At 44.2% G+C, this 69,839-nt stretch overlaps 5 protein-coding genes across 9 annotated transcripts; 2 read left to right on the top strand and 3 right to left on the bottom strand.

Annotated features, from left to right (window-relative positions):
• Positions 1-7,169: 7,169 nt before the first annotated feature.
• LOC146712250 (uncharacterized) lies at positions 7,170-13,270 on the top strand. The gene is made up of 6 exons (XM_085451962.1): positions 7,170-7,289; positions 7,553-7,594; positions 10,628-10,882; positions 10,970-11,206; positions 11,290-11,502; positions 11,580-13,270. The coding sequence occupies exons 1-6, from the start codon at positions 7,202-7,204 to the stop codon at positions 11,654-11,656; spliced, it is 912 nt and encodes a 303-aa protein (XP_085308088.1). The 5' UTR covers positions 7,170-7,201; the 3' UTR covers positions 11,657-13,270.
• Positions 13,271-23,028: 9,758 nt separating this feature from the next.
• Positions 23,029-24,713, bottom strand: LOC146712249 (ladderlectin-like). The gene is made up of 6 exons (XM_085452622.1): positions 24,638-24,713; positions 24,490-24,540; positions 24,147-24,256; positions 23,908-24,042; positions 23,517-23,628; positions 23,029-23,225 (listed from the first exon to the last, which is right to left on the bottom strand). The coding sequence occupies exons 1-6, from the start codon at positions 24,711-24,713 to the stop codon at positions 23,155-23,157; spliced, it is 555 nt and encodes a 184-aa protein (XP_085308748.1). The 3' UTR covers positions 23,029-23,154.
• A 14,383-nt stretch (positions 24,714-39,096) lies between these two features.
• On the bottom strand, positions 39,097-55,163 carry LOC146712247 (CST complex subunit CTC1-like). Of its 5 annotated transcripts, XR_014916797.1 has the most exons (26): positions 54,793-55,159; positions 54,475-54,559; positions 53,991-54,090; positions 53,693-53,915; positions 52,473-52,702; positions 52,267-52,396; positions 51,901-52,197; positions 51,698-51,820; positions 51,382-51,611; positions 51,117-51,261; positions 50,841-51,043; positions 50,599-50,768; positions 50,406-50,520; positions 49,855-50,260; positions 49,676-49,765; positions 49,214-49,351; positions 48,144-48,190; positions 47,960-48,045; positions 47,653-47,788; positions 47,308-47,376; positions 47,072-47,234; positions 46,814-46,869; positions 46,551-46,707; positions 45,732-45,852; positions 45,387-45,661; positions 44,985-45,291 (listed from the first exon to the last, which is right to left on the bottom strand). XR_014916797.1 is itself a non-coding variant. In XM_085441936.1 (25 exons), exons 1-25 carry the CDS (start codon positions 54,976-54,978, stop codon positions 39,572-39,574), a joined length of 3,858 nt encoding a protein of 1,285 aa, XP_085298062.1. In that variant the 5' UTR covers positions 54,979-55,162; the 3' UTR covers positions 39,502-39,571. The 5 variants fall into 5 exon arrangements, 4 of the variants coding, with proteins under 4 accessions (XP_085298070.1, XP_085298062.1, XP_085298085.1 ...); XM_085441936.1 differs by lacking the exons at positions 44,985-45,291; positions 45,387-45,661 and adding an exon at positions 39,502-39,723 and having other exon boundaries at positions 54,793-55,162; XM_085441948.1 differs by having other exon boundaries at positions 44,947-45,661.
• Positions 40,361-44,119, top strand: LOC146712248 (E3 ubiquitin-protein ligase TRIM21-like). Its single transcript, XM_085441972.1, has one exon. It carries the CDS (start codon positions 40,369-40,371, stop codon positions 42,067-42,069), a length of 1,701 nt encoding a protein of 566 aa, XP_085298098.1. The 5' UTR covers positions 40,361-40,368; the 3' UTR covers positions 42,070-44,119.
• A 1,735-nt stretch (positions 55,164-56,898) lies between the features above and the next one.
• LOC146712246 (uncharacterized) lies at positions 56,899-64,870 on the bottom strand. Its single transcript, XM_085441924.1, has 10 exons — positions 64,681-64,870; positions 59,591-59,644; positions 59,179-59,475; positions 58,915-59,089; positions 58,765-58,821; positions 58,524-58,669; positions 58,314-58,397; positions 58,030-58,214; positions 57,655-57,873; positions 56,899-57,565 (listed from the first exon to the last, which is right to left on the bottom strand). Exons 3-10 carry the CDS (start codon positions 59,463-59,465, stop codon positions 57,228-57,230), a joined length of 1,491 nt encoding a protein of 496 aa, XP_085298050.1. The 5' UTR covers positions 59,466-59,475; positions 59,591-59,644; positions 64,681-64,870; the 3' UTR covers positions 56,899-57,227.
• Between the last annotated feature and the right edge of the window lie 4,969 nt (positions 64,871-69,839).

Here is a 69,839-nt window from a genome sequence, read left to right as displayed (position 1 = left end):
AGATAAAGCAGCAGAGTGAGTGCGAGAGGAAACAGCTGCTGTGTTAATAAAGTTTCATGTGTTTGAAGGACAGCACGGAGGCCACAGACCGATCTATGATTAGAATAGTTTGAGGGGTTATAATTAGATCATTCATTGCATGTTTAAAGGCTTTTATTCTCTCGGCTGCAGACTTGCTGCTGTAATAAATAGTAAATGAATTCAAACATAATCTGTGTACAGATCTGATCTGAGGTCAGCTGGTGCACTGCTGGTGTTTCAGGGTCAGATGTTTGCAGAGCAATAAAGTTTTTCCAAAATTCTTCACAGCCAACAGAAAAAATGAGTCCAGTGATCCTGTATGTTTGTTGCTGATGCTCATCATTGAAGCACAGAGACTTCAGATATTAAATCACTAACACTGCAATAATATCATAAATAACTAATACTGTAACAACAGTGTGACCTCCAACATGAATGCTTACAGCTTCAGGTCACAGAGGTGGGCCCTGATTGTCACTTTCTAAAATGATTTTCCATCTTTATCCTTTTTCAAAAACCAGATTTATTAAAAACTGCAGCCAAATCAGTTTTAGTTAATCATATTAGTGCTGATGGTGGACCAACATTAATATGTTACTAACACAATATTAATAAACATAACTCACTCTAATTTGGATATTATATTATAGATTATTGAATAATATATAATATATTATAATAATACTGAATATTTCCTGATCAAACAGGAAGTATGTTTCAGGAAAGGAGCCCCTGTTCACAGCCCTGACAAGCATACTGACATGTAACACGGAGACGATTACTTTGTTCCACAGTTACCATAAAAACACACACTACTGACAATATCAGTATTTCTGTGTTACCTGTAACACCTGACTGACTCTACAGGTGTGCTACCTGTGAGTGTCTGCAGGTAAATAGCACATACTCCTGTAATTACAAGGGATCAGCTGTGAGGCGTATTATAACGAGTTTCACAGTGAGGGTCTGATACTGGGACACACATGGAGACTTGCCTATGGGTCACCATGGCAACGGGTGAATAAAGGGCAGAGCCTCCATTGGATGGTACCAGTGCAGCAAGAATGAAGGTGTAAGTAATGACTAGGGATGGGTATCGTTTAGGTTTTATCCGATACCGGTGCCAAACCGGTACTTTTGAAACGGTGCCGGTGCTTAAACGGTGCTCAAACCGGTGCTTAAAGAATGGAGAACACAAACTTTGTCCTAAACCTCTCATGTTCAGCTGGTTTTTGTAAAAAGATAACAATGTTAGCCTTTTCTGCAGCTATGGGGCATATATGGTATCACTCTTGGCTGGAAGCAGTGCTTAAACAATGGAAAAAATACAAACTTTGTCCTAAACCTCTCATGTTTAACTGTTTCCCTCTTTTCCTTTGGTCATTTTAGCCTTTTTGGCCAGGGTGAAGGGAGTATCTGCCATCAAACAAGAAGACAGCCGCATGTAGCTATGATGGTGTTTGCTAGTTCACCTTACATGCATTAATGTAATAACGTGGTTAGCCTACTCAACGTAAATTACACACGAACAACATTAAGCTACTCAGGCAGAGAAGAACGGCTGCTGCTGCATCATCATCCTCATCATTTCTGCTACACTGGCAGGGCTAGGGGCCAGGACTCTCCTCTTCGGGTTTTTGGGGGATGTTGCTAACTCCGGGTCCGATAACAGGCACCACACCCGCAGTAGATGTGCTCGGTGTGAGGTCTCACAGCAAGCTATCAAATACGGCGCATTTCTGGGCTTTTAACAAAACGCTATACGTCGCCAGGTGTTTCATCAGATTTGAGGTGTTACCTCCTTTGACAGTATCACAGTATCAGCTTAAAGCACTTGTTGCTGCTGAGTTTGCATCTTTTGCGAAGTACAGCCAGACTTTGACCACTTCGCCTTGGGCATTTTTAATCTGTAGCTCTGCTCTAAAAGAACGTACATACCTGGACCCACCTACTACACTTGCAAAGGTAAAATGATTGGCTAGAATTCAAAGTGTATCACATCTCAGGAAAAAAGCGCATGGTATCCGGTGCCATGATGGCACCGGATACCGGTACCCATCCCTAGTAATGACCATATTAATGTCGAGAGGCCTGATAAACAAAGTGACCAAAGACAAATAATCCCTGATGTCTAATCCAGAATCACAGAGATTATTCTGCTGCGATGAACACGCCTGTTTATGATCAGTATGAATGTGAAAAATGTAAAACAGCTTGAACTTCAGGCCTTGGTCAGGTGCTTTAAGCAGAGAGGTGGTGAGAGGTGAGTCGCATCAATGCTATCAGGACATATTCAGGGAAAACCTCATTTAAACATCAGCTTCTTCATTCTGCAGACGTCAGCTGACTAAGTGAGGTCAGAGTAGACAGGGCTGACCTGCTTCAGTCTGTTTCAGATGCAGCAAAGCTGGAAACAGTTTGTTGAACTCTTTTAAAAATGACCAGAATCAGCTGATGTACAGAAATAACACCATGATGAGGCTGAAGGTATAACATCCACCCACCAACACACCCACCGTGGGTTTGTTGTTACAACAGGTGGGTGTTACAGCCAGCTGTGAGGACAGCCGGCTGTAACACCCACACACAGACACTAGGTGGCAGCAGAGTGTGAGCACAGACATCAGTGATGGAGGTGATTGTGCAGTGACAGGTGGAGCTGTGATGAACACATGATCAGATCTCAGGGACCTGAGTGAGATCGTGTCTGCGTCACAGAATCATAAAGAGACAGATGAACTTAATCAGAAAAGCACCATCACAGCCTCCTTGTTCCTGTGTGCTGGCTCAGTGTGTGACACGTTACCCAGTCAGCACCTGTTTAAACAGAACCATCATGGCTGATTAACATGTGGCAGGTACCTGACAGGTGGCTAGGTCATATTCTTATACTTGATCTCCTTAATTTGAAAGGTTATCAGAGACAGATACTTTATTGATAACACAGGGGAAATGTTTGTGTTACAGCAGCATAAAGTTCAGTCTACGATGAACACAGTTAAATAAAAGTGTCACCGACACAGAGAGAGACCTTACATCAAACAACACACCAAGTACTAGAAACACAGATAAACTCAAGAGACACTGGAAAGAACTAAAGTCAAGACTAAACCGAACAAAGCTAAAGCTAAAGTCATCTTATTAATGTAAAGGAAAAATAATGAGTCCACACAAATCACAGATGGAGAAAAGGCTTTTCCACCAACTGTTTCCTGTTTACAATCAGGCGTCCAATTAGTGTCCTCCTCCAACTTAAGTCCGACCATGACACTAACAGGTCCCATGATGTAGAGATAATCAGTGTTAGGTGTCAGTAGTCATAAACTTATGCCTGACTGGCTCATGGTGACTCACTGAAACAGACTCTGACGTCATTCTGCAGCAAAGCCTCAAATATATCAGCAGCATTAAAAAGGAGATTTTACCCAGACTTAGGTTTTTGGGAGATGTAATTGCCTTCTGTATGTATCCAAACAGGTTGATTCTGTTCATGTGGACACAGTGGGAGAAACGTTTCATCACTCATCCAAGTGACTTCTTCAGTCTTAGCTGGTCTTTAATCATTGGTCGAGACAGTTTGCATATTAATGATCATAAACTGGCCTCACAGCCCGTTGCTCCTTCAGTGGTGTTAGTTTCAGTCATTGTGCAAAGGTACTGTTTATAAGGTTTGGCTTTGTTTACAGAAGTGGCTCTTTCAGGTGGCGGTGGCTGAGGGACCTCTGGCCTGGATGCACGTCCTCGCGAGAGCCGATTTCAGCAGACCACAAAGCCTCAGCTGAAGCATCTCACTGTGTCAGTAAATGTTGACAGTCTGGCGATCTCACAGCTGTGGTCATATTTGTGCGTACAAACACAAAGTGTCTGTCTGTTTGTCTCTGCGCTCACCTCTCAGAGCTGCTGAGGCTGAAGCAGGATTAAAAACAACTTGTCGTGTGCAGTCAAACAGAAAACGTGAAAGCATTTTCCACCTTGGTAGGACTGAGCTGTACGTGGGAGTCGTGATAAGATCAGCTCAGCTCTGCTGTTTGTGTCCTTCTCAGGAACTCTTTGTCCTTCAGATCATCTGCTGTTTTGTCTTTAATGAAACGCCCACATTAAGCCATCGGCTCTCTGACTGTTACACTAATTCTGTTTGTGTAGCTTGGTAACTTCTGTGTCTTTGGACTTATGTTGTAGTTGTAATGTCATCACCGCCTGTTGCTGTGTTTGACTTTTAAACAGCTATTAAAGTTCACACAGCAGTTCTTTGGATGAATACACAAACTAACCTGAAACGTTTTCTAATCACAATTTGTGCTAAAATAATTTTAGAAAAAAAGTCAAAGAACAGTTCTGGGCCCTAGTGGAAGTCAGTGGAAGAATCCGCGAGTTTCTCTGTGAGTTTCCCATTACGTCGTAGCTACTCGGTGCTTGTTGGAAGTTTAGGGGTTTTTTCGCTGTAAAAAGAAGTTTTCTTCCCACGCACAGCGGACACTAATGTTTTTGTCACTTTTTATGGAATCAAACTCAAAGTAAGGTCAGTACTTCCACACTTTAAACGCTGCACGCTCATACTCTCTCTGCACTCGATATATGATCCACTGTTGATCTGCACACAGCTGTTGTCACTAACGGCGCACTCGCTTACGTCACTGTCGTGAGACATTCTCGCAAAAAATCACGGTTTTAGGAACGCAGTAACGCAGCGTTCCTACGGGAAAGTAACGGTAATCTAATTACCGTTTTTGCAATAGTAATCCCTTACTTTACTCGTTACTTGAAAAAAGTAATTGGATTACAGTAACGTGTTACTACCCATCTCTGCTTATTACCCACCAGTCTACCGTTGTTTACAGCGCTGTCTTTTTCTTTTTTCACTTAAATGACCTCGGACAAGAAAGCCTCATTTCTGCTGTTCAATACTGAAGAAATTTAAACTTCTTAAAATTGTGCAAAATTGCAGAATATTGCAGAATATTTTTAAGGTTATCTGCTATAAAAAGCCAGACCAGGAAAATCTCCTTCATGTTTTTCTGTTTTATTCTCAGTTACTTTCACACAAAGGCATCTGCTGTGATGTTCACAATGCTGATGAAGTCTCACATGTATCAGTGCTGATAAATGATCAGAATTATAATATTTCTGACTGTCTGAGGCTAAATTGAATCAAATCAGGACTTTGAGAACCAGAATCGAATGGATTATAGAAATCAGTGATGATACCCAGCCCTAGTGAGCAGCCTAGGCCTGAGAGAGTGGATGTAGCTGTGGGTAATAAGAAAAGATGTAAAGAATGATAACTTTTTCGTTAAGGCCTGATCCGTCTGAAATTCATAGCCAGCTCTGACACGGTGCCATCAGTCTTTGAATGCTGAAAAAGCACAGTGTATCCAGGAAACACATTATATGCTGCAATAAATGCACTGCTCAAGTGTCCCCTCTCCCCACTGCCTTTCAGCAGCAGACAGCAGCAAACAGGTCGTCAGAGGAGCCGAGATGATGATTAAGTTAAGACAAAAGGACCATCAGGCGGTCCTTTTGTCCCTCTTTCGGGGGGGGGAATACCCCCACTGGGTTTAAATCGGTGTGAAACATTTAATGACCACTAACCCACTGTGACTGTGACTTTCCACAGTAATGAGTAACACAGTCAAACATACCAGTAAGCTTCCTGCCTAAATGTGTTACAGGCTGTAAACAAAAGAGGCTCAGCACACAAACACATTTTACATACTTCATGTTCCCCCCATCACAAACAAAAGCAACACAATTCTGTGGGCTACATATTGAACACAGAAACAAAGCATTGATCGACTACAATTTATATCTGGATCAATCCACCCGCCTCTAAATCAGACCCGACCAACACAGACTGAAAGTTCATCACTTCCCATCATCAGTCACAGCTCGCCATCACGACACCTTTTAAGGAAAAAGATGAAGCAGGAAAAGAAACAGAAACAGTTTCAGGAGCATCATGTAGAGACGTGCAGGATAAAAATACAAACTGAGAGTCGCAGCACTGTGCAGGACCAAAGTCTGACGCTGCAGAGCAAATGGGCATATATTTAAATCCACAATGAATATCTGAACACCTTCAGCTAACCTGTCAGTCCAACAGTGACCCAGAGCAGACAGCCACTAAACAAAAGCAGGAAACAGTTTTAGATGATCCATCTGAAACCTGTGGGGTGACCTGATGAGGTAAATGGTAAATGGCCTGCATTTGTATAGCGCTTGTCTAGTCCATAGGACCCCGAAGCGCTTCACACTACATCCAGTCATCCACACATTCACACACACATTCACACACTGGCGATGGCAGCTACATTGTAGCCACAGCTGCCCTGGGGCGCACTGACAGAGGCGAGGGCGCTCATAGAGCTGCAATGTTACTGCAAACATGGGCAAAAATCTAAAGGTGCTTCTACAGAGTTTGAGAAACACCTTTAGGGGTCTTCACCTGAATGCAACCAGGTTATTGTAGGTTTTTATTTTATCCCCGTTAATATTCCAGCCCAGTTCAGGGCGATGGTGGCGTTAAAGGTGGAAATGTTCAGGATTAAGGTGAGTTTCCAGACATTTCTGCAGATTCAGTGATCCTGTCTCTGACTGTGACTATGATGAAGCACAGGTGAGGCCACATGCTGCTGTTTTGTAGGTTTCTCTTCAGATCTGTGACGCTGTCAGCATGATTTATGATGGACTAGTGACACTTTAAAGTGTGATCTCACCCCAACCGGTCGTGGCCGCCCCTCCCTGAGCCTGGTTCTGCTGGAGGTTTCTTCCTGTTAAAAGGGAGTTTTTTGTTCCCACTGTCACCAAAGTGCTGCTCATAGGGGGTCATATGATTGTTGGGTTTTCTCTGTATGTATTACTGTAGGAGCTACCTTACAATATAAAGCACCTTGAGGCGACTGTTGTTGTGATTTGGTCCTGTGTCAATAGAGTTGAATAATGTCTCTGTTTGGCAGAACAGGATCTGTACTCACACACCAGGAGGAGGTCACTTGTTATGATTAAGATGCAGGATTACATGGAAAAAAGATCATTTAATAATGAACTTGTGATGTTGGTGTAACAGAGGGATTCTTCACTTGATGCCTGATTTTGTGCAGGTGCGTTCTGACTGAGCTCAGTCAGACGAGTAGTGAAAGCGTGGAGCAGAGGGAAGTGTTGAGTGTGTAACAGGGAAGTGATGAAGCTGAAAGCATCTCTGCTGCTCAGGCTTCAGACTCTCAGTCGTCACTCAGACATGAAGACTGCGTCCGTCTGTCTGCTCCAGGGTGAGTGAACATCCTTACAGCTTCATCCAACACGCGCTCAGACAGCACGTCTGCATGAGTGCATCAGGGACACTTCCACTGATGTATCACCTGAGTATCTGCAGGCACATGAGCTCAGTACCTGTTCTGCTCAGAGTCGGGATGAGGTTCTTGGTTCTGGTTTTCCTTCAGTCGAGGAACATAAAAATCCTAAAACAGCATCATTTCTGAACTGAGCTTTCATTGACCTCTGACCCTCAGTGACCTCTGCCCTCCTGTTGCAGGTGTGTGTGTGCTGCTGCTGTCTGCACCGACTGTTTCTGCAGGTGAGTCTTTTCTAAGTTTATATTTATGATTTCAGGAGACAGTCTGCAGTCATTCCCAGTATTCAGATCTCTGTGACAGAACAGAGTGCGTTTCATATAAACTGAGCCAATACTAAATGTTTGTCTAACAGCAGTAATCACACTCAGTTACATGTAATATAGAGTAGTTACATGTTTCCAACATTACTCATTTTTACGGAGTTATTCATTCTTTTGGAAGTGCCGTAAAATTCTAATTCTTCATATAAGTTAGAAATCTTTTTAAATATGGCCTTTTTCATTGGTTGTGAATGGCCTTATGCACAATGTTCTCCACCAGCTGTACTTTTTCCATTAATACATTTTTACTGCTTAAAGTCTTTAAAATAAACTGTTCGCCGGTCTTAATCTTAAGGAAAGCCCTTTGAAGAGGTCCCTCATTGACCCTGTAGTCACAGACTTACAGTAAGTTGTAGATTTTGTGGATAATTTACCAGAGTAAATATCCGTCTGTCATCACCCTTGTTTCCACGTATCACGATCGTTCACAGATGCATTAAAGAACAACACATCCACCCTTATTCACAATATAATCTGATATTTTTGCTAATAAGGGTTAAGCATAAAACATCCTGGCTTTTACTTTTTGTATTATGACGTACGTATAATAAATGGTTTGTAGGAAAAAGTCCAAATTTATAAATATCAACAGTGTTAAGACAGAGATGATTAAAATAAGCAAACATTTTGTTAATAAGTTTACGCAGGCACGGTCAGTCATTCCATGTCACATAACACGGACCTTAAATAAGGATTTTTAACTTCATATATCAAATACTTTTCAAGATACTTAATAAAAATATCACATTGCAAAAGACACATAGTGACTGAATCGTACTGTACATTAAACATAAAATTCTCAGACACAAAAATAAAGAAACTTTCCTGCATGAATTAGTGCGACTGCAGTGATGCAGACACTGACAGATGCCGGTCCGTCATGGTGAAGAGAGAGCCGTTGATTTATCAGTCGATCTGCATCCCTACCCTCACCCATTCTCACAAACTCTGACTTTGACCGAAAGAATAAGATTGTGGATGCAAACGATGGAAATGAGTTTTCTCCAAGGTGTGGCTGTCAGAGAACAATTTCCTGCAGACTGATTCTTTGCTGATTTAGAATACATTTGCACAATAATTGCAAAAGACAGCCAAAGAAAAAATTAAGTTATTTTATTTACATTTAGCTTTGACTCAAACTCAGAATACGAATATCTGACGATGTGTCAGAGGCATGTGTGGTCCTTTAAAATCTGCCTGTGCCTCAAAACTACGTACTGATTGTACTGATTTTTAATGGTCTTTAAAAGTTCTTAAACAAAGCTCTTCCACTCTTATGCTGATGACACATACACATTTTTGACAGTTATAATTGATGATTTACAGATTTATAGTCTTTAATACTAACTGTCGAAACATTAATGGCCACAGAGGTTATTTTTATTGACACACTTTAGTTCCATCTCTGGTTAACTGAGCCATACTTTATGTGTGTTGGTACATTTCTCACTATATTTTGAACTAAATGAGGTAAAAACCGTGCTGCACCAGTTGCAGGCATGACAGAGTGGCTTGGCCAACCCCCATTAAAAGGGAGTTGGAGTATTCGAAGCGTGAGGTGACAAAGCATGGATCACAGTTTCCAAGTTCATGCCTGGACAGAAAGGGCTTTAGCTTCGATCTGACGTGATAGAATGAAGATTTCACCACCCCATTTATGTGGCCATCAAAACTAAGTGCAGTGTCGATTTTTACCCCAAGATTAGTAACAGAGCTCTTCAAGCGAGGGCTCAGAGCAGCAAAGTGAACATTTGGGATACCAGAAGAACGATTGGGACTGAATAAAATTGCTTCCACTTTTTGTTCATAAAAATGTAAAACATTTAAATCCATGATTTAACTTTGCTAAGACAATCAAGCAGGAGTCCAATCGATGAGCTATCAGAGTGATTGAAAGGTAGATCAAGCTGGCAATCATCAGCATATAGATGAAATGAAATTTCATGTTTTCAGAAAATCACACCAAGTGGCAGGAGATACAATGGAAACAGTAGTAAAGTGTTCCTGGGTGAGATGTGGACATGCCAGGAACACCCAGGAGATGCTCTGGAGGCATCCTGGTCAGATGCCCAAACCAATGAACACAATCTGTGACAAAGGGCAGCCCTGGCAGAGTCCAACACCCACTGGGAACGAGTTCCACTTATTGCCAGCTATGAGGACCAAGGTCTTGTAACGGTTTTATGAGGATCTAATGATCCATAGCAATGGGTCGACTAGTGGACGGACTCTCCTTTCCAGCACCCTGCCTTATACAGCACTAACTAATACACACACTAACTAATACACACTCTAACTAATACACACTCTAAGCAGAATGGTATTCTGACAGTTGGCATGGTGGTGGAGGTTTGGCATCATCACCAAACACCACGAAGGTCAAGAGTTTGAGTCTTGTTAGATTAACTGACAGAGGTGGTCCACCTCTCCCTGAAATTCAGGGTAAACGTTTTGTAGGTCTCCCAGGTTTCAAGGATGTTCCTTAGAGGGCAAGCCAAATTTCTGGATGAGAACTTAAGTGGCAGTCTTCTTCATGTGTCGTCCTCTTCGTCTTCTATTGGCTGCTGCTTTAGCTGGTTCCACAGGAGGTCATCTGCCTCCATCTCATCCTATCACAACATCCTCCTCGGTCACACCAACCCTCTGCACGTCCTCCTTCAAGACATCCATGAACCTACTCTTTGGGTTTCTTCTTTTTCCCCTGGCATCTCCATAGTTACCATCCCCCACCTATCAGTTGTAGTCAGTCATGCCAAGTAAAGAGTTAATTGGTCTGCATCCTGTCAAATTCAAATTACCATGGCAACCATGCCCATGTGAGCTGGCTGCACATTTGGATTCTGGTTTTGATGCAGGTCGGTGTGAAGTTTGATGATCATCGTGACACTGGTCCTCTCCTCTTTGGTGGTGATTATCTGTCTGTCTGTCCTCCAGTGTCTCTGTCTGTCAGTCCAAACCTTCAGCAGGTCTTCAGTGGATCTTCAGTGTCTCTGAGGTGTGTTGATGATGGACAGACAGCTGATGGATGGACAGTGAAGATGACCAGCGGAGGTCCCACTGAGGACTGTGGAGCAGCTGAGATGAGTGGAAGTTTGTGTGTTTTGGATCGTAACTCGTCCTACGGTGGAACCTTCTGGTGTGAAAGCTCATCTGGACAGCAGAGCGATGAAGTGTCCATCAGTGTTTCAGGTACAGTGAGATGTTCCAGCTGTGTCTCTGTCTCTGTGTGACTCCAATCTGATGGTGGAAGTCTGTCTCTGTTTACCTGCTATTCAGAAAAAGGTGTGATCCTGGAGATCCCTGCACTTCCTGTGAGACCAGGAAGTGATGTTACTCTGCAATGCAAGAAGAAGAGTGGTGAAACAGTTCCATCTTTTTTCTTCATGAATGGACGTCTCCTTGGGTCTAAAGCAGAACACGTTATCCCTAATGTCAGGCACTCTGATGAAGGTCTCTACTGGTGCGCTTCTAACACATTTGGATCATCTCCTCAGAGCTTTCTGAGGGTCCGAGGTCAGAACACTGACATAACTCCGTGTTTAAAGACCTGACCTGCTGAGCTGACTCATTAACCTGTTTCATCATGTCTCCTGCAGGGTCTCCTATAACTACTCTCAGAAAGTCCGTCCCTCCACCTCCAGTTTCTGAGGCCAGTTCTTCTCTGTCCACTCTTCCTCCTCTCACCAACTCTTCCTCCCCTTCTTCTCCCTCTGTGTCTTGGATCAGAGTCGTCTGCCACCTGTTGGCCTTTTGCGTGTATTGCATCTGCACCATCCTGCTCCTGTCCATCTGCTGCAGCAGGAGCTCAGGTACAAACTCAGGCAGATACTCACAGAAACACTTTGATCACGTCAGCACTGTCCTGATTTCTCCACTCTGCCCACAGGTAACAAACATGATGTCTCCATGGAGATGCCATTGGATGTTGACGAGCATGATGACACCACTGAGCATTATGTTTGAGCGGACGGATCCTCTGATAGAATTAAATGTTTCTAAAGCTGAAAACTCTGAAGTCCTCACTCTGAGTTTCTCAATCAGAACCTGATCTGTTCACTGATCGATCAATAACCCTCAAACTACTGATGAATTACTGAATTATTGGATGAAAGCTTTGTTTGACATTGTTAGCATCTTCAAACATTGAAATCTCTGTGCACCTCTCTCAAGTTATTTACTGCATTTCATTTATTTACCACTGGTTCCCAACCTTTGGGAGCCACGGCACATATTTCACATTAGAAAAATCACACCACCAACAAAAATATCACAGAAAGTATATTGATAGTTTTTCCCTGCACACCAGGTACAGTGGTATCGGCTCGGTTTGTCTCCAGTGAACCTGTTGTACTTTCTTCTGACTACTACTCCTGCTAGGACCTTCATCTGCGTCTGAGTTTTCTCCAGGACCAGGTCCGATTGTTTTACTGCCAGTTGGCAACTCATTTAAATAGAGCTGGTAGTTGTACTGCCCTCTAGTGGAAGAGAATGTAATTGTTCCACCCGTTACTCGATTACTTCGAGGACTAATCAGGTGGAACCAGATAATCGTTCACGGCACACCTGATCATTTCTCAGGGCACACCTATGTGCTGCGCCACAGTGGTTGGGAAACACTGGGATATATGGTATCAAACACTGGGAGCGTTCACCGGCGTTTTACAGAATGATGGTGAAAGAAACGGTTGATGCACTTTGAGTTCTTCAGCTTTGTTAAGGTTTTATTTTAATCAGCAGGAGAAAAAAGCCATGTAGTTTTAGGAGATTATCATATTTATTACCAATCCCAGGTTTCTGCCACGGCTGACTAAATACAGTCAATCCAGCAGTGTGCACGACCTCTTTAAAAAAATGATATTTCAATGCTCAGATCCATGAATTTTCAGTTCCATGGATAAAACGATAAAATTAAACCAGATTGTATTCCATTAAGATTCCAAATTACAGTTTTTTACTTTCATCCCTGAAGAGGAACTTTGTGTTTTTGAGTTTTGTTGAGATGTCCAGTGTGCCGGCTCAAATTTGGATTTATAAAAAACAAATTCAGATTCCAAAAGGTAAAAAAGGAAGAGAACTCAGCAAAAACGAGGGTTAGATGACAGGAGGTTTAATAAGTGTTTTGATCAGTGTTTGTGGAAGCTCCGACAGAGTTAGTTCAGTTCTGAAACTTTACTGTGGCCTCACAGCTCTTCTTCTACTGTGTCATTGAAGAACCTTCAAACTCTCTGAGCTGGTTTTCCTCCTCAGCCCTGTTTGATGACAGAAAGCACCAAACTGTGTCCTAATCTCACTTCATTATTTATCAACTTGTTTCTTTACTAACCAACAAATTATTTGAACATGTCAGCAAATAGCAGATTGAAGAAAAGCAAAATAATAACTTTAACTCCAAGTGTCTCATATTTGATGCGTGAGTTTTTCACACTTCTACATCGTCATTTTACATTTTACATAATAACCTGCTGGATGCAGCAAATGTGATACAAATTAAAACTCACATAAGCAAAAGAATGTTACATTTTTAAGTTCTGTTTTTTATGTTTCGTCAGAAGGTTCAATAAACATTCAATAAAAAAACTTTTTTTTCTGGTGATTATTTCATAGTTAATGGTTTTAACGGCACAGGAGCTAAACAAAAGTCATCAAAGGTCAGCATGTAATGACATGAGTCAACATCACACTGCTCTGTGACGTCTGTGACATCACTTCCTCTTTTGTAAAGTTTTTTTTTTTCATTTAAATGTTCCATTCAGAGTTTAATCATTCACTTTATTTGGACACTGTTGATTTGTTTCACACAGTCTGCTCTGTGTGGTGACTTCAGCCTTCTGTGAGTTTTTATTAATACACTCACAGTGCACATGTCAGTCAGGCATCTGTTTGTCTTCCCAATAAACACGTTAGAAAGAGACCAAACCAACAAAACCTCCGCTTCAAACACTAAATCCATCCATTCTCCTCTGCTTATCTCTGTCGGGTCACTCGAGCCCTCCTTTATCCCTCGTTTCAAACAGCTTCTGGATGTTACCTGGTAACTGTCTTCTATGTCTTTTAATATTATCATCTAATAAATCCTTAAATTTCATTGCATTGAATTGAATAAATGATGAATTTGTTGACTTTAGGATTAGGATTCAACTTTATTGTCATTACAAATGTATAAACAGAGACTGAAATATAGTTTGCATCTAATCAGATGTGCAAGAACAGTAAGTGCAATAAGAGCAGATTATATGCAGATAAGGATAGTGTGAAAGGTGGGGACAGTTATGAACAGAGTATGTACAAATAAGCTAAGTATACAGATGTTTATATTGCTATACAAAAAGCAAATATACAGATGTAGTACGGACAATGTACAGATATACAAGTCAAGTGGCTTTATTGTGATTTCAACCATGTGCAGTGGTACAGTACAGAGTAAAATGAGACAGCTTTCCTCTGAGACCCTGGTGCTGCACATGACATATAACAGACAAACACACGACTACGTAAAGTGCAATGTGCAAAAAATTGCAAATAAACAAGACAACACAGTGCAATGGAAATGTGCAAAATGCTAAGTATTTTGAAAAGTAACTTGGTGTGTGTGTGTGTGTGTGTGTGTGTGTGTGTGTGTGTGTCAGTCCAGTCTCTGCGTGTCTGACGACACGACTATGTCAGTGTCCTAAAACTACAGCAACTTTATCATGTTTTTTCAAGTTTTTCAAAGTAAAATGATCCAGCTGATGTTTGTCTCGGGTCTCCTGGCACCGCTTCACAAATATTGCTGTGAAACTTCATTTGTTATATTTTTTTGTGAATATTTAATGAGTGATTTCCTAATATTAAACATTTTTTCCTAAGTGAAGAGAGAGGTGAATAGCATGTGTTACAATCAAAGCAGTTTACTAACAGTCACCAGCTCACGTTCCATGGGATCCAGAAGCTGCTGTAAATGTTCCTGACTACAATAAAGTTGTGTCATCAGCAAAGAAGATACACCTCAGAGACATGAGACTGAACATTAACCTGTAATAAATAAACAAACATGGTCCAAGCACCGAACCGTCTTTGGATGAGAGTGCAGAAACATGAGTGAGACTCCTTTATAATCTGGTTATTTCTGCTTTAACAGCAATGATAAAAGGAGGAACCATCAGGACGCTGCAGCTGCTTCACTCCAAAAACTCTAAAATGACCTGTAATGATACCGGCAGGAAACAGTCACAAAGAAACCCAACAGAGTGGAACTGATCTCAGCAGCTGGACGTCTATTTTAGCTCTTCTGGAAACAGCTCAGTCAAACCTGAAGTGACAAACTGGGACTTCTGCTTTTCATGCACAAACTGCTTCCATCCTGCCCGTGAGCTGCCTGTGAGGCCATGAACCTGCTGCTGTGATCTCACACACACACACACACACACACTATCATTTTATTCTGTCTTTGCACATTGCACTTTATGTCGTCCTGTGTTGATTGTCTGAGGTACACCTGTGCACTACTCATGATGTCAGATCAGCATCCTGATGTGGCACACCTGTGAGGTGGGATGGATTATCTCAATATAGCAGATGTGCCCACTACCACACATTTGGACTGATTTGTGACCACTGTTTGGGAGGGATGGTTATATTGTGTATCTGGAATGAATTTTAGGTCTCTACGTCCATCCCATGGGGAATGGGAGCAGTAACAAAGGTGTTGCGTTTATATTTTTGTTCAGTGTATATATACACACACACACACACACACACACACACACACACACACACACACACACACACAAATATATAAATACAGAGACAAATATAAATAAAATATACAAAGGGGATAAATAGAATAAATAGGAATAAAAAATAAAAATACAAGTGAATTGCACATTTCAAGTATTGAGTCTATTGCACTGTTGACTATTAACAAAAGTATTGCACAAGGTATTGTACAGTGAGGTGAAGAGGCACTACAGCTTAGTTGTTCCCCCCTCCTTTGTCCTCCTGTTTCCCCTCCCTCTCCCCTCCAGAGAGGAGTTAAACAGTCTGATGGCGTGTGGGACAAAGGAGTTTTTAAGTCTGTTAGTTCTTGTCTTGGGGAGAAGCAACCTGTCACTGAACAGACTCTTCTGGTTGTTAATGGCTGTGTGCAGAGGATGCCCAGCATTGTCCATAATGTCCATCAGTTTCTTTAGTGTCCTTTTCTCTGCCACTGTCACCAGAGTGTCCAGCTTCATGCCGACCACAGAGCTAGCCCTCCTGATCAGTTTCTCCAGCCTGGATGAGTCCTTCTTTGCTGTGCTGCTCCCCCAGCACACCACAGCATAGAAAAGTACTCCAGCAACCACCGACTGGTAAAACATCCTCAGGAGCTTCCTGCAGATGTTAAAAGACCTCAGCCTCCTGAGGAAGTACAGTCGGCTTTGGGCTTTTTTATACAGGTGCTCTGTGTTGCATGACCAGTCCAGTTTATTGTCCACCCACAGCCCGAGGTACTTGTACTTGTTGACCACCTCCACCTCCTCCCCCTCTATCTGAACTGGCAGTGGACCTTCTCTGGACCTCCCGAAGTCCACAACCAGTTCCTTAGTCTTTGAGGTGTTGAGTTGCAGGTGGTTTGTGTGACTCCATGCGACAAAGTTCCTCACCAGACTTCTGTACTCCTCTTCCTGATCATCCCAGATACACCCCATGATGGCCGTGTCATCTGCAAACTTCTGAATGTGGCATAATTCAGAGTTGTAGCAGAAGTCAGAGGTGTACAGGGTGAAGAGAAGAGGGGACAGCACAGTTCCCTGTGGTGCTCCTGTGCTGCTGACCACAGTGTCAGACGTGATGTCCTTCAGCCTGACGTACTGTGGCCTGTCGGTGAGGTAGTCGGAGATCCAAGCCACCAGGCAGGGGTCCACCTCCATCCTGTTCAGTTTTTCCTGAAGCATACAGGGCCGGATGGTATTAAAGGCACTGGAAAAGTCAAGAAACAGGATCCTGACCGTGCCTTTTCCCCCATCCAGGTGTGAGTGGGCTCTGTGTAGGAGGTACAGGATGGCATCCTCCACTCCGACACCCGCCTTGTATGCAAACTGTAGTGGGTCCTGGGCATGTTGTACCTGTGGTCGGAGGAAGTTGAGGAAGAGCCGCTCTAGAGTCTTCATAAGATGTGACGTCAGTGCCACCGGTCGGAAGTCATTCAGCTCATTGGGCCGGTTCTTTTTGGGGACCGGGACGATGCAGGATGTCTTCCATAGGGCGGGCACTCTCCCCAGTCGCAGACTGAGGTTGAAGACTCGTTGTAGCGGCTCCCCAAGTTCAGCAGCACACGCCTTTAGCATCCTAGGACACACCTTGTCTGGGCCTGCTGCCTTTCTGGGGCGAAGCTTCCTCAGTTGTCTCCTGACCTGATCCCCTGTGACACTGGGAGATGTTTGGGAGGGGGGGAGATGTCTTGCTGCTGAGAGAGGGATTGGAGGAGGGGGGTGTCATGGTGTCAGGAAGGGGGGGAAGCGAGGGAGGCAGGAGAGTGGGGAGAGGACTCTGTAGTGAAGGTGAGGGTGAGGGTGGGGGGGTTGTGGGCTGGTCAAACCTGTTGAAGAAGTTGTTGAGTTCGTTTGCCTTCTCCACAGTCCCCCCCACTGTGCTTTTCTTGGTGTTGTGGCCTGTGATGGTTTTCACACCATTCCAGACCTCCCTCATATTGTTCCTCTCCAACTTCTGCTCCACCTTCCTCCTGTAGGTGTCCTTTGCTTCCCTCAGGCAGCGTTTCACCTCCCGCTGTGCTGCCTTCATCTCCTCCTTCACTTTGCTCCTGAAAGCCTTCTTCTTCATGTTGAGGACAGCTTTGACTTCCTGTGTTACCCACGGTTTGTTATTAGGATAACACCGTACCGTCTTAGCAGGGGCGACTGTGTCCACACAAAAGTTGAGGTAGTCTGTAAGACAGTGTGTCGCCCCCTCTATGTCCTCACCATGTGGGCTCAGGAGCACATCCCAGTCTGTGGTGTCATAGCAGTCTCTCAGAGCATCCTCCTTTTCTGGGGTCCATCTCCGGATGGAGCGCGTTGTGACAGGCTGCCTTTGGACGAGGGGTGTGTATTGTGGCTGTAGGTAAACCAGGTTGTGGTCTGACTTCCCTAGTGGGGGGAGGGGGGTGGCTCTGTATGCATCTCTCACATTAGCCTACAGTAGGTCAATTGTCCTGTTGCTCCGTGTGGGACAATTCACAAACTGGTGAAAAGCAGCCAGAGTAGAGTCCAGTGTGGCATGGTTAAAGTCTCCAGATATAATAATGAAAGCCTCGGGGTTTTGTGTCTGAAGTCTTGCTGTGACTGTGTGTATTTTCTCACAGGTAGCTGTTGCGTCGGCCCTCGGAGGGATGTAAACACACACACAGATCACATGACTGAACTCCCGAGGTAGATAATATGGCCGCAAGCTAACAGCTAGCAGCTCCAGGTCCGGACGGCATACCGAAACTTTAACGGAGACGTGTCCAGGGTTACAGTATCTGTTGTTAACGTAGACAATGAGTCCCCCACCTCTGCTTTTTCCGCTGGCCTGCGTGTCCCTATCGGCTCTCACGGATGTGAAACCGCATAGGTCTACGTTAGCCTGCGGCGTTAGCTCGGTTAGCCACGTCTCCGTGAAGATAAACAAGCTGCACTCACGGTATAGTCTGTGGTTGTTCAGAGCGCACAGTTCATCAATTCTGTAACGAGTTCACGTTGCTCATGATCACTGTCGGGATTGATGGTTTGAATCGCCTCCGGTGATCCGCTCTCCTCGCTCCAGCTTTGCAGCCTCTGTAGCTCCTCTTTAGCTCGGCCGGGATGTTGTGTCGCATGCCGGTCTGTCCCTTTGTTTTTAGTGCCAGCAGCTCCGCTCTCGAATAGATGAAGGTACTGTGATACTGTGATACTGTCAAAGGAGGTAACACCTCGAATCCGATGAAACACCTGGCGACGCATAGCGTTTTTTTAAAAGCAGAGAAATGCGCCGTATTTGATAGCTTGCTGCGAGACCTCACACCGAGCGCATCTACTGCGGGTGGGTTGCCTGTTATCAGACCCGGAGTTAGCAACATCCCCCAAAAACCCGAAGAATAGAGTCCTGGCCCCTAGCCCTGCCAGTGTAGCAGAAATGATGAGGATGATGATGCAGCAGCAGCCATTCTTCTCTGTGTGAGTAGCTTAATGTTGTTCGTGTGTAATTTACGTTGAGTAGGCTAACCACGTTATTACATTAATGCATGTAAGGTGAACTAGCAAACATCATCATAGCTACATGCGGCTGTCTTCTTGTTTGATGGCAGATACTCCCTTCACCCTGGCCAAAAAGGCTAAAATGACCAAAGAAAAAGTGGAAAACAGTTAATCATGAGAGGTTTTTGGACAAAGTTTGTGTTTTTTCCATTGTTTAAGCACTGCTTCCAGCCAAGAGTGATACCATATATGCCCCATAGCTGCAGAAAAGGCTAACATTGTTATCTTTTTACAAAAAACCAGCTGAACATGAGAGGTTTTTGGACCAATTTTGTGTTCTCTATTCTTTAAGCACCGGTTTGAGCTCCGTTTAAGCAGGAACATTGTGTACTGTACCTGGACATGGTTGTGTAACACAATAACGGGAAAAGACAATATTAATTATTATTAATTAAAGAATATATTAATGGGCCAATAGGTTCGACTATAGAAGCACAGGGATGTGTTTTAATGAGACACAGAGACAGGAATGTAACTCAAAAGAACAAACCGGCTTTAGTGAAATAAAGCACGAGTTTGACAACCACAGGTTAAAGGCGATTTACAATTGTAGAAAAGAACAACAAATGAAAGCAAAGTAAAACACATAAAAATAGTAACTTTTGATCTCAATGTTGGGACACCCTAGTAACCTGCCCCCTTAACTGTTATAGAAAGCAGATTACACAAATTCAGTGTTCATTCAGATGTCTGTGAAGGTTCTCAGTCATCCAGGTCATCGTAGTCAAAGGAGCTTGCAAAGAAAAGCGTCTGGATAATGATGACAAGGTGGGGCCAGGTTTCACAATGAATCACCCGAAACTCTGGCTGATTGGGACCCACACCCAGTTTCACACCTTGGCTCAGGTGATTAGAGGATCATCAGGGGGTCCTTTTGTCTCTCTGTGGGGGGTCACTCCCACTAGGTTTATATCTGGGACTCTCCACCATTTGACCTTAGAACTGAAGAAGCTTCTCGGATGAGAGGTGAAACGTCTTCAAGCAACTTAAAGAAGTCCAGACGCTTTTCTTTGCAAGCTCCTTTGTTCATTCAGATGAAAATCTCACACACCTTTCACATGTGGAGAATGTTCTACACAACAGCTTATCATTTAAAGTCCCAAATAAAACATGTCCAAGGGGTAAAGTCCAAAAACTCCCAGGGTGTGAAAGAAAATAGGGGTGAGAGAATGTCAGTCAGTGGTGTTATAACCAGCTGTGTGTGAAAGTGTGAGTGATACAGTCCTACCACAACGCAAAGTGCAGCAGATCATCAAGAAAGAAGCAAATCTCAGTCTTTCAAAGTCCAGGTGGGAAGGCTCGCACCTCAGGAACAATTCAGTGTACAATAAACCAGACCTGTCAACAGAAGGGGTCAGCAACTCAAATATTAATTATGCTGTTCTAGCTGTAATTCACAACTTAGAAGTTTGATGACGTCATATTTGACATAAATGACAAAAAATAAAACATCTCTCTCATACAAACTATGCATTAATGCAACGTATTGTAAAACACTTTTCCAAATAATATATGAAAACATTAAAACTTACAATCCAACTAAGTAAAGTTATTGCAAATGCGACAATTATAAATCAAAACAATTTAGAGAAATTCAGTTACTCAACAATAAAGTGCAAAACAAACTAAAACTAACTGTGTGTGTAGTATGTGCTCACTGATCTCAGCACATGGTGGCCGAACACAGTGGTATGGTGTCTCTCAGTCAGAATCATGGGGTTAGAACAATGCCACCTTAAAATGAAACTGAAAAACAATATTGTAACTGAAATAAATGTATTCTTGTATTGAAAGTTTAAAAAAAAATGATAGTGAAAAAACAATCAATTGAAACTACATTTTTTGTATCGCTTACAATTTGTTTTTCAGTTTCAATCTGCTGGCACTGTCCGGGGGCGCGCTTGAGCTACATCTGGTGAAGTTGTGGTAAAATGTTAATGTAACCCAGTGTTAATTTGGTTAACTGATATTGTGTGATATTCAGTATATATGTATATATCTGTATTGGGTGTTCGGTTATAAAATGTTCTTCAATGATTTTGAGGGTTTTTGTATTGCTATTGGTTTGCGGCTGCTTTACGACGGTCGACTGTGGTAGTACATCCTAGTGGGAGGGGCTACGAGCTCACATGGCTTGTAGCTGTGCCAGAGCAACACGTTCTCACTCCCAACTCGTCAAATGTGTGACGCATGGTCAGGCTCCCTCTGCTTCACTTAACGACGCGAAGGGGGTACCCTGCGCGTCGAGAACTGACGTGCAGGGTCCTCTCATTGAATACTATAGAGCTCCCTAAACGTTGCTTATTGACGACAAGAGATTGCCGTGGAAGAGCCTGTTGTCCGTATTTATATATTTCCGAAATCCCACTGTAGTGACGTATACTGAACACAATATACAGGGTGGGCCATTTATATGGATACACTGTAATAACATGGGAATGGTTGGTGATATTAAAGTCCTGTTTATGGCACATTAGTATATGTGAGGGGGCAAACTCCTCAAGATGGGCGGTGACCATGGTAGCTGTTTAGAAGTCGGCCATCTTGGATACAACTTTTGTTTTTCCAATAGGAAGAGGGCCATGTGACACATCAAACTTATTGGTAATGTCACAAGAACAACAATGGTGTGCTTGGTTTCAACGTAACTTTATTCTTTCATGAGTTATTTACAACTTTCTCTTTGTTCACAGCCATTGACATGTCGAAGAGGTTAACGTTTCTCGCAGTTAGTATCATGGTTGCTAGGCCACCTGAACAGCACGCCTCTCACTTCCGCACTTCTTGTACTTATAGTACGCACCGTACATAGTACGCGTAGTGCACGTACTTCAAGCATGCGACCCTGAATTGGGACACAGCCCTGGAATCGATTAGTCACTTCCGGAGTACTTCCGGTAAGGTCAAAAGGTCAAGGCTAGGGTCATCAATCAAACTCGCATTCTTGAGTGACACAAGCAGGGGTGGATATGGCTCTGTGGAAAAATTAAATAATTATAACTTAAGCTGTCAACTGACCATAGTTGGTTTTAGTACATAAATATTGGGCTGACTGTGTTTCTGCCCATATGGAAAAGAAATAGGAAAAACTTATAAAAGACCTGCATAAGATGTGGCCTGCTTCATATAGTGAATCATATCAGGCTTACGTGATTTACTCATGAAAGTGGCCACTTTCTCATTACTTTCACATAAGTATCCAAAACATACATGTTTCATTTATATGATTTTTCTAGGCATCTTATATCTGTTTTCACTCTTGTGTGCTGTTCATACAAGTTTTTTTTCTTTAGCATTCTGCAGTGTATAGGCAGCGTGAGCTAGTGCATGAGGTTGAGAAATACTTTATTATACGTTTTTAAAAGTTTTAAATTGTGTAACAAAAAAATATACAAATACCAATTTAATAATTGTTTAAGTATTATTAAATAGCACAAGACACAATAGTAGGAATATGCTTGTTTGATATTTAGCAGAACAGTGTCCAAGATGTTTACTGATATACTTTCTTGCATTTGAAAATCACCGTTGGACTGAGTTTAACTGCATTAGAAGAAATGCTGATAGTTATTTTTTAGCCATAATTATAGTGTTTAAGTGTTCTACTATAAATCTCAAGTTCAAGGATGATAAAACATTAGCAAAATTTAAAATAGTAAGCTAACACAAAATTTATATATTTTTTTATTTTGTTAGATTTCAAATCTTTTTCAGTGGATAAACCATTAGTATTGCTCACTCAGGAAAAATGAAGTCATCTGTAGTACTTTGTACTCACAATGATTAAGTCGTCCTAATTTAGTCATCAGGCGTTGTTAGTGTCTCTTTGTTTTCTAGTCAATGCGTTTGCATACGTTTTTTAAGCTCAGAGAACTAGTTAGATTTTACAGTGAGGATGTATGTGATATTTAAGAGCACACTGATAAGCATGAAGCATTTAAATGCACAGACCATTTTGATTCAATGCTTAAGATTTTAATGATGAAGAAGATGAGAAACAACAATTCATTCTGGGAAACAACGTTTTGCTAAAAGCATTCTTTCAAGTACACATGCAGTCTGCTCCTGTTAAAAGAGCAGCTCCAGTTTATGTCACTTGTCGCTTCATTCCTTATGCAGCATTACAGTAAAAGAAAAGAAGTAAATCAAATCAGAACCAGATTCTTATTGTGATATATTAGAGGATTTGCTCTGTCGTCAGGTAGCCACGCCTTCACGAGAGCCCAGGAATCAGCAGATGGCCCTGACACAAATAAATGGGTATTGGCTGTCACATCTCCCATCATTCCAACACTTGCTTCCTGTAAGTACACAAAATCAGCATGAACTGAAATCACAATCACATGGAGAAATGATCACTGATCTAAATATGTTGTTCTGTATAACAACAGCACCTGACACATACATGTGTTTAGCATTGCATCAAAACACTATGTAAATAATTAATATGATGGAAAAATGTACTGCTGACATTTTTTCACTCATCACTGTTTGTCACATTAAATGCATAAAGATTATTTGGGGGATTCTGGGTATTGTTTCCTTTTTTCTTTAACATTTATAGTGCTCTTACATTGTACTTTTAGGTTTACCTGAAGAATTCACCATTAAGCAATGCTCGTTTCCCCCAACGTTGTTAGGTTCTCCGTGACACCACTGCGTAAATGTGAAATAGGTTCCATCAATCCAAAACCAGTAATTCTCCTAGAAAACAGAAAAACGTAGGCAAGAATATGTTCACAAATAAGCTACAGTTCCAAGTTCTAAATGTGCATGTAGATACAATAATATGAAGAAGGAATTTTAAAGTCTTGAATAATCAGATCCCATCTTAAAGACCTCCATATCTACTGCAGGTGGGAACTAATCCCTGAGCCTGGTTCTGCCTCAGGTTTCTTCCTGTTAAAAATTGTTTTTCTTCCCCACTGTCACCACGTGCTTGCTAATGGGGGAGGGTCCTCTGAATAATGATAAGTGATATACCTGTTGACCATCTGAGCCACCAACCCATGTTAGTCCACTTTCACGAGAGGCACTAGATATGACGGCTCGAATGAACTGGTACTCGTCGTTGCTGTTTACAGATGCCAGGTTTGCATTCAAGGACTGGCAGATTCGCTACAATGGAAATCAACAGACTGAGTTCATAGAAATGACAACGTAAACAGAAAGAGTTAAGATTGCACAAAGGATAAATGATAAATTCACATCACTGCTTTTACCTGCGCCTGAGCCCAAGTCATTTGACGGTTATCGTAGAGAAAGCATCGATTCCCATACTGAGTCCAGCCGCTTGGACAAGATGCTGCTCTCTTCTCAACATGATGTTCTGCTGAAGACAATCAAAGAATATTGAGCTACTTTACTGTGTCGGAAAAGTTTTTAAAATAAAAATTCATGAAAAATGTGTTTTTATCTGAGTGTTAAAGATGAACTTTTTTAAGCTATAAATGTACTTGTCCATCACACATGAAAACAAATTTATGAAAGCTGACGTAGGAAAGCTGATGTACTGATGATAAAAATGTGATTAGTTTTGGTTTCAAACCTGAAAAGTCCACTGACCTGCTGAAATTAATGCCTCTGTCCCATTACTGGCCACTTCATCTGGAAGTGCTAGACAACAGCAAATGTTGATTTTCATTATAATTTTCAGTTTAATATATTCATGCATAAGATGTATAGATGATGCTCAGTATACTGGAATACTCACCAGCAGCAGTGCCCAGAGCCACCATTGCACAGAGAAGTGTAGACACAGTCAGCAGCTTCATGGTGATGTTTAGCATCTCTGTACAAATCAGAAAATTCAAAGTAGGTCGTTTATGAAAGAAAAGATAGACAATAATCTGACACTTCCCAGCAAGCATTTGATATAATACCTTATCTTCCCTGTTATCAGTGTCAGCTTGTAACTTCAGCTTTCAAGTGTGCAGGTGCTGAACCGAACACCAGCACTTATATACTGTTTCTGTACCTTCACTCAAAACCAAGAACAAACAGACTAAAATACACTGTTATTTATTTTAGCTCCATGCTTGCTGGCATTTCGCTTTATAACAATGGTTTTTACCTCCACCCAGATAAAATGTCACTGCTGTTTAATTTGTCATATTGACTGATGGTCAACACAGAGATACATAACCTCATCTTTGTGTCACACTGTTGTTTTGCATGGTGAAGGTAGCTGTCTTTTACTCATCATTATCCACACTAGATGAAATAAAACATGCCAACAGTGTGTTCCTTTGTTCTTCCCAGTAATGACTGGGGACACCCCTGAAATTGGGGAGCAACCTGAACAGTGATTTGGTGAACAGCCAATTGGAAAATGAGACAGAAAAGGACAGTTTAGAATGACTTCCATGTAAAATAAAAGTCATTAGATGATCTATTAGTACACCAACTATATACATTTCAAGTGTGCAAAGAAAGAAAAGAAAAGGAAATAAAATGGTCTCTCAAACCTTTTTGTAGAAGAACACAAAACCCAAGTCCTAACTCAAGCATGGAGCTTTAACAGCAGCCCAGAGGACTCGGCTGAAAACTGCTTGGAAACCAAAAACCTCTGTGAAACAGCGACAGAAGCATCTTTGTGCGTCTGCGGTTCATTAAGTACCTCCAGATTATGACAAATGTCATCTTGATGATTTTCAAACTCAATATTGCCAAATAAAAAACCAAAAGGATATGGTTCAGTTGGACAACACACACACTTTCAGATTACCAGTCAGTGACATGCAGTAAACGGTGTGGGCTACAGTGTTGAAGACACAGCCAGTGTGCATGATGCAGGCACTCAGGTGAGCTATTAAAAATGTTAGCTTCTTATAGTTAGTAAAGCATATGCTTTTGAAATAAGTGTTTCCTAGCTTTAGTGGTCTTTTGTGCTACTGAGCCACGTGTTTTCATTTAGTAGTCTTAGGCTACGTTCACACTGCAGGCGAAAGCCCATCAAATCCAACTTTTCTGACCCTCTGAGACCATCTATCCCATCATGGTGTGACGCAGTGAAGCTGTCACTAATGCACTAGTGCAGCCTGCCTCACTTTCCCTGTTGCAGTAATGTTGAACCAAGTCAGCGCACTTTGCTGAGCTGCACCTGTGCAGATGCAGCTGCAGCTGCAGTGTAATGATGCACTCAGGGAAAGACACTGACTGGCCCACACAGTTTATTAGCTGCACTCCTGCAGCAGCGCCCAGCTCGTCTACATGCGGCTCCAACCTTGTGTTTGCTCTCATTTATTTTTCTGGGTTTCTGGCAGCATGTTCATATTTCTAACTTGTGTAATTTTGACAGGATATATTTTTATGGAGAGCAAAATATTTAAAGTTTATTTTTTGAAGTTTATTTAATAATATTCCTGTCTTTTTTTAATTCATATATATGTTTAAAAACATTGTTTTAGTGTTCAATAAATGTTTATCTTGTGTGGCCCGAGACCTAAAGCGTGCCTTGACCTTTGGCCCCCTGTGCGATTGAGTTTGACACCCCTGAGCCAGCACAACTGTTGGAACAATACAAGTAAGAATACAAGGCTTTAACTATGTCCTTATTGCAGATTAATGAGCACAATAAAGCCAGCCTACTGATAAACATAACGGCTGTTGAACAGATGATTTGTTTTTTTGTGAGACATAGAAAAGTTCTGGCTTCAGCGAACATGATTCAAGGTGAAAGGAGAAGACGTGGGTCAGGCAGCCAGGAGGAGCGGTGTGCCCAGAACCACAGCAGGAACAGAAGAGTGGCTCGTGTTCTTGGGTAAGCCACCCCTGCTGATACACGTGTCCTTCAACATGCAAAGTGCTGCTTGTTGCTACATATAACAATTCTGGTGTGTTTGGTCCATTTCTTGGTCTTGGCTGCCCAGCTTGGCCTTACCTTGGCCTCAGAAACATTTCACGTCAGAGAGTACACGCCTGTCACATGTACGCCTTTTACTAACACTCAACAACAGCCTTCAGTAATTCTATATACCTGAAGCTCTCACATGTACACAAGGCTAGTAGGTCATCCTGAGTTCATCAATATATGTTCGTTTCATCTGTGTGTGTCTGTGGGAGGTTGTCTGTGTGTGTCTGTGCCTGTGGGAGGTTGTCTGTGTGTGTCTGTGGGAGGTTGTCTGTGTGTGTCTGTGGGAGGTTGTCTGTGTGTGTCTGTGGGAGGTTGTCTGTGTGTGTCTGTGGGAGGTTGTCTGTGTGTGTCTGTGGGAGGTTGTCTGTGTGTCGCACAGAGGCTGAAAGGACTTCATCCCAATAATGTGTTTGTTGACTGTTATTTCTAAAAGCTCTTTGTTTCTCTCACCTCATCCCCACCTGTGAAAAGATGACTGAATTTCCCAGAGTTCGTTCTGTTGGAGGTTTATTTCCTTCTGCTGCTGCTCAGAGATCATCAGAATCTATAAAGGCCTAAACTAACAAGCTTTTCCACTGGGACATTATTTTCAACAGACCTGGACAGAGTATAAGAGGACAAGAGAACATGAGTGTTTGTGTTCTACACATAGAAGTGAAGCTCTATTTGCTGCAAAACAAAGTTGTATAGAAAGATTTTCCATGTGGAAAATTATTGCTATTATTGCCAAATAGCATCTCTTGTCTGGAGAACAGGACTCGCTGAAACATTATCCAGAGCTTTTGCTGACACGACATGTTCCAAGTCAAAGTCAGCTTTGTTGTCAGAAACCATGTGTGCAGATAATACACAGGAACTGGAAACTACAGCCTGAGTGTTGCACTAGAACAACGTAAAAACAACATGAAAGATAAAAAGATTCTGAGTTTGAACGTTTGAAAAGAAATGAACTGTGGATTCATTTTAATTGTGAGAGAGCATAGCAACCAGAGATTCTGAAAGAAAAACACATTAGCAGGATTATGAATTGATTTACATGCCATTGAGTCAAATAATAAACAGTCAATTATTCTGTCTCAACAGAGCTTTTCATGCTTTCCTCAGCTCCTCCCATCTCTATGTTCAGTCGTACTCACTGCCCATCATCCCAACTCCTGAGGGAAGAAACATAATCCTTGTAATTAGAAGGATGTGATCTCATAGTGTGGCTGTGGTTCAGAAGGGAGCACATCTATCAGTCTGCATGCCAAATATCCTCCTGCACGATGCTGACCCCAGGTTGTTCTCCACAGCCCACTGTAGTGTGAGTGTGGGATAGAAAGCACTTAAAGCTTAAGAGATAAGATAGAACTTTATTAATCCCTCAGGTGGGTCCTCTGGGAAATTCAGTTTCCAAAAAAGCACAGCACCGACAGAAGTTACAGAGTTACAGAATATTATATATATATATATAATACACACACACACACACACACACATATATATAAATACAGAGACAATATAAATAAAATATACGAAGGGGATAAATAGAATAAATAGGAATAAAAATAAAAATACAAGTGAATTGCACATTTCGAGTATTGAGTCTATTGCACCGTTGACTATTAGGAAAAGTATTACACAGTGAGGTGCAGAGGCACTACAGCTTAGTTGTCCCCCCCTCCTTTGTCCTCCTGTCTCCCCTCCCTCTCCCCTCCAGAGAGGAGTTAAACAGTTTGATGGCGTGTGGGACAAAGGAGTTTTTAAGTCTGTTAGTTCTTGTCTTGGGGAGAAGCAACCTGTCACTGAACAGACTCTTCTGATTGTTTATGGCCGTGTGCAGAGGATGCCCAGCATTGTCCATAATGTCCATCAGTTTCCTTAATGTCCTTTTCTCTGCCACTGTCACCAGAGTGTCCAGCTTCATGCCGACCACAGAGCTAGCCCTCCTGATCAGTTTCTCCAGCCTGGATGAGTCCTTCTTTGCTGTGCTGCTCCCCCAGCACACCACAGCATAGAAAAGTACTCCAGCAACCACTGACTGGTAAAACATCCTCAGGAGCTTGTGCCATTAATGAGGCATGTTGTATAAAGTGGTGTGAGTGCTCAGGCAGAGTGTAAACAAGCCGAGTAAGAAATACTCCACAAAATGACTACTACATAATTCATTCTAAAGTTCAGAAGCTATATCTGAATTCTGCACTTATATTCTAATCTCTCTGCCTTATTTAAACATCCACGTTTTCAAAAATCTGTGGTAACCTCAATTGTTTTAATAATACATGTCGATTAGCTCTCCATTGTGTAGCCCCTTAAAATACAGCTTATTTCAAACCGTCAATCCTTCCTCTTGGATGCAGGATTATATTCTGTAGGAAAGCTGAACAGATGTGGAAAAAGACCTTATTAACCTTGTTCAACTGACTAAACGCTGCAAGAACATCTTACTTTACTGGCTTGATTAGCAGTGATAAGCACTATACGCACATCTCTGACTGCTTTGTCAAGGAGGGAGTGACAAAGCCGTCCTTCGGTGTAACCCGACCTCAGAAAAGAATCTCCACAGATATTTGCGTGCTCATACTCAAGCTTGATATATTACTCCCTGTCTCGTGAAGGTCTGATGATCAGTGTGTCAACGTTTGAAAATTCTCTCCCAAGTTGTGCATTAAGGTGAGCCTGACTCTGTCTGGCTGGTACTCCTCAGATAATATCTGATGTTTAGATCATTTATGATGTTTGTGCTTAAATGGTTTTATTTCATATAAAAACCTACAGTTACAAGCAAAATAGAGTAGAAAGCATTCTGTTAGTTCAGGCTTATTAAAAGCAGAAGAAAATCCAAATCTCTGGTGTAATGCACACACTGCTTCAGTCCTTAAGCTGCAGAACAAAGGAGAGAATAAAAATGCAGACAAGTAGCGTCTGAGCCGATCACGTTCATCTGTAGTTCAGACATGTGGATTACAAACTGAGTTACAGGTGAACTGTTAGTTTGTTTCAGTGCTGGGATGATAACAGATTATGATAACGACAGATGGAGATTAGCATCATTCATATAAGAACAGGATCCAGATTTCCTCGCACACAGTGAGAGCGACGGTGATCATGACAATCAAAACAAAAGTAGTTGATCAAAGACACGAAGAGAAGAAGAGCTTCATCTGTCAGTGTCTCACACACAGCAAGGACTTCTGAACATTGATTTATGTGTCATTAGAAGTGACCGAGATGCAGGAGATAAACACAACTACAGCACAGAATGATTCTTTTCAATTTTTAATTCAGTTTTATCGCCACTTCACATAATAATACATGATTTACTCTGTGTGCTGGGATATGAGAACGTTTTCAAAGCCACCGTATCAGTTAAAGAACCACCTCTGCATCTGCTACCAACTCCTATTGAACAAACACAGCTCAAGGTCATCACATTAACTAACAGCTGAGTGCTCTGCTGTGTGACTGAAACGTCTCGTTTTATTTCCAGTCTTCATTTCTGTTGCTTTATCCCACAAGTAGTCAGTAGGTATGCAGATTTTATTCCTCAGACTAACTGTGACAGTTCAGTGTAAACTGTTCTTTCAACATCAGGTTTAGACTTCAAAGAGAGACCATCATGTGTTGGAAATTTGGTAATTGAGTGTTGTGCAGTGAATTGTGCCTACAGTTTTGCAAAGTGTGTGTTACAAAATTGCAAACTGAGTGCAAAGCAGTTTTTGTGCTTTTAGTTTTGCAAACTCAGTGAGTGGTTTTGCTATAAGTCTGAATAGTTTTAGAAATTGTGCTGCAGGAATCACAGTTAGGGTTTAAGCATTCAGAAAAAACTGTAAAAGAGGAGATTCAGATTAGAGATCTCTGCTGCCACCTTCTGATGAAGACGCTTTGTTCTCCACACAGAAGTAAAGCTGTGGCTGTGACTCAGTTCTTCCAGGTGATAAAGTATTTTTCATTTCTGTAGTTGGTACGTCGATATACTAAAGTAAATATTAATAATTCATTTTGGGGTTATGTCATATTTATTATTTGGGAATCTGCTACATTAAACATGGCCAAATATTCAAAGTGTGTGTGTGTGCGCGCATGTGTGTGCGTGCGTGTGTGTATGTGTGTGTGTGTGTGTGTGTGTGTGTGTGTGTGTGTGCGCGCGTGTGTGTGTGTGTGCGTGTGCGTGTGTGTGTGTTTGAAATACAGCTCTGACTAGAGGAGTGGAAGTGCAACCCACCCACCAAATTCAACACTGTGGACCTCCAGCCATCCTTTTAAAGCTCTTGTCCACTCCTTTCTCATTCAGTGTGACTGCTTTTGCGAGGCTGGTCTTAAAGGGTCTCTTGTGTCTGAGGAGAGGATGGTTGCTTCCCAAACATTAATGCAACAACAGCACTGCACTTGAGTTTTTTCTGGCTGGATCAGAAGATTTGGATTTGCTCACTTTGCCTTCATGTGAGCAAAGCTCCGTTAAATCTATTCTGAAGTTAGTCTCGTGATTTTTAAACATGGACTCATCAGGATTTGTTCAGTGCTGTAAGTGTGTCAGTCTGGTATTTGAATAGTTTTTGTGTGTCCTGTTGTTTGAATACTTATTTCAAAATCTCATGTGGTCCAGAGCCTGCTGAGGTGATGTTCACTGTGAGAGGATGTGGAAGCGTTCTTAGTGGGAAAAGCACAACCAGAGGTGCTGAAGCTCTTCAGATCAAACTGTCATTATTGTTGTTTCATCATGACTGGCTCCAGCTGAATTGCTGTTGGCTGTTCTTTGTCAGTCTGCGACTGACCTTTGACAACGTTTCTGTATTTTTCAAATGTAGAATTGAGCGTCTGTGGAGGGAGGTTTGGACAGGTGTGACACATTTACTATGATGTACTCACAGCTTGGAGGAAGATGGATTTCTCATCATCTCAGATACTCTTCATCTCTTCTGTGCCCAGCACTCCTTCCTCCCAAGTCTCAACGTGGATTTCTTCTCTGTTGTCTGTCATGATACCCACCCAGGTGTTTTGGAGTCTCCACTGAAGGCTGAAGATGTCGAATCTCAATGCCTTGACATTGATCCCCTTGTGCCTTCATCTAGTTTTAGAAGAGACATTTCCTGGACCGCACTCTCACATGCTCTGTACCTACATCACCATCTCTGAGAGTCGCAGCTTGGCCCGTCACAGGGTGAAGTTATAAGAACGTCTTATTTTACCAAGTCCTCTCTCAGGTTCCTAAATCATTGATGGCATTGAGATAGTTTTTTAAATAATCTCTTCTTCTGTAATATAAGAACCTCTCCTGCTTTTAATGGTACTTTTCATTACTTCCTGGTGCATTCTCGTCCCAAACAGATGCTGACGAGCTGACACAGTCACATGGAAGAGGGAGAGAAATCTGACAAAACTAATGATTTCAGTGAACCTCATGTCTAACAATGACAGATGTATAAAATAAATAAAGATGAAAGTAACACGTCCTCTTTAGTTTTCTGTGTTACTAATACTCCACTGATCAGATGTCTGAAGCTTCTCCTCTGGCAGGACAGGAGTGAGGCCTGGTCCTGTGAGCCGCTGTGAGGATGTACTCGGGGAAAGGTCACCGGCCTCAGGCTCTTCACCTTTTTAAAGACAAAGCAGTCATTTAGATAGAAGATTGGACAGTGTTCACCTGCACAAAGAGAAATGAAATGAAATGTAATTACTGACCAACACTCACAGTGTTTTCTACAGCTGTGGCCAAACATTTAGAGAACAACAAGTGTTGCTCTTCACACACTTTTAGATCTTTTTGTCAGATGTTTTCTGAAGGATAGAAACTTCTATGTTTCTACAGCATGTGATTGATTATATTTGCTCAGCTCTGAGTTCTAATTGTAGCTGATGAGAAATGACTGAACCATCCTAGTGACAGCTCTGGATCTTAGACTGTAGGATCCACAGGAAGTTTCTAAAGATGATGACCCCGAGCTGTTCTGATGGATCTCCACGGAGCGTCCTGACTCTGTGTCACATGTTAGCTTCATGTGGGTCAAAGGTCAAAGCTGCTGACTGTCAGGAAGCTTCAGAGAAGATCAGACAAAAACGAAACACAGAGCTGAAGATGAAGCAGATCTACATGTGACTGTTGATGGTTTCAGATGTGGATCTCTGTGCTGTCCACACACAGATGCAGGCTAATAAATACAAATAGAACAAGATAAGATACAAATACTATGAATAAATGAGTGGAGACTAAATGTAAGTGTGAGGTAGATGTATGTGCAAAGGAGCTGTGAGCTTGATATGAAAGATGACCTGATGTGCAAACATTACTGTTAAAACAGGTCAGCTGTCCAAGAGTCTGACAGCAGTGGGAAGGAGGAGTTGTTGAGTCTGGATGTTCTGGATTTTGAATGGATGTTTTGGATTTTGGGGTTCAAAATGTTGAAAATGGGGAACAAAACAAGAAAAAAAAGAAAAAAAGAGAGGAGTGTAGAAATGTGTGTAACAGTTGTTTCCGACTAGAGGGTGAGGGTGGTACTGCAGGCCACCAGCATTGTCTCACTTTCTGGATTTTAAGAAAGGGGCGTTCAGAACCAGAGAGGGGAGATGTGTTGTTTTAAGCAGTGAGAACAATGATCAAAATGTCTCAGTGTGTCACTTGCAGGTGAAGAGCAGACCTGCATCAATTTTCCACGTGCAGCAGACGGAAGAAAATTATAGGTTAACACCATTATAGGTTAACATCATTAGAAACACTCAAGCCAAGTTTTGGCTGAATTGTTTTACAGCTTAACTTCCATGTGTTTGTCACCCTGAGAACACAAGCTCCAAAATCTCTCCCTGAAGACAAGAAATGCAGTTCCAGAACAACGAGATGGATCTCAAGAGCTCACAGCAGCATCCTGAGCAGTGAAGAAAAGGTCCAGCAGCAGCAGCAGCAGCAGCTGTGCAAGACAGCGACAGCAACGAGAAAAATGGCATCATCATGACTGGATGGGTGGATGTGCATTTCCAACGAGCTGCAACTTCACTGTGTGTGAATGGACTTTGAAAAGACTGCCTGAGTTGGACATTTGCCACTTTCGGCGCAAAAATGGCAAGATGAGAGTGTTAAAGACACAGGACAAAGCTGAAAGACAACTGACTCTCACTGGACTGCTGCAAGGAGGGAGATGAGATGAGACCACAGTGGAAGGAGCAGGGAGGACATGGAGGAAGGCTGTTTTAGTGTGGGAATGAAATTTGGGTTTAGGAAACTGGGAAGAAAAAACGACTGCCTTGCGTGGAGAATTGAAAAGTGTCTGGACCACTGCAAAGAGGAGAGGTACACAAAATTACACAAACAGAAAAATGCATTAATCCTACTAACACAAACACACATGCAATGAAGCTCATGAAGATCAAACAGTATTTTAAGCATTTCTGTTAACATCATCTTGTCCGGTTCACTTAGTAGGTTGAGAAGTGATACACAGACTAGTGAACTAGTATTATTTTTGGGGAAGGATGATTGAATCATTGCAGGGGTGAACAGAATGCTGCAGGGGGTCAGATGAGTGGAGACTAATAGATTATTGAGTTTCTTGTTTCTGATGTGTGGGGAAGGTCTTATCATGACACACATCTGGGTACATGGGGGAAAACAAAAACTCATTATGTAATAGAATATTGCTGTTGTGTGAGGTGTGACTGGTGGATGAAAGTTTTGGAGATTTACTGATGCATTTTGTTTTGGTACCACTTTGAACCTGCCAGTTTTGATCAATTATTCTAAGAGTATGCTTAGACAAGTCCTAAAACTAGGCCTTCATATTTTTTGATTTTTAACAGTGCACTGAGATTTTTTGTTTGGCAATTTTCTCTTTTTCAAGCAGGCTGCAAGATCGGAATCGAAAGCGCTACACAACATGTTGAACAATCGCAAGTGAGCTTCTCCAAAGTTAAAATGGGCTGTCATTACTGTTTGAACTTTACCCACACACCACTCCTCACTCCTCCACCCGCTGCACACAGTCACTGAGTACAGACCGGCTGATTCCTGTAAAGGGAGAGGCAGGAAGAGGCGGAGCAACAGCTGAAAAACAAGAAGCTCAACGTCATTTTGCAGAAGTGAAAGTGTGAGAGAGCAGCAGCAGAGCTGCAGTCGAGTCCTGTTTGTCTCTAAAAGAAGATTCACTGGAGTCCATCAGGTTCCTCTCAGCAACAGTGGTGAGTGCAGCTGATCACACTTCCTGCTTCTACACAAATCTTCACTCTGTTCACTTCATCAGGACTCATCACAGTCACACTGGATCCATAGAAAGCTGCTCATGTAACCACAGATCCAGTGTAGGAGCATCGAGCTGCTGCTTCAGTCTCACTGTGGCTCTGCTCAGGACTGTGGACTCAGGCTGTGCTCTGGACTTCAGACTGACTCCACACTTCTTGTTTAAGATAAGATGAGATAAGACTTTATTGATCCCACAACGGGTAAATTTTTGCGTCACCTCAGCTCAGGTACAGATATCAGAAGGAAATACAAAAATACAAATAAGTACAATCAATGAAAAAAAGTAAGATAATACACTATATACAATGGTAGCATACACAGTATGTGATTATGGATATAATTGGAAATATGGAAGACATAAACTATATAGCTTGATATAGCTATTGTACCACTACTATTCCTATTTATAGACATGCACACACACACACATGTACACACTAGATATACATATGTATACATATACAGACATATACCTGCACATGTCCGTACACATGAAGGTCCATTATGCATGAAGTGGTGACTGTGGATGTTCACAGTGTCCAGTGACTCATGACATCGTGATTGAGGAGTTATAGAGTCTAACTGCTGTTGGGACGAATGATCTGCCAAAGCGCTCCTTCCTGCAGCGAGGGTGTTTCAGTCTCTGACTAAAGGAGCTGCTCAGCCCACTCACAGACTCATGCAGTGGGTGATGTGGGTTGTTCATGATGGATGTCAGCTTTACTAACATCCTCCCCTCACCAACCACCTCCACAGACTCCAGGGGACATCCCAGCACGGAGCTAGACCTCCGCACCAGTTTGTCAATCCTGCTCCTGTCCCTGTCCGTGCATCCACTCCCCCAGCAGGCCACTGCATAGAAAAGGGCAGATGCTACCACAGTGTCATAGAATGTCCTTAACAGAGTCCTGCAGACTCCGAAGGACCTCAGTCTCCTCAGCAGGTGGAGTCGACTCTGGCCCTTCTTATACAGGACGTCTGTATTTGTAGTCCAGTCCAGTTTCTTGTTGAGGTGAACACCCAGGTACTTATAACAGTCCACTATCTCAATGTCTTTCCCTTGGATGTTCACCGGTGTTGTAGGGGGTGACTTCCTCCTGAAGTCTATGATCATCTCCTTTGTCTTGCTGGCGTTGATTTGGAGTACGTTGGTCTCACACCAGCCAACAAAGTCACTGATGACCCCCTTGTATTCCTGATCATTCCCGTCTGATACGCATCCAATGATGGCTGTATCATCTGAGAACTTCTGTAGATGGCAATCGTCCGAATTATAACAGAAGTCTGAAGTGTAAAGGCTGAACAGGAAAGGTGAGAGAACCGTGCCCTGTGGTGCCCCCGTGCTGCAGATTACCACCTCAGACACACAGTCATGGAGCCTCACATACTGTGGTCTGTTGGTAAGGTAGTTGATGGTCCATGCAGTCAGCTGTTTGCCTACTCCGGCTCCCTCCAGCTTCCCTCTCAGTAGTGCGGGTTGGATGGTGTTGAAAGCACTGGAGAAGTCAAAAAACATGATCCTCACAGTGCTCCCCGCCTGCTCTAAGTGAGAGAGGGATCGGTGTACCAGGTAGATGACAGCGTCATCCACCCCAATTCCAGAAGGGTAGGCAAACTGCAGGGGGTCCAACACTGAGCCCACCAGTGGCTGAAGGTGGTGCAGGATGAGCCTTTCCATGGTCTTCATCAGATGAGAAGTCAAGGCAACAGGCCTGAAGTGGTTGGGCTCCCTGGGGTGTGCGATTTTTGGCACCTTAACCACACAGGAAGTCTTCCACAGTTCAGGAACCCTCTCCAGGCTCAGGCTCAGGTTGAAGATGTACAGGACCACGTGACAGAGCTGGTCTGCACAGTCCCTGAGCAGTCTGGAGCAGATTCCATCCGGACCTGCTGCCTTCGTCCTCTTGAGCTGATTTCTCACCTGATCAGCTGTGAAGGAGATGTGAGGCTGGGCTGGAGTGGGGGGTGGGGCTCGCTTCGTTGTGGATAGATGTGTGGATAGGGGTGAAGCAGGGTTGTGGTGAGAGGAGAGCTCAGGTGACAATGGCATTGCACCCGGAGGGGGGGGGCGGCAACTGGAGGGGGGTTAATGGAACCTGGGGGGTGGGAGAGGTGATCAGTGGGCCATTGTCAAATCTGTTAAAAAACAGATTCAAGTCGTTAGCCCACCCCCGGCCAGCAGACACTGTGGCTCCTCCATTGTCCTGGAAATGTCCAGAGATTTGTTTCATGTTCCTCCAGACTTCTCTGACGTTTTTCTGTTGGAGTTGGTTTTCCCATCTTCCTACTGAAGTGCTCCTTGCCTTCTCGGATCTTGTATTTAAGATCCTTTTGGACTTTCTTAAGTTCCTCCTTGTCTCCCGACCAGAAAGCACTCTTCTTCTTGTTCAGCAGGGCCTTCAGTTCTGGGGTGACCCACGGTTTATTGTTTGAGAAACACTGTATCTTCTTGGTAGGCACAGTGTTCTCAACACAGAAATGAATGTAGTCCGTGATGCAGTGGGTGAGGGCGTCGATGTCCTCACCGTGAGGCTTGCAGAGTTCCTGCCAGTCTGTGCATTCAAAACAGTCTCTTAAGGCCTCAGTGCATTCCTCAGACCACACCCTTATCACCTTCTTCGTGGGGGGGTTCCTCTTCACCATAGGAGTGTAGGTGGGGTGGAGAAGGACCAGGTTGTGGTCTGAGTGGCCAAGCGGGGGGAGGGGTGATGCACTGTAAGCCTGCTTTGTGTTGGCAAACAATAGATCCAGGGTTTTGCTGTCCCTTGTATGGCAGTCAACGTACTGGGAGAAGTTTGGGAGAGTGACAGATAGTGAGGCATGATTGAAGTCCCCAGAAATAATAATGAGGGACTGCCGATGTGCCATCTGTAGCTGAGACAGTGGAGTGAATGTAATCACAGGCTGCTGTAGCGTCGGCCGAGGGTGGGATGTAAACAGTCAGCACAATAGCGTGTGAAAATTCCCTGGCCAGGTGGTATGGCCGGACGCTAACTGCCAACAGTTCAATGTCTTTGGTACAGCTCTGTTCCTTCACAGTGATGTGTCCCGGGTTACACCATCTCTCACTGACATACATTGCTAGTCCCCCACCTCTGCTCTTACCACTCTCCATTGCATTCCGGTGCGCTCTAACCAGTTGAAAGCCATCCAGAGTTATGACAGAGTCCGGTGTGTGGTCCGTGAGCCATGTCTCAGTGAACAGGAGGAGGCTGCTCTGCTTGTACTCCCACTGCAGTCTGGTTAGCGCAATTAGCTCTTCCATCTTGTTGGGTAAAGATCTTACATTACCCATGAGAATGGATGGAATGCTTGGTTTGTACCGTCTCCTTCTTTCCTGGTACTTCACTCCAGCCCTGCGTCCCCTCCTCCAACGTCGTAATTCCTTTGGAATCTTGGGTCGCTCCTCCGGGAGTACTTTCCTGTTGCTCAGTGCTAGCAGCTGCTCCCTATTGTAAACAATGGCTTGGCTTACAGATTCTCCAGAAGTGGTGGTAAAAAGTCCCAAAAAGAGTAGAAGACATACTACTACTCTCTTTTTTTTTTTTTTTTGTCCCGTTTGGATCTATAGCCATCAGAATTGTTGTCTTGAGGCAAAGAAAGATGCCAAGCGGATTTATTTTACCAAGTGGATCATCATGGCCTTGCCATATTGGTCCATTTGATTGACCTTTATTATAATTATGAATTTATTTTATTTTCAGTTGCAAACGGGACAGACATGACTGTGGGATAGGACAGGGGGAAAGAATGAAAGAAAGAGAGGGAGAGAAAGAAAACCAAAGGGGAGAAGAGACGGTGAGAAGGGGGGGAAGAGAAAAAAACAAAACAAACAAACAAAAAAAACAAAACTCCTGGGTCACCTGTATGGAGAAAAAACATACTACTACTCTCACGAAAAGTTGTGGGTCCACGTTGCACAAGAAATAAAACACGACCAAGAGTGTCAGGTAAAAAAAGCTTAAAGCACAAGAAAAAACAGAAAGGAAAGGAAAAAGCTGGGAGCTGAGGAAACAGGCTGCCTACCGTGGCCCCATCTTGGATGTTATTGGGGTGATTTATTCATCACTTACTGTTCCTATTAGATTGATTCTGGATCTGATTGATCATAAGGATTACAGATGTGAAAACACCTATTTATTCTTTATTGATATAAAGCCTTTGATACTGTAAACCAGCAGATTTTGGTCAGTACTTCAAAAAGTCATTCACACATTTTACAAAGATTATCTGACTTAGTGTATCCTGTAAGAGTCACAGATGATCCTCAATCATTCAGAAAACAGTCGATGCTGCACTTTATAACTTTGTGTGGAAACATGAATCTCATTATTTAGACAGATGTGTTTGAATCATCCTGATAATCAGGCTTTAAACATGTCAGAGTTCCACACATCAGCTGTGATATTCAAGCTGACCTGGATCAAACATGTCATCAGACACAAACATAGATGATGCTGTTTAATCCCAAAGCTTATTTAAACAAACTGGAGGACAGAATTCCTCCTTAAATGGGATTTTGATCAAATCCACTGATCTCGTTTTCACACACAGGCTTTATCATGGTGGCTTCTTCTCTACTAACATCAATCTTTGATTTGGACAAACAAATATGTGAAACACAAAAATAAATCAATGTTTTCTGAGGATCCAGAATAACATGAATGATGTATCCCAGCGAGTGACTGGAAAAGTTCATCTTCTTCCACATCCTGAGTTTGTGAGGATGTTCCAGTATCTGTGAGAGAAAACAGGACAGTTTTTACTGACGCACAAATGGACCAAATATACAGACACCTCTGAATAAACATGTTCTCATCAATGCCATTAAAATACTGGATCAACAGTTAATAACACATTTCTGAGGTTTGTGATTCATCGTCCTCCTCACTGTCAGCTCTACTGGAACAGTCACTGTTTAATATTAATGGCTCGTTGATCTGGACGTACAATAAGAAGTATTCAGTCACCAACAAGGTCGAAGTTTACTTCACAGAGATTGATGGAAAATATCCAACAAACTGATTTATTCAAGTATACAAATGATCTGGATGAATCTTGGACCTTCTGTAAAACAGAGAAACAATTTCACATCTTTGTAACGACTGTATTTATCTTCATCCCCAAACGTTGATCCTGTCCATCTGGACGCTGCACTGTACAGCAGACACTACGATGTTAGGTTTGTGTTTGGATGAACCAGTTTGTGTCTGAGTGTGTTGCTGGGTCTCCACCAGTTACTCTGAGAACTGAAGAAGCTTCTCTGATGAAACGTCTTCAAGAAACTCAAAGAAGTCCAGACGCTTTTCTCTCCAAGCTCCTCAGACTACTGACGCTTGTTTCTCTCTTTGTAAAATGAAATTTAAAGTGAATTTTGAATCAAATGTTTCTCTTCTTTCTCCCTCAGAGTGCAGACATGTCTGCTGCCAGCAATCTGCGATCTGAAGATCAGTTTCTGTGCTCCATCTGTCTGGATGTGTTCACTGATCCAGTCTCTACACCATGTGGACACAACTTCTGCAAAACCTGCATCAGTCAGCACTGGGACATGAATGTCATCTGTAAGTGTCCCATGTGTAAAGAGACTTTCTACACTCGACCTCAGCTGAAGATCAACACCTTCATCTCTGAGATGGTTGCTCAGTTCAGACGTGAAGCTCAGCAGAAAGCCAGCAGCAGCAGCTCAGAGCAACAAGCTGCCAAACCAGGAGAAGTTCCCTGTGACGTCTGCACTGGAACCAGACTGAAGGCCCTGAAGTCCTGCCTGGTGTGTCAGACCTCCTACTGTCAGACTCACCTGGAGCCTCATCTGACAGTGAAACGTCTGAAAAGACATCAGCTGGTTGATGCTGTGGAGAACCTGGAAGGCAGGATGTGCACGAAGCACGATAACCTTCTGCAGCTGTTCTGTAAGACCGACCAGACATGTGTCTGCATGCTCTGCTCTGTTTTAGACCACAAGAACCACGAGTTTGTTCCTCTGAGAGAAGAATATGAAGGAAAGAAGGCAGAGCTGGAGAAGACAGAGGCTGAGATTCAGCAGATGATCCAGAAGAGACGACTGAAGATTCAGGAGATCACAGAGTCGGTGAAGATGAGTAAAGATGCTGCAGACAGACAGAAAGCAGAAGGTGTTCAGGTCCTCACGGCTCTGATGGAGTCTGTTGAGAGACGCCTGAAGGAGCTCATGAAGGAGATCGAAGACAAACAGGAAGCTACAGAGAAACAGGCTGAAGGTCTCATCAAAGATCTGGAACAGGAAATCTCTGAGCTGATGGAGAGAAGCTCTGAGGTGGAGCAGCTCTCACGCTCTGAAGACCACCTCCACCTCCTCCAAAGCTTCTCCTCCCTGAAAGCTCCACCCAGCAAGGACTGGACAGAGGTCAGAGTTCATCCACCATCATATGAGGGGACTGTGGGGAGAGCTGTGGCTCAGCTGGAGGAGACAGTCTGGAAACCCATGAAGAAGAAGCTGTTTGAGGCTGAGCTGCAGAGGGTGCAGCAGCATGAGGTGGATGTGACTCTGGATCCTGATACAGCAAGTCCCTGGCTCATCCTGTCTGATGATGGAAAACAAGTGTACTGTGGTGATGTGAAGAAGAATCTTCCAGACAACCCAGAGAGATTTTCTTACTATGTTGATGTTTTAGGAGAGCAGAGTTTCTCTTCAGGCAGATTTTACTTTGAGGTTCAGGTTAAAGGAAAGACTGAGTGGGATTTAGGAGTGGCCACAGAGTCGATCAACAGGAAGGGACAAATCACACGGAGTCCTCAGGATGGTTTCTGGACTGTGATGCTGAGAAATGGAAATGAGTACGAAGCTAATGCTGACTCTCTAGTCCCCCTCTGTCTCCATCCTGGTCCTGAGAAGGTGGGGGTGTTTGTGGATTATGAGGAGGGTCTGGTCTCCTTTTATGATGTAGGTGCTGCAGCTCTGATCTACTCCTTTACTGGCTGCTCCTTCACTCACAGACTCCACCCATTCTTCAGTCCCTGTCCTAATGATGGAGGTAAAAACTCTGCACCTCTGATCATCTGTCCTGTCAATCAAACTGATCAACGACTGATTTTATTGGATGAATGATTGATTTTTCTTGAAGGGAACAAATGAACATATTGAGTGTAAATCCTCTACAGTCTCCATGTTTCTATAGAATCTGATCATCAGGACTCTGATTCACACTTTGATTCTCATGGAGTTTGATTTGAACAGAAGAAAAGTTGAATCAGGAAATGTTCCCACTGATGGAGACTCGAGCTGAAGAGCAAATATCAGAGAACAAATGTCCAAAAGCTTCATTTCCAATAAAGTTTGTTCAATGCTTTGAGTGAATCCAGACTCATGTGTGGCTGTTATACGGAGCATCAGAGTCCAGCTGAGTTATGTTGGATACAAACTGCTTATTTTGGCTCTGTGAGGAGTTTTGTTCACTGAAAACTGATGAGACGGATAATATTCAAAGAACTCTGTAGAGATTCATGCATCCATGTTCTCCACCTGCAGGTGTGGAGGAGAAAGGTGGAGCACAGACTGCTGCATCCTTCCAGTCACATCATTTTGATGATTATATTTGCATGTTGTGATGATTTGGGTTAAAGACAAACAGAGTTGAACGGCTGCAGTCACAGCATGAAGACGATGCTGAAGCTGAGCTGTCAGTGAACATGTTTCACTGTGATTTGATTTGAAGAATAGAAAGTGTGTGTGGCTGCTGACAGCTGCAGTCTCTGCTAGTCTGCATAACACACACACAACTTTCCCCCTGAGGCAACGATGCAGCAACAACACAACAGCTGCAGACACACACACGATTGTGCGCTCCCTTTCAGTCTGAACTCTCAAACACACAAACAAACTCTATCAATGTCGTACTGTTAAAGAACTCCTCCTTCTTCAGTAACAATGATTTGAGGTCTCTACCAGTGTCTCTTGTTTTGACCTTTGACCTCTTTATTCCTTATAACCAAAAAAACCCTTTTATCTGATATTTTCACCTTATTGATTGATTATATATATCTATTATATTTTCTCACCTTATTTTGACCTTTGACCCATGTCCTTGTTAGCCTTGATCTTCCTTCATTAAACGTGAAATTTCTTTCACCTTTGAACTTAAAGCTTAAATCAAACCTTTGTTAAAAAGCTTCTTACCAACTTGTAATTCCAACTCTCTGCATTAAACACGTATCTTATCATATAAACACTGGATCACTGAGAGAACTTTAGGCAGAACCAAATGAAGCAGCTGACCTCGTCAAACTCACAGCGACAGTAACTGACAGTGAATTATTTTAATCTTCTTCATTGTATTTGTTAGAAACATTTATTTTCCTTTAATTGGACTTTGGTTAAGTTCAATCCGATGTATTAACCGACCTTTGAGGTGAAGTGCAGCTGCGAAGAACGCTACGGCAGGCAATGAGGTGCGTTTAATGTCGCTTTGTTAATTTGAGCGTCCATAAATTGAATGTCTTATTTTTTCTTACTTTATTATTGCTAATTTATTGGAGAATTTGGCCATTTAATCAAGATAGATTTTATGTTGTTGGTGGTAAAGATCTGGATGGATGTTTTACTTTATTCTGTGTTTCTATTTTTCAGTTTTACTTTTCAAGACTTGGTGAATTGCCTTTTTCTACTTTTTGTTTAGTTTTGTTAAAATTAGCAGCAGTGAGAAGTGTTGTTGTCGGTCTTGAATATATTTGATGTAGCCCACACTGTTAAGGTAAGTGTCATGTTTTTAGTTGTTAGTCTGATGAAGAATCTTTTATTTTTCTCCAAAAGTTGATTGTGTTTATCTGGACATAGTGTTTTTCAGGTCCAGCTGAATGCAGGTTTCCCCAGTCTTATACGTTGTGACAGCCACTATGGTGTGGTGTCCCTTTAAGACACCCAAGTCGAGGGTTGATGGTGTCATCAGTTTGTGCCGCTGCTCTCTCTCTCTGGGATTATGAGGACACGTGCCTGCACGCTTCTGCTTAACGAGGGACGGATTTACGTTTTCTTCTTGTTTTGTTTGCAACGCTTGGGTTGTATGAACGCTGGGCGTTATGTTGTTGAGCCGCAGCCGTTCAGCCGGGCTTTTATATGGTTGTTGAAGAAGGCGTATTAAAGAACCACCGTGGATTACCGATACCAGCGTGGGTGTGTGTTCTTCCGACTAGCCTGCTAGGTGTTTTGCCGCCTCCTCTCAACCACGCAACACAACCCAACGTTCCAACGTGTCAGGAGCATCAGCACAGCTGAAATGCATTTTTTCTACGCACCGCGTCTCTGTGGCTTTTAAACCCCAAAACACGCTACAACAAAAATGGGTCCACCCCAAGGATGGGGTCCCCCGGTGTAGTTTCCACTGTGACAGACTGTGGGCTTCCTCAGAGTGAGGCTGAGAGCGGCAGGCCCAGGTGGAGTCTGACCTGTGGCCCTTCAGATAAAGCTGAAAAAGGCCAATATATGATATTAAATATAAAATATAATTAAAAAACAACATCAGAATGAACAACGAGCTGCTGTTAAGAACTCCCGACGTCCATCCAAGGCCCGATTGGTTTCTGTTTCCATGACAACAACAACCGTATGTGGAAAAGACCAAAAACTGAAGCGGTGAAAAAGTTTTGTTGCAGATTAACTATTAACTTTATGTTATTCATTGTCAGCTCGTGCCATCATTAAAGCATGTTAGAACACACATGTAGGATTTCACAAATCATCGCTCCTACATTTAATCGTCTCCATAACAACTGTGTGTACGTGTTCGCTTTGAAAACATCACGTTCTTTATGTTGGTTGGTTTAGACGAGTGATCTCCAGGATGAATGAGGGCAGAGGCCCGTTTCATGGAGACTGTTTAAGTGTAAACCTGGATTAAAAGCCACATTTGAACACCTTCATCAGAGGCTGTGACCATGTTGAAGGACTGATGCTGACGTGCTCTGACACTCATTAGCATAGAAAACAAAGTGGTGAAAGCACAGAGCCCTGAGGAGCTCCACTGGACGGTCTGTTCACAGAACATTTAATTATTTCACTTTTATTTACATGCAAAACAGCCTCAGAGAGAACAGCTGTTTCAGAGCTGCCAGCTTTATTGGAAAGATGAACTGAAATCCTAAAATAGTCCAATTCATGACAAACTGACACGGTGAAATGTTGCAGGATTCAAATGTGTCGATGGATGAACTCTTTCAGTATAAGATGCAATAATACAAAACACATGAAGGTGAGGAGGAATTCATTTTAAAGTAAGTGTGATTTAAAGAGGACTGATTCTTTCCTGGTCAGGCTGAAGCTTTCACCGTCTGACCTCTGTAAACAAACCGAAACACGTTCAGTGTTTAGTTTTACCAATTAGGTTTCATGAATCACCATTTGAGAACGTCTCCGATGTGGGCGCCACTCACAGGGATCACTTCCTGTAGAAGGGTCACATGACCTGTTAAACCCAGAGAGCTTCGTGTGACCTCTGACCCTGATCACCAGCGTCAGGGTCAGTGAAGGTGAGATACCATGTGACAGGAGGAACAATAAAGTTTTATTTGTACGAACACGTAGAACAGATGAAGTCAGAACGAAGCAGGTGGAGCTCAGTCAGGGTGGAGGTGCAGACAGGTGAGCTGAAGGGGAGGAGCCAGTCTGGTCAGGAACTCTCTGTCTCCTCGAGTGAACCTCCTCACCTCTGAAACACACACACACACTCTGAAGGTTGCAGTCAGGGTGGTGAGGGTGGTGTGTGAGGGTGGGGTTACCTTCTGGTCTCTGGTTGGTGTGTTTCCTGCAGGTGAGGCTGAGCGGCCGAATCATGACATCGCTGCTGCACAGACACAACAGGAAGTGGAGGAGGAAGTCGTCAGCGTCCCCGTCACACACCTGAGACAGACACAGAGGTTATGTCTCTGCAGACTCACGGCTCGGCCCTGTGGAAACGTCCTGCAGGACGCCTGTTTCTCTCTGTGGTGGCCCCCCCACAGCGTCCCCACCGTGCTTCACTGTGTGGACGCTGTTCTTTGGGTTGTAGCTGCATCTTCTTCTCGTTTCACCTCCTCTGACCACAGGACGTTTCAGTCTTTTAACACAGCTCCACCTGTGGGTGGAGGGGCCCTGTGGGTTCTCCTGGTGTGACCCGAGTCCTAAATGCCTCTCGCTGTCCTGCCCCTCCCCTGTGGTCTCCACCCTCCATGTGGGAGGTGTGGCATTCACAGTCAGCCCTGATTACCCTCAGAACTACACCACCTGCTGCTTCATCAGGTCGAGTGGGTGGAGTCAGGGGCACGACCTGAGTCTCGCTGAAACACACGGCTGTAAGGCCCCTCCCTCCTGTTCACGTGAGCCCAGCGTGGGTCCGTCACACCTACAGACTTTTAAAGGTGGAAGTGGCCACGCCCCTAAACCAGTTCAGCAGTAAGGTGTGAGCAGACGGAGCTGTTACCAGGATACAAACAGGATGTGTCCTTTCAAAGTTAAAGCCTCATCTTAAATTTTAAAGACAAAATAAAGTTTAAAGACGACGATGAGCACGTGACTCACCTGTGGCAGGTAAACATATACACCTGACAGGTGCTACTGACCTGGCTCTGCCCACGAGGGAAGACTCTGATGTGACCTCTGACCCTGAGAGCTCTCTGAAGCCCCTCCCACTGAGCATCAGCCAATCCCAGCAGAGCACGAACCAGAGCAGCTGAGAACCAGACGTGAGCCTCACCTGTCCCGTCATCGATCACCAGCCTGATCGAAGAGCAGAGCCACATGGTTTGATCATGTGACTGTCACCTGACTCATCCAGGTGATTAACACGTATCAGCAGGTGAGCTCAACAGGAAGCTGCTCTTACTTTGCTTTGGACTGAAACACTGACGAGGTCGAGTGACACTGAGAGCTGCTGCAGCCCTGAGAGAGAGAGAGCAACAGGTAAACACACACACCTGAAATCGTGAGCAGTTTCCTCCAAAACGACACTTTACTTACTGCACCAACACTAACACGCCACCAACACGCTAACAACACATGAAGCACTCTGAGTACTTTCACTGCACCCGAGAAACTGACACTAAACACATCCTGTACACACTGTGTGTATTTTATGCAGTACCTGTGTGTACACGCTGCCACACAGCGAGCAGCTCCACTGCAGTTGCAGGAACAGGAAACACACCACGTGACCTTTGACCCGTCCCACAGCGCACCTCTGCTTGCTGCTCAGAGCCCACTCACCCAGGTGCATGATGGGAGCAGGAGGAGGAGGCTGGGCCGAGCTGATAGAAACCAAACAAACAAATAAACAACAGCACGACAAACACGTGAACCAGACTTTACCTGTAAACTTACCTGGTGTCTCCCAGGGAGACCACAGTTATGGAGCTGACAGGTAAGTACGTGCAGTACACACTTCCTGTCCTGAAACACACACACAGGTAAACCGCACAGGTACGTAACCATGGGCGTGACTTTGTATTGAACATTGGGGGGTCAAGATCTCTGTCTAAATAAATAAATCTGGGTACATTTCCAGATGATCAAACAACTATTTTGCTGGTAACACCTGAGACCAGTAAAGAAAACCAGCAGCCTATTGATGCAAGATGATCCAGAACTTTATTGGGGCTGACATTGTTGGAAATGAGTCCAAATAAAGAGTCCAAACTTTTATAAGCCTGTCTATGTGTGTCTCACCTGGACAGCCTCCTCTGGAAACCAGACAACAGCAGAGTGTTACCCGGCAACAGGCCAGCAGGGTAGGGGGTGTGACTTAAGTCCAGGTACACCTGCAGACTCCTCCCAGCTTGGTCACAAAGAGTGAGACGCACACCTGCACACACACATTCAGCTAACAGTCAGACCTGAGACTCATACCTGAAGCACTGATGCCTGCAGTTCCTCTAGTGTCCAGCAGAGGCAGCAGTGAGTCGCCCCCATAGACCCCCATGTTACAACTTCACAGCAGAAAAGCCTGATTCACAAACCACCTGTGTGTTTGTACCTGAGTGTGTGTGTCCAGAGTGGGCGGTCCTGTTGTTCACACTGATCCTTTCAGACACCACACCCTGAAAACACACCAGCTCTGAGCTGGAACACACACACACACACACACACACACACACACACACACACACCAGTAAGAGTGTGGCCACAGGGGGCGACTCAGTGAGGGACGAGCAGTTTACCTGCAGTCTAAGACCTCTGAGACGGACAAGACTGTGGGTGGGACGGCCTGAAAGCACAGAGAATAGAGATGGAAAATGTGACGTCCTTCAGGGGTAAAACCGCAAAGGATTGTGGGAACGAGTGGCAAGCGGTACTAGCGCACGCAGGCTTTCACACGAAAACAGTCACACAGTAATAAAAAGAAACACAAAAATGGCAAGAAGCTGCTGTATTATTAACTGTGTTGTATTATTAAGTCTTCTGTTGTAGTTATTACGTAATTTATCACAACATGATTGTTGATGTAGGTTACAAATAAGTCTTATATTGATTTGAATTGAATTCGTTGCTATGCTGCTTTGTTCACTGTGGCTTTGCGGGCTAATGTTTGTTGTGTTTTGTAGGAAAACCAGAAACAAAATGCAGGAATGTGATCCAGACTGGCCCCTCTATCAGCCTGGGTCATACCGAGTTTAAAGCTGCTACCACAGCCAGATCTGATTGGTTAAGAGAGAGAGCGAGATCAAAACAGCCACGAAACGTCCGCATATATGTGCCCAAGGGTTGTACTGAAGCAAGCAAGTGATGAATAACTGTTTTCCAGTTTGTTGTTAGCAAAGTTTTTTTTCTTTGCATTGTTGATTTGTTTTTCAGGAAGCAGCTAATAAAGCTGATGGATTTTTACAATGTTGCCTCTTTCTTGTAAGATTCTATAATAGAATGAAACAATGATGCCAGTTATAAATAGAGACAATAAATTGAATGAATTACGAAACACTCATTTTATTTATATTAGATCTGAAAATGTTGTGTAACACTACAACCTGAAACAACAAACAGATTGTGTTGGCCTGTACAGGAGATAAAATATTTAACAACAGCTAAATAAACGGTAAATGGCCTGTATTTGTATTCTTTACTTAGTCCCGAAGGACCCCAAAGTGCTGGAAATGCTAGCGCTCAATGCAGTGTTTTGATTTTGTTGCCACTTGTACCCACAATGCAATGCGTGAAAGTCACATGGTCTGTCAATCTCTAAAAAAAAAGTTTAAGGGTCCTGGAGGAAGACGGGGAGCAAACCGAGTGTTACCTGTCTGCAGGTGGGCAGCAGCAGTGGGCGTGTCAGAGTGTGGAATCTCCAACCACGTCTGACTTGTAGGGTTGACTCAGCGTGGAGATCCACCCCACTGCGCTCAGAAACTCCACAGCCAATCAGAACACTGGGATCCTGATTGACAGACACATGGGCCAATCAGCTGCAAGGATTCAGGTCAGATCAACTCCCCACAAACAGGAATGGTGGGAGTCATCTGCATAGCAGTAAAAATGTAAGCTGTGTTTTGATGATGCTGCCTAAGGGAAGCATGTATAATGTAAACAGAACTGGTCCAAGCACTGAACCCTGTGGAACTCCATAATTAACCTCAGTGTGTGAACAACTACAGTTAAAGCTGAAAAACGTGTTCATGTGTACTAATATCAGAGAGCAGAGACCGATGAGGCCAACCTCTGGCCACGCCCCTTAGTGACATCATCAAAGCTGGGTTGATACCTGAGTGTTAGCGGCGATGAGTCTGTAGAAACATCCAGGCTGGAGGACAGGAAACCACCGCGTACACACACCTGAGAACACCAGCACCACCTACACACACACACACACACACACACACACACACATGTAACTGTGTATCCAGGTGAGCTCAGGTAAACACACACAGGTGCGTCTCTCACCTTTCTCTCCTGCTTTTGTTCACTTTCTTTCTCTGTCATTGGCTCATTCTTTGGGTCCCGCCTCCAGCTGACCACTGGACCAATCACAGCAGCTTTCACTGAGAAGCACAGTCTCAGCCCTGCCTCCTGATCCTCTGCCTCCGCCCCTGTATTCCTCCAGGACACACCCTCCTTCTGCTCCACCCTGATCACCATGGAGACACAGGGCCAGGGGTTGCCGGAGTCGGCTTCTTCTTCTTCTCTTCTCCTCCTCTTACTCCCAGCAGTCTCTTCTTCTTCTTCTACTGTCTGCTTCCTGGCAGTGACATCCCCTCCTGGCTCCTCCCCCTTGTGTCTCAGGTGTGTCTCCATGGCAACAGATGGACTCAGGATGTGCAGGTGGTCCAGAGAGAACTGCAGGTAAACCCTGTGAATTGAACCCAGCTTTATTTAACTCATAATGTTTACAACCAGGAAGGAAGCTCACACCCTGAACCAATCAGACGCCCTCCTACATCACAGAATGGACCAATGAGCAGTCAGCATGCTGCAGGTTGTGTGTGTGTGTGTACCTGCAGTGTTTGTGTGTGATGAACCTGTCCTGGTCCAGGTGTTGGTAGGAGGGGAAATCTGATTGGAGGAATCTCTCTGTCACCATGGTGAACTGCACCACACCCACCAGACAACCTGCAGCACACACACACACACACATTAAAGAATAAAGCTGTGTGTCCCTGTGTGTGTGTCTGTGTGCGTGCATTGTACCGATCCAGGCGCTGTTAAAGACCGCCCTCTGCGCTCCCTCCTCCTCCTCGCTGCTCTCCGTCAGCACGCAGGCTGCAGCTCCCGCGGCGTCTCTGAGCTGCATCGAGTGTTTGAACTCAGACGTCTGTGACGGCAGCTCCAGCACGCCGACCAGCAGCAGGGGGCGCTGCCTGACACACAAACCGGCAAAAACCATTGGTACGTAATCACATGACTTCATGTGGGAGCTGCTGTCACCTTACCTGACAGCGTCTCCACCCCGAGGCTCGGAGGACAGAGTCCTGCAAGACCAGGACAGGAACCCGTTGATCTGGGCGGAGGTCAGGTTGGAGCCATCAGGGGGCAGCAGAGAGCTCAGAGGGGCCGAAGACCAGCAGCCAGTCTGCAGGGACTCCAGGAGCTCCGACACACCGAGGTACTGCCGGACCGCCGAGGACACGCTGTACTGCAGGGACACAGAGCACACTGAGCATGCTCCACACTCACCTGTAAGGAAGACAGGTGAGAGTGGGACCTACCTGCGTCACAGGACAGGTGTGAGGCTCGTCCAGCATCTCAGCGTAGATGTCTCTGCGTCCTCGTCCTCCAGCTCTGCTCAGAGTCTCCATCAGCCTCCAGGACAGCAAGCACACACACTGCTGCCTCCACACACCTTGGACCAGACTGAGGACCAAGACCAGAACCAGGACCAGGAAACAAGCCAGAGCCAGCGGAGGACAGGAGGACAAAGGTTAGGCTCTGCTGTCTCTGACTGTGGACAGGTGGTGGTGGGTGGAGCCTCACCTGTGTGCCAGCTGCGAGCTTAGGTGACAGGTCCACAGGTAATCGGACACATCTGTGTTTCTCTGCAGCAGTAACCGTGGTAACGCCCCATCTCCCGGGCAGCGGTTGTCGGGTGGCGAGCCTCCCGCCCTGCTGAAGGCCGTCACCCTCAGGCTGGAGCGCAGGCAGGTGCAAAGCATGCTGGGAGGGAAGTCCGGGCAGGGCCGGTACAGGAAGTGGGCGTGATGCAACTGCAGGAGGAGGAACCATCAAACTTTATTAGTCGTGGCTGCCACGAACACAAACGGGCATGATGATGTCACATCATGTGACTCACCTCCACTCTGTCTCCCGCCCTCAGCTTCCTCTTCGCCGCCGGCTGATAGGCCACGCACAGACCCACCTTCCCATCCAGCACGTAGAGCCCCGCCCCCTCACTCACAACCTCAGTCACCGTGCCCTATCACAGCAGAGGAGGCTTAGTAATCAGCACACAGGTACAAACCTGTGGTAGCCAATCAGAGCTCACAGCACTCTCACCTGGTAGCTGATGACTTTGGATTGCTTTATCCTCACAGCTGATTGGTCCAGCTCCACCTCCTCATGCTCCGCCTCCTCACAGTCGTCCTCAGCAGGCTGTGACAGCAGGGACTCAGAGTGTGTGTGTTCCTGTGTGTGTTCCTGTGTGTGCGTGTAGTCGGCGTGCAGCTCGGAGCGCTTCGTCACACACAGGATGTTGTTTCCTCTCCAGCCTCGTAGCGCACACACACGTAGAGCTGTCACACACACGCTCTGCCCGACACACACACGCTGGATCCAGCTGAGCCGGCTGCTGTCCTGCACACACACACACACACTGAGCTTCATCGTCCCTCCTCACCATCATCATCCTCAGAGAGCTGGTACCTGTACGAGCACGGGCAGCGAGCGCGACTCATCCGTCAGCGTGAAGCAAAAGAAGGTCGTTCCTGCCACGGCCAGCAGAGGGCAGACTGAGCCCACCTCTCCGAACACGCTCAGCCGCTGACCTTTGACCCTGGAGCACACACACACACATCTGTCACACACACTGCTCAGAAACTCCGCTGCAGTTCAGAGGTCATGTGACCCACCTGTGCCTCAGCAGCCTGCCGGCCTCTCCGACTCCCACCGCTCCGCTTAGCTCCACCCTTCCAGGAGCAGCAGCCAATCCCTGCTCAGCACCAGGACACAACAGGACAGGGGAGCCAATCAGCTCCAAGAAGCCTGCGGCCTCTTCCTGGCCCGATGCATTGTGGGGGATGTAGTTCCAGTGAGGGAGGAAAACAGGACGATCGAGCCACAGGGGCGAGAGAGACAGGCACTGGATGAGGGAGAGAGAGAGACGCGGGTGAGAGAGAGGCGGAGTGTGTCCTGGGTGGATGCTGGAAGCCTGTACTGATGATGACAGCTTCATCAGCTCTGATCTGCAGTGATGCCGTTTGTTTTATAGCTGCAGTAGATCAGATTAGATTAGATCAGATCAGATTAGATTAGATTAGATTAGATCAGATCAGATTAGATTAGATTAGATTAGATTAGATCAGATTAGATCAGATTAAACTTTATTGATCCCTCGGCTGCGTTCCTCCAGGAAATTCGGTTTCCAACAGCCCAGCACCGACAGAAGTTACAGAAGGTGAGCAGAAATATACACATATACAAATACAGAGTATAGAAAAGGGATGAATAGAATAAATAGCAATAAGAACACAAGAGAACTGCACATTTCAAGTACTGTGAGTCATTAATCCGTGCGGTGACGCTAGGACCACACTGAGCCTGCTGCAGCTGTCTGACTGTAATCTGTCAGGTTACTGCAGGTGATGCTATCTGTATACTTTATGTGAGGAGGAGGCTCCACATCTTTATAAAGCTCTGCTGTCATCACGTCTGTGCCAGCACAGTTACTCACTTGCTGACAGACTCTGTCTTTACATCCTTACTTATCGATCAGCTAAGTGAATCCATATAAACACAGCTCACATTTAACAAGTCCTGATGTTTCTGAGTTACAGAAATGAAAGTCAGCTGTTGAGCTTGTTTGCTTGTTTCATGCTGATGTAAACATCAGCAGAGAAGCGTGTGATGACCAGACTCTATCAGCACTTGTGTCCCTGCACAGAGAATGAGCTGAATTAAAGAGGAATTCGATTTCATTCACGTTGCACATGAACACCTGCAGTTTGTTGTGACCTCGTTACCATCAGTTCTGACCAGATCCGGTTTAGTGACGCTGCTGTGAAGAAGCTCCTGAGAACTAACCAGCTGATGGACCATGGGTTAAGGTTAGGCTCCTCCCCCTCTGACTCACCTCACACATGACGCTGCCGCTGGCGTCCGTCAGCCTGTACTCTCCGTCAGGGCCTTCTCTCAGACAGCCAATCAGCAGCAGGTTGACCCTCGGCAGCGCCCTCTGACCCGGCACGGCGAGCTCCGCCTCCCTGGCCCAGGCTCTCTGCTGATTGGTGCTCCAGGACAGGTTGCTGACGCAGGCCAGGTGCTGCTGGGAGACGAGCTGGGAGACGGACAGCAGCCTGCGGACAGACGGGAGGACAGCGGTAAGGCCAGGTCACGTGACCTGCGACAGCGATGATGTCAGCGGGCGTTACCTGTAGCTGACAGGTAAGCTGTGGGCCACACACATCTGCTGCTGGATCGCCTGCACCGCACACATGCTCAGATCGAAGAGGCTGAGGTCACCGTGGTTACCTGGGAAAACAAAGTTTAAAGGGTAAACACAAACATAAACAACTGAAGCCCCGCCCACTGAGAACACCTGAAGTGGACACCAGAGCTGGTGTGTCAACAGGTGGGACCACCTGAGGAAGCAGCTGCTCTTCATCCTCAGACTCTTAGTCCTCCCTGTTCCTCACTGACAGTCGGTCACCTTCATGGCTCTGACCTTTGAACCACACTCACATCTACACACTGGACTGCTCTGATGACACCTGTGAGGGCAGGTGAGCCCTGCTTTCACTGTTTAAATAATGGTTTAAATAGTATTTGGTTTCATAAAAGACATGGACATCGTCATTAAGGATTTAAAGTACAGCTGATTTATCAGCCAGCTGTTTCAAACAAACAGGAACTCACCTGTCTGCGAGGGGGCGGAGCTACACACCACAGGACTCAGGTGTTCAGAGATGGAGGTGAAGATGTTCTTTAACCACAGGGACTCCTAAAGAAACAAAGCAGCAGGTCGGAGGTCACAATAATAAATGTAAAACAGGCTCACATCCTTATATTCTCTTTTCTGTGTGGATTTCTGCTATAGAATTAGCTCGAAACAGTGATCGGCTGCTGCTCTGCCTTACGTCATGACGCAGACGGTCTACGTACGCAGGGCTGTGCGTGTACGTAGACTGTTATTTATCGCTCAGTTCGGGCAAACAGGGTCAGACTGGGACTCACCGCCTCGGTGCTGGGCTTGACCCGGTCCAGGAGCTCCTGCAGGGGGTCCATGTCTTCGCTCCGGGTGCCGGTTTCTCCCCCTGCTGACAAACTCCCGCTCACGGCTTTCAAACAGCTTCCGGTCCTCCTCCTGTTGATGTCCTCCCTCTGACCGTCGCCCCCGTGTTCCCGCCTCTTACCGTTCATAAAGCCGCCATGATGCCCTACCGTCCTACTTTGTTTACTTTTGTTCTGTATTTTAAACAAATCATCAAACTTGTTAAACTGACTAGTCTCTGCTCACGCAGGATCTCTACCGCGCATGTGCGGAACAACTTTTCCCTACCCTGCATTTCACAATAAAAGCCCTTCACGTTCACATACACTCAGTGGTCTCCTACCTCCTTTCCTAAGCACTTTTCCTTGTTAGAAACGTTGTGAGGTGGAGGAAATGTGTTTAGGAGATGTGATAAGAACTCAGGAAAGGAAACAGCTGTGTTTGAACTACAAGTCGATCACGTGACTCCAGCCCAGCGTGTTCTCAGCCTGATTAGTGCAGGTGAAGAACATGCTTTTATTATGAAGGGGTCAGACTTCCTGCTGAGGCTCAGGGTCATGTGACTGACAGCACCTTTTGCAGCTCACCTGACGCCACAAGGTGTTTCCTTTTCAGGAGGATGACACCGTGCGAACCTCGGGAATCTCAAACAAAAACACTTCTGTCAAGTGGAAACTTTAAAATAAAATAAAATTATATCAAACTGAAGGTTTGTCACTGTTTTTTGTTCACTTTTTATCCAGGCTGCAGGTGTCTCAGTGGAAAAATAGAGCGTGGCTGAGCGCACCTGTGCAGACCAGTGATACAGTTTAAGATCAGAGAATTGTAACCCCCTCTTTCATATGGCAGGTACAACAAGCCAAGTCTTCATCTAGGACCTTTGTTAGTCCAAATGAATCAATTAAAGATATCGTTTAACTTCTGAAAGGATTCTTTTGGAGGAGGCAGAGGAAGTGACTCAATATAAAAACTTTGCATAACCTTTCATCCTTGTTCAGGAATAGGACGGAGGAGGATTTTGAATCATTTATAGCCAGAAAATCGTCTAAATAGCTCCATTTGTAGCATTAATTTTGCAACTTTGCTAACAGACAGCCAGTCTAGGGCCTAGGGCCAATCTCTGCTCTCGATCTCCTAACTGGAAACCAAATAGTACAGCTCTCATTCTAAGTGTCATCACCAGAGGTTCCAGTCAGAATAAATAGCATTGGAGATAACGGGCACCCCTGATGAGTGGAACACTCCAATGTGACGGGTTTAGAAACTATTGTTTGTTACAAAAGTTGAACCCATCTGAGAAAATGATTTCCAAATCCATATCTTGGGAGAAGGTTAAATAAATCTGACCAGTCTATTCTGTCCGAGGCCTGACGAGCGTCCAGTGATAATAAAGCTGCATCGTTAGCATCACATCTCTCATGAATTATATGAGAACCCTTCTTATATTGTGAAACCCTTGATGCTTTGGTACAAAGCGAATCAAATGTGGGATCCAAGGCTCTGATCTTCATGCTAAACATTTAAAGTATTTTAGTGTCAACCCCCGTCAGACTCTAAATGATGAGTGTTCTGCAGGTTTAGCAGGTTTCTCAGTACTCACTGCCTGTCTCACAGTGGGTGGAGAGCCTCCGTGTGATATGCCTCTACATACATGTTAAAAAGTGGAATTATTCTTTCTTCTGGGAAGGTTTTGTAAAGTCAGAAAGCCATCTGGCCCAGGTGCCTTACCACACAGCAAATCCAACATGTCCAAATGAAGACTGTCAGGTTTGATTTCAGCTCTTTTAAAGTCTCTTTATAAGTTAATTTAACTCTTATTGGAGAGTTGGAACGTTAACTCTGACTTAGTGTTGAATACCAAATCTGTCTGGAGTTGATCATTCAACACTTATTCATGCTAACTAGGTGTTAAGAGTTTATATACTAACCCCCACAGAGGATTTTAGTTTAACTACATCAGAGTTATCTTCTAATTCATTCTGTGAATTTTACTGTTCTGAATTTCTAGAAATTCCTTTGGAAATAAACATTATTGCAAAGAGGACTACATCAGCTGAGGCAATATGGTGTCCTGTGAGCTCAATTTCCTTTTAATCAGAAAAGGTCAGACACAACAAAAGCCAAGCAAAGCATCAAACAAAGGAAAAATAAAGACAAGTCAAATGTCCAGCCAAAGGATTTATGGGAGACTCCATCAGTGATGGACCGAGTCAACCGGCATTTCACCTCTGAGAAAGATATATAACAGAACAGCTTTAGTTTGAGTTTGAACTTATACAAAACGCAGCAATATATTAAAAAACACAGTTTTATTGATTATAAAATACACTATTGGAGTCATGTCGGTGTGGGCAGAAATCCAAATGTAGGATATGGGACATAAAACACGGTGCCATCTCTAGACTCCATAGTCCCACAGGAGCTCCTCTCCAACCGCGATGTCCCTCAGGGCGATGAACAGCACACTCTCCCGAGGACCAGCAGGGAAGTTCATGGTGAACCTTTGTGGCTTCACGTTTGGATTCCTTTGGCAATGGTTCATGTGCCTTCTATAGGAGTCCTTGTGCAGGTGGCAGGCACAGGGGGACGCAGTGGCATCAGCCCTGTGGCACTCGTCCCTGTAGAAGAAGAGAGACCCTGACTGCCGCCTCTGATTCCCTGCAGCTTTGGTGATGCACGTCCCGTGGTAGTCGCAGACGACGTCTCCTTTGTTGAAGGGCATCAGGGCGATGACACCTGTGAGCAACAGGAAGTCATCATAAGCTCTTTAGAAATGTTGACTTGCTGTCAAACGAGGGTGTGGTCCAAACGATAGGTGCATTTACCTTTGCCCTTTCCCCCCCCGAAGTCCTTCAAAGCCAGGCCCTTCCATTTCTGCTCTGAAATCGAGGACATGAGGGACGGGCTGTCCTGGATCCTGGGCTGTGGAGCAACCCAGGCCCGTAGGACGGCATCAACAGTGGGCTTGTTGGTGCTCCAGGTCTCCTTATCTAATGCCGTCTGTACTCTTGCACGCTGAGGGGCGTTGCCTCTTCTGGCACACCCTGTCCCAGAGCGAGGCGTGAGGAATACTGCAAATCAACCATCTGAGTCAATCATATATATTTGAACCTCTGTGATGTGAAGTATTGCTGAGCTATTTGTATATATTAGAGCTGTAAATAATGGAGGCAGAGCGTCCATTAGCATGACGGGCTTACCGAGGATGTGCTGAACTCTCTGCTTAAGCTGAAGCTCCCTCCACCTGTGGTAGTGGGCTCGGTAGTGTGGAAAACCAGCCTGTACACACCGGCGTTTTGAAGGTGGCTCTCCATTTAGGGTTACTGGGAAGGTCCGCTGGAAGGCATCCCATTCCCTGAGTGGTAGGCGCTTTGTGGAAATGGGCCTACACAGAATGAGAGAGAAACCACCAATAGTTTGGATGTGGAAACTTGTAACGCAGGTTTTCTTGTGCTAGTGGGTAACATAAAAACAAAAAGCATACCTGGCCTGTCCCGAGGTTTCTACTCCTCCTGCTGAGTGTGATGCTGACCCAGCCGCAGGATCCTCAGTGTCGCTGCGCAGGTATCTAACCAAATTAGAAAGGTGAAGCAGTTCTACATCCACCAACAAACGCAGCAACACATGTGTCTGAGTGCTATGACCACACTGGCAAAGTTTTACCAGTATGGATCCAGTGGTGTGCAGCACTCACCTGGCCCTCAGGCGCCATACATCTGCTGCTGGGTTGGTCAGAGGGACCCCACCTTCTCCCAGGAAGAACCTGCCCCCGTCGTCACTGCCAGCTCTTTGGTTTTGTAAGCACACTGGGCGGATGTTCTTAAAGTAGCACTCCAACAGCTGCAGAGACAAGAGCCATCAATGACAACTATAAATCACCTCCCAGGGTCCACACAGAGCAGGAAGAGAGTCGCTGCTGAGAACAAAGGACTTACTTCTTCTTCCTGGATGGTCATCCTCAAGCTTGCCCTTCGCTCCATCCAGTCCTGCACCTGTGGGTGTGGGACAAAGTGTTGGAGCTCAGGGTGATGCACACTTCCATCAACTATCACTTATAATTTACTGTTTTTGTTGGCGGCGCTTACAGAAAGTTCCTGAACAGCACCTGCTGTCAGTCCGTGCTGTAACATCAGGATGGCCTCGCAGTACTGCCTGAACGTTGTCATGGCAACGCTGGGGATGCAATCACCGCCTGCAAGCTTTTGGTGGAAATACTCGATGTCCTTTTTGGCCACGGCGAGGATTTCCTTCTTATCAAAGCTGTTGCAAAGGTGACAGTAAGACAGTGTTCAAAGTGCGTATGTGTCCTGCAGTATGTGTGAGCCAGAGTGGCAACAAGCTCATCAGACCTCTGTGTTGGGAAGGTTTGGGGAGTGTCTGTGATGATAAAGCCACGACTCTGAAGATGACTGCAGAGTTTGGTGCAAGATGTTGCATCCTTGCAAAACTCCTGCAGCTCCGAGAAGCTCCAGAGTCGACCTTCCCTGGAAAACAGCTTCTGGGAGGCTTTAGCTCTGGAAGCTTCTTGCTCCCTCTCCTGTGCTGTGCCGTGTTTCAGGCACACTCCGCTCAGGTGATTCCAAATGAACAGCTGGGGCTTGTTGCACAGCAGGCAGTACACAATGTTTTTCTCCATGTTGTTTGGACTGCAAATACAAAGAGAGAGACAAACTCTGCACATCACTTTATAGCACCAGTAGCGTGTCTCGGTATGATGTAAAACTAGCTATTTCGCTACACTGGAAACCGAGCAGTACCTACTTTAAAACTGAACCTTTGTTGATCCTCTGCTGTTTCTCCAAAGCACACAATGTTCTGCACAAAGACATTTAACTTTAGCACATGTATAAAACATGCACGCACACGAGCAGTTCGTTCAGCTAAAAGAAACGCTTCATAGAAACCATTTCTACAACCAGCAAACGCAAAGAAAACAAGCCATGACTAAAACAGCAGTTACGTAAATGAGCAGAAGTTGCTAAACAAACAAAACTGAACCAGAAAGTCTCCAGACATCATGTAACCACTGTTTGACAAACGGTCCTACTGTAGGATGATGTTACAGTGATGTCTGACAAACCATCCCACTTAACCGAAGCTGCAAATTCGATAGTTTTGTGCCAAAAGCAGATGGCGTTTTCACTTTAAAATGAACAAACATTCACAAAGGCTTAAAACAATATAGTATCCAAGTCAATAACATGCTAATACTTCCAAGTATGAACACAGAGTAGCGTTAAATCACCCGGTGTTCCAGATTAACTGGTGACGGTGGAACAGATGGTGGATTTTTTAATATTTTGTTGTTAACAGCAACAAGACTGGCGGAGTGTGTCTGAGGGAACCTCACAAATGTCACAGCAACACACTGCAGTGGAACCCCGACTTACGAAATTAATCTGTTCCCGACGGTTTTTCGTAAATCGAAGCAGCCATCGCGCCTTTTGAGTGCTTAGATGCTGGCTGGAGACGGAGTTCTTGGTGGCGGAGGTGGTGGAGGCTGAAGAAAGCATACGTATGCATGCATACATACAGCACCACCACGGGGGAAACTGGCATAACATTAAGGTGTAAAGTTGTTGATTTTTTAATTCAAAGATTAATCAGGCTTTAAACATCAGGAGGTAGTGCAACAGACACTGAAGTGCACATTAAAGACCAGAGAGAACATTATTTTTATTAACAAAAAGTTTTAATCCACCAACAGCCCTGACATCTAAAACACTACAAGTAAAAAAGAAAGGCAACAAAAAACAATTCAGACATTTTTACACAATTAGTAACACTTCAGCTTTCTTTGTAATGTCTGCTTGTATTTTAAGAAGTATCGCATTTGGGTAAAAACATTACCAATAACTCAAAATTAGAGGAATAAGTGTATATATGTGTCAGCTGTATGCATGCATACATATGCTGCATGTAGGCACACTTTCACCTGAAGGTTGACTTGTTGCTGGCCTCTTTGTGAAAAATCTATCCAACGACGTCTGTCTCTGTCTACTTTTCAAAATGGATCTGAAGTGGGAGATGTCAACAAAATGCTCTATAGCATGAGCGGTAAAGTTCTTTTCAGGGTGATTGTCCTTGATATCGGCCAATGGTATGACGGCCTCCTCCTCGCTGAATTGTTGCTGTACTGATGAGTGCAGCATCGCCTCCAACTCTTGCAGCTCTGCCGTTGACAGCTCCTCTCGATGTTCATGCACAAGGTCGTTTATATCCTCCTCGTCAACCTGCAGTCCCAGGGCGGTGCCGAGATTTACGATCTCCTCAACCTTGACTTCAGGTTGAGGTTCCCCCTCAAAGCCTTCAAAATCTCGAGGGGCAACAGCATCAGACCACAGCTTCCTCCAAGCAGAATTTAGCGTTCGACGACTCACCTCCCGCCATGCCAAAGAAATCAACTTGAGGCATGCAGCGATGTCGAAATGATTTTTCCAAAACTCCCTGAGGCTGAGCTGCGTACTCTCTGTTATGTCCGAACACCGTTTGAACATGTGTTTCGTGTACGGTCTCTTTAAATTAGAGGTCACTTGCTGGTCCATGGGCTGGAGGAGAGGGCTCGTGTTGGGAGGGAGGAAGAGAACCTTGATGAACGAGAACTCCTCCAGGATATCGTCCTCGAGGCCAGAGGGGTGGGCGTTATCGATGATCAGAGGGCACTTCATGGGGAGCTCGTTCTCCTCGAGGAACTTCTTGACAGCAGGCCCAAAGACCAAGTTGACCCATTCGACAAAGAACTGTCGGGTCACCCAGGCCTTGGGGTTGGACCTCCACATAACCTCGAGCCTCTCCTTTAAAGTTTTTGTGTTTCTTGAAGGCACGCGGATTTTCTGAGTGGTACACTAGGAGTGGCTTGACCTTACAGTCCCACTGGCATTAGCACACAGGGCGAGGGTGGAGACGGTCCTTCATGGGCTTGTGGCCTGGCATCTTTATTTCCTCCGCGGTGATGTACGTACGCCGCGGCATCTTTTTCCAGAAGAGGCCAGTCTCGTCACAGTTGAATACCTGCTGGGGGATGTAGCCTTCTTGATTTATAAGTTCAAATTTTTTAACAAATTCTTCGGCAGCCTTGTGATTGGAACTTGCTGCCTCGCCGTGACGCACAACGGAGTGGTTGCCAGTCCTCTTCTTGAACCGATAAAACCACCCATGCGATGCCCTGAACTCTGGGGAGGTTAGGGGTGCCTCCTGCGAGGACGTCGATGCCGTTGGCTGCTCATCGGAAGCTGCCTTACTTACTAAATCATTATAAATTGAGGACGCCTTCTCGCAAATGACAGTCTCTGTGGGGGTATTGCCAGTCTCTCCCTTGTCTTTAATCCAAACAAGGAGAAGCCTTTCCATCTCGTCGTGTATGGGGGTCCTCCTTTTGGACATGATGGTGGTGCCCTTTGAAGGTTTACCTGCTTTGATGACTTCTTTTTGTTTTAGAATTGTTCCTATGGTCGAAGGATTTCGGCCATACTCGCGTGCAATAGCACTAAGTTTCCCACCTCGCTCATATTTATCAATAATTTCTCTCTTTGTTTTCATCGACAGTACTTTACGCTAGGGCTGGGTTTTTATAATCGATTCATCGATTAAAATCGATTCTGGCTTGGATAACGTAAAATCGATTCATTAAAATCCTGAATCGATTTTTAATATAAATTTATTTTGCCCGAAATGCCAGAATCTCAGGTGACATCTCACAAAATTTCAACAACCACCAAACAGTAAATGAGAGCAGGTACAGGGACTCTGCACATAGACTTAAACACACAGCGCGACCCGCGGATCAGAATCAGTTAGATGGCGCCTTTCTCACGGTCGGGGCTGAAAGCCGACAGCTCGCTGATTCTGATCTGTCGGCGGGTCGGCGCTTTGTGTTCACGCCCTTTATGCGCTGATTCTAAAGCTGTTAGTTTGATGTCTCTCCAAACAATATTGACCGAACCAGCAGCAAAAGAAGATCCAAACGCTTCACATAAACATCGTCATGAATTCACTTTTACTGTTTTGCTTCCATCGCGATGCACAGCTAGCTCTCTCTCTCTCTCTCTCTCTCTCTATACTTCAGGAACAGTTTCCCTTTCTTCATTATTCGCTTGCTTGTTACGCACAAGTCTACTGTTGCTTACAGGCTGTCAGCCGCTGTTTTTTTCCCTTTTACATTCTTCCGAAAAGAAAACCTAATTTCTGCCGTTCAATACTGAACAAATTTAAACTTTTTAAAATTATTCAAAATGCAAAACGCTGTGTCTGTAATAAAACCGCTGTAACGTCAGAGGTAATGTTCATATGTTGATTAATGGTTTTCTTTCGTTTTTGATGTACTGCAGAATATTTTTATAAAATCCCAGGCCAGGAACATCTCCTTCATGTTTTTCTGTGTTTTATCTTCAGCTACTTTGACACAAAGGCCTCTGCTGTGACGCTCACACCTGTGATAAAGTGTGTCAGCTTCCTTTTTATTGATACAAAAATATGTAAATGTACTGATCTGAATTATATTTCTGACTGTCAAAATTTCCCAGATTTAAATCGAATCGAACTAAATCGAATCGATTCGGGACCTTGTGAATCGGAATTGAATCGATTCTAGAAATCAGTGACGATACCCAGCCCTACTTTACGCTTCATTTTGCTAGCTGCGTGGTTCAAGTGGAACAGCGAAGCGCAGGTGTCACTACCCGATCCGTACCGGAAACCCGATCGGTACCCCGCATGCGCGAAAGGTGTCTACTTCCGGTCGAAGCATTTTACGATAGTTACAGGTCAGAGTATCTGTTAAGATGTTAAGAATAACAAGTATCTCTTAACATGTTTCCACTAATGAAACATTTAATATAATGTAGACAAAAATAAAAAAATTAAAAGATAGTGACGGATCGGGACTCCCGATCCTTACTGCGCATGTGCAAAGTCAGACCGTACAAATCGGTTCTACCCGATCCGTACCGCGCATGTGCAGGGGTTTTCTTCTTCTTCTGTTCCTTTAATGGCAGTGTACTCCCCAGTGTACGAGGATACCGCCACCTGCTGACTGAGCGAATGAACCCTATTGTAAACTGAATTAGCGTCATTACAAACGTGTGTTAAATTTGATTTAGTGATAATCGAGTGTGTTTATGCTTGTCTGTGTGGAGAGGATTGTTGGAAAGTGATGATAATGTCTGCTATCACTGTCAATTGCCAGTAAACACTTCATCTGGCTGCTGAATCTTCACGTGACATATTATAAAGTCTGTATTATTAACTCTGTCATTAGGCACCATTCTTCTTATTTTACGGCGCTGTTGTTCAATCGGGGAACGCTTTCTGTTGAGGAGAAAAGCAAAAATTTGTTGCGGATACGGATTATTCATTGTTTAAATGTCCTGGTAGTCGAAAAGGAGGCAGAGCTGCTGAGAAATGCTAGGAGCTAACTGGGCGCTAACCGTATCATTCAAATATATTGAATGTCGCAATGTTGGCAAAGAGAGGAAGTGACGTAAGATTTGCGCATGCGGGGTACCGATCGGGTAGTGACAGCAAGTACGGAAGCCAAGGGGTTGTCACATGATTTGGAAGGCACTGTGGGCATTGAAGGCTCAGCCAATCAGAGCCAGCGGATTTCGTTACGCGGGCATTTTGCCGTAACACGGGCAGAAGTATTGCCGTTCAGTGCCTTCGTAACTTGAACTTTTCGTAAGTCGGGGCTCCACTGTATTCTGCATTAGCCAAGTCGCTAGCATTAGCATCCATCAACCTGCAGCCTAAAGCCACAGTGTACACACAATGACCCGCATCCTGATGTGCGAATGACCGAACAACATCCTGTACTGTGAGGTGCGCCGTGCACATTCATTGTAATGTTTACTAACCTGAGGCAGTGAAGCTGCTGTCAGCCTGGGTAACAAGTAGACGAAAACACAATAATCTTCTTTAAACCGTGAACACAAACGACACACATGCTGTGCTGGCGTTAGCTTCACAACAGGAAGTTCTTTCTGTGAAATTCTTCTTCTGCGCCCCAAAACACTGCTCGGTACCACCATCGCGCTCTGCGCCCTCTAGTGTCCGGATGTAGAATTGCATTTAATGCCTGAAACTCACAATCCAACAGGTTTCTGCAACGTTTTTAAATCACTGTAACGTTTGAACCGTTCGCTCAATTGAAACTAATCCAATTGTTTCTGAAAGCAGAGACTCTGCGCTTTCTCTGCATTTAACTTTAGCGTGAATATGCATGCACAGTTTGTTCACCTGATAGAAAAAGTCACATATAAAATTACCCGAGCTTAGCTTTAAAATAAGTGAGGAATGTGCTTTTCTATCTCCAGTGCACCCAGGAGGCATTTCTGCTGCACACAAAGGTAACTGAATGTCATTTCTTCTTTTCAGGGTGGAAATGTGTCCAGACTCTAACATGGACCCACGGGCCCCACCCTTGGGATTTATGAGGAACAGGGAAAATGATCGGGAGAGAAGCAACAGACTGACTGAAAGAACTGGAACGAGCTCGTATAGAATCAGCTAAACAATATTGTGGATGAACAAATAGAAGCTTAAACACCTCAGACAAAACTATTATAAAACGGCCCCAAAGCTAAAGAATAACAGCACGGAAACTGTGCAAACAGTTAGAAACATTAAAAATCCACCTGCTTATTGCTGCAAACCCAAAGATACAGAAGAATCCTTTTGGTCCTCCTTCATCACTTCCCTGCTCCTCCTCTGCCTCACCTCGTGCTCTCATCCTGGGTTTGCATTGAAAGTATCCCCACCTAATCCCTTATCTATGTAATGCTGAGCTTGCTAAACCTTTTTTATACTTTTTGTTTTATTGGTGACTCCAGAACTCGTGCAGCTGTTAGTGATCACAGCAAGTTTCCCAACCCCAGTTTTAGTTTCCACTCACCCTTTATTTACAGACAGACATCAGTAACATTGTCAGCTCTGTCTTGCCTGTTGATGGTCTTGTTTTCACATTTTGGGGTTAATCCTTTTAGATCCACTATAAAAACAATCCATGTGTCAGAGCCTCGTTTGTGCTGATTAGAGTCAAGTTTCTTTATTTGTCACATGCACAGTTATACAAATACAACACGCAGTGAAATCTATCCTGACACGCTCCTGCACTGTGAAGGGGACAGAAGAACATGATGTTATATACATTAAGTATAGCAAATATACTTTGATGTATATATTATATACACTGTAGGTGTTGGAGCTGTTATCGATGAAACACTGTCCTTCTCCCTGCCCTCTCTCTTCATGAGATCATCCACCGATGGGCCAAAGTCGGCTGTCATCCCCAGAATGGTCCAGGTCTCTATCTTACAATGAAACACAGACCGATCTCTGCTTCCTCCTCTGCCTCCTTCATCCCCTCTGAGGATCCAGAAAAGGCTTCAAAGACTCTCTACTCCCTGTCAAAATTAGGGCTTAAAAAGTTTTCTCCCCCAATAAAGATTAAACCATAAGCTGGGAGGGCTGGGTTTGTTTGCTCTCACTGGTCTGATCGAGCATCCCTGACGTTTCACACTGGTTACCAGTTCTTCAGAGGGAAAAACACAGGTGGGAACAGGAGAGAAACAAGGCACAAGATAAACAGCTCCCCACGGGGTCACATGGGACTATTTCACACATGGTGTGTTCAAAAGCACATCATTAACCACGTACATTCTAAACCCTAACCAGCTTCACAACATCATTCACACTATATGAGGGTTAGTGTTGAGGAAAAGACTGCAGAAGCTGGTAATCCACAAGTGCACGGTGCTTCAGGAGACAGGTGGTCAGGAGCTGCTGAAAAGAAAGCTCACCATGGTAGGGACAGTGAGGAAGAACAAGCCTGAACTTCCCCCTCAGCTGGTATCAACCAGAGGAAGGACTCTCATCCAAATGTGCTTTCACTGACACACACACTCTTGTGTCATAAGTTCCCAAGAAGAATAGAAATGTCATCCTGACATCTTGTCGTCCTACACAAAGACGCCGCTGTCAGCACCACAGAGGACAGGAAGCCTCTGATGATCCAGGACTACAACAAGAACAAAGGAGGCGCTGAGAGCCTTGATAAGGTTTCATCCATCATACATTTTATTTTTATTTATGTGAATCATAGCATTTTTTATTGTTATATATAATATATATAATTATATATATTATTTATTATATTATATATATATAGATTCAATATTGTTCCTAATCTCTTATTTATTGTTCTTGTTATTACAGCTTAATGGTACAAACACCTGCAAGTGAATGACAGCACGCACACACGCACACACACACACACACACACACACACACACACACACACACACACACACACACACACACACACACACACAGCACAAATTAGTTCTTAATTAATTAAGTAAGTAAGTAAAAGACAGCAAAGGACTCGACCAAAAAGTCCACAGGGAACTTCTCCTGGTTTGGCAGCTTGTTGCTCTGAGCTGCTGCTGCTGGCTTTCTGCTGAGCTTCACGTCTGAACTGAGCAACCATCTCAGAGATGAAGGTGTTGACCCTCAGCTGAGGTCGAGTGTAGAAAGTCTCTTTACACATGGGACACTGACAGCTCTGATTCATGTCCCAGTGCTGACTGATGCAGGTTTTGCAGAAGTTGTGTCCACATGGTGTAGTGACTGGATCAGTGAACACATCCAGACAGATGGAGCACAGAAACTGATCTTCAGATCGCAGATTGCTGGCAGCAGACATGTCTGCACTCTGAGGGAGAAAGAAGAGAAACATTTGATTCAAAATTCACTTTAAATTTCATTTTTACAAAGAGAGAAACAAGCGTCAGTAGTCTGAGGAGCTTGGAGAGAAAAGCGTCTGGACTTCTTTGAGTTTCTTTTCATCACAGAAGCTTCTTCACCTCATCCTCAACATGGACAGAACCAAGGAATGAATACTGCACTTTTGGAAGAACCCCTGATAACACAACACTGAATATGCCACAGTCAGACTGATGGCAAACAATAACACAGAACCTTTTTTGCCCCACTGTATATTCTCTTGCTTCACTATAAAAAGAAGAGACTGTGAGAAGTCTAAATGCCTCCACCTGTGGCCTTACCTGTCTCCCCGGCACCACCCACTGAATAGCCAGGCACTCCTTTTCTACAGTGTTATACCTTCTCTCATGCTACATATGTGAGAGAAAGGCTAATATAGAGCACTGGCTGGGACGAAACGGCCCCTAGCCCTCGAAGTCTGCAGGACAAATGGGAGTGAAAAGTTAGGAGTGGGGAGCAATGGCTCCCCACAGAGAGCTTTCTTCTGCAAAAATGCTGCCTTGAATGGCATGACCCACTCTCCACCCCTGGGGCAGTACGCGCATCCCCACGTAATGCCCCAACAGACTACTAAACCCCGGCCAATTCCTGCCCCAAAATTGGGGGATGCAAAAGTCGCAGGCTAACTGCGGCCTTAATTCTATGCATTTTGTCCCTTCCCTTCTCCTTTGTCCTTCCTCTGAATCATGTCCTCTTCCTCCCTCCTTCTCTCTGTTCCTCTTGTTCTTTGTCTGTTGTTAAAGCTGGTGTGAAGTGTTCAGTGTGGAGGTGACTGACATGATGTGAATATCACAGTGACATAACAAATCCAAACCTTCCTTAAAGGATGATGGAAATAAAACCAGACCTGATTTAAATGTGTCAGATCTTTAAGGTGGCCTCCTTGTGCACCTCTGGACCTCCTCCAGTACTGCTGGACTGATTTACTGTTTCTTATAGATTTTTTCTCACTGAAACTGGGAAAAAGTATTTAAAAATGCCATCTCATCAGGTTGTCTGGCAAAACTCATGTTTTTAGTGTAATAAAGTTTTTTCAAGCAGAAATCTGCTGTTCTATATTTGAGTCAGAAAACCATATCCAATAATGATTTCTTACATTAATTCAAGTATTTCTAAGATAGAGACTCAAGAGACATAAAAATAGAAAGTGTAAGGATGATCAGATGAGCAATGATCATGTCTCAACAGGTTTATTTTGTTCATAGCAGGAGTTGAGGAATCGCAGAACAATGATACATAGTTAATTGTAATAAAATATGGGTCCTTTATTTTATCGTTGCTGTACTTTTTTTGATGGAAACTCCTCATGTTTTGCAAAAACACTGTACATGATGGAGAGAAATTGACATAACTTTTGGATTCAGCACCCTAAAAAACATGAAATTTACCAAACATCTCCCATGCAGCTGATTGTTCACTTCTCTTTGTGAAACTGGACCATGTGATGTTACATGTGTGTCAATCCAGTTGTTCAGTCTGACGTCACTAGCCGTGTCTGGGCCTAAACTCCGCTGCAGGTCCATATATCAAACGATCACTGTGGCATTACTGAGAGTTGAAAAACTGTCTAAAGTCTTTCATCTTTAATAAAATGATCAGTGTTCTGCTCTACCAGGTGTAACAATTGAGTTTAACATCCAGGCATCCATGAAAACGGAATTTATGACATTTAACGGAGTTAGAAGTTAGCAGGAAGTTAGCTCGCTAGCTTCTATCTAAATACAATATAGCATGTCCTGACTGCGGGGTTTTGGAAACAAATTCAAACGTACAGCTCTGTTATCACTTCCAGCATAAATGAAGACAGAAAACTAAACAGCAGTGACGTTTGTAGGGCTACTGAAGTTGGGCTAGCTGGTATATAATGATGTGCTACGTGACCGCTAGCGACACAGCTATGTTAGCATAATATAAACAAGCTAACTTTTTTTCCACTCGATAAAAGTTAACGTGAGTGTTCTCGGTGGTCAGGAACAAATGTAATCACATGGCAGGATGCTGTAAAAGGACCAAACTTCAGCCAGGAGAACAACTGAGATAATCCATCCACAATACGAGGTTAGTCATTCATATACTGCTGCATGGGCTGGGCTGTAGTTACATCCTAAGGTTTTAAAAACTGAGCTTAAATAAATGATTAGCGGTAATAAAAGCCGAGGGAGGTCAACAGTGATCACTGACTGTTTTAGGAGCTTTTTGAGATTAAATAGAAGGAAATACAAAACATTAA

This window comes from Copadichromis virginalis, linkage group LG3 (genome assembly GCF_057382275.1).
Source record: "Copadichromis virginalis isolate Kocher_CV1m ecotype Utaka linkage group LG3, C_Virginalis_male_GT1.1, whole genome shotgun sequence".
In the NCBI taxonomy this organism is placed as follows: Eukaryota; Metazoa; Chordata; class Actinopteri; order Cichliformes; family Cichlidae; genus Copadichromis; species Copadichromis virginalis.
Note: the sequence above shows the minus strand (reverse complement) of the source record. Positions and strands in the feature narration are given on the sequence as shown.

What these genes read in the sequence shown, in the direction of transcription:
- LOC146712246 (XM_085441924.1), bottom strand. Translation starts at nt 59,465, where the DNA reads ATGGAGAAAAACATTGTGTACTGCCTGCTGTGCAACAAGCCCCAGCTG. An exon ending in GTGCTGTTCAGGAACTTTCT is followed by an intron (nt 58,822 to 58,914) that starts GTAAGCGCCGCC and finishes CCACACCCACAG; the next exon opens with GTGCAGGACTGGATGGAGCG. An exon ending in GAAACCTCGGGACAGGCCAG is followed by an intron (nt 58,215 to 58,313) that starts GTATGCTTTTTG and finishes CATTCTGTGTAG; the next exon opens with GCCCATTTCCACAAAGCGCC.
- LOC146712247 (XM_085441936.1), bottom strand. Translation starts at nt 54,978, where the DNA reads ATGAACGGTAAGAGGCGGGAACACGGGGGCGACGGTCAGAGGGAGGAC. An exon ending in GCGGCAGCGTCATGTGTGAG is followed by an intron (nt 52,703 to 53,692) that starts GTGAGTCAGAGG and finishes TCCCTCATCCAG; the next exon opens with TGCCTGTCTCTCTCGCCCCT. An exon ending in CTCTGGACACACACACTCAG is followed by an intron (nt 47,789 to 47,959) that starts GTACAAACACAC and finishes GTGTGTGTGCAG; the next exon opens with GTGTGCGTCTCACTCTTTGT.
- LOC146712249 (XM_085452622.1), bottom strand. Translation starts at nt 24,713, where the DNA reads ATGCTAAACATCACCATGAAGCTGCTGACTGTGTCTACACTTCTCTGT. An exon ending in GGCTCTGGGCACTGCTGCTG is followed by an intron (nt 24,541 to 24,637) that starts GTGAGTATTCCA and finishes GCTGTTGTCTAG; the next exon opens with CACTTCCAGATGAAGTGGCC. An exon ending in AGAGGCATTAATTTCAGCAG is followed by an intron (nt 24,257 to 24,489) that starts GTCAGTGGACTT and finishes GATTGTCTTCAG; the next exon opens with CAGAACATCATGTTGAGAAG.
- LOC146712248 (XM_085441972.1), top strand. Translation starts at nt 40,369, where the DNA reads ATGTTTCTCTTCTTTCTCCCTCAGAGTGCAGACATGTCTGCTGCCAGC.
- LOC146712250 (XM_085451962.1), top strand. Translation starts at nt 7,202, where the DNA reads ATGAAGCTGAAAGCATCTCTGCTGCTCAGGCTTCAGACTCTCAGTCGT. An exon ending in GTCCGTCTGTCTGCTCCAGG is followed by an intron (nt 7,290 to 7,552) that starts GTGAGTGAACAT and finishes CTCCTGTTGCAG; the next exon opens with GTGTGTGTGTGCTGCTGCTG. An exon ending in GAGCTTTCTGAGGGTCCGAG is followed by an intron (nt 11,207 to 11,289) that starts GTCAGAACACTG and finishes TGTCTCCTGCAG; the next exon opens with GGTCTCCTATAACTACTCTC.